Source organism: Oncorhynchus masou, chromosome 18 (assembly GCF_036934945.1).
Source record: "Oncorhynchus masou masou isolate Uvic2021 chromosome 18, UVic_Omas_1.1, whole genome shotgun sequence".
NCBI lineage: Eukaryota > Metazoa > Chordata > Actinopteri > Salmoniformes > Salmonidae > Oncorhynchus > Oncorhynchus masou.
In genome coordinates, this window is record NC_088229.1 from 74391119 (window position 1) to 74463207 (window position 72089).

The window sequence follows — 72089 nt, forward strand, 5'->3', positions numbered from 1 at the left end:
AACAGGTGTAGTAGACCTTACAGTGAAATGCTGAATACAACAGGTGTAGTAGACCTTACAGTGAAATGCTGAATACAACAGGTTTTGTAGACCTTACAGTGAAATGCTGAATACAACAGGTGTAGTAGACCTTACAGTGAAATGCTGAATACAACAGGTGTAGTAGACCTTACAGTGAAATGCTGAATACAACAGGTGTAGTAGACCTTACAGTGAAATGCTGAATACAACAGGTGTAGTAGACCTTACAGTGAAATGCTGAATACAACAGGTGTAGTAGACCTTACAGTGAAATGCTGAATACAACAGGTGTAGTAGACCTCACAGTGAAATGCTGAATACAACAGGTGTAGTAGACCTTACAGTGAAATGCTGAATACAACAGGTGTAGTAGACCTTACAGTGAAATGCTGAATACAACAGGTGTAGTAGACCTTACAGTGAAATGCTGAATACAACAGGTGTAGTAGACCTTACAGTGAAATGCTGAATACAACAGGTGTAGTAGACCTTACAGTGAAATGCTGAATACAACAGGTGTAGCAGACCTCACAGTGAAATGCTGAATACAACAGGTGTAGTAGACCTTACAGTGAAATGCTGAATACAACAGGTGTAGCAGACCTCACAGTGAAATGCTGAATACAACAGGTGTAGTAGACCTCACAGTGAAATGCTGAATACAACAGGTGTAGTAGACCTCACAGTGAAATGCTGAATACAACAGGTGTAGCAGACCTCACAGTGAAATGCTGAATACAACAGGTGTAGTAGACCTTACAGTGAAATGCTGAATACAACAGGTGTCGCAGACCTCACAGTGAAATGCTGAATACAACAGGTGTAGTAGACCTCACAGTGAAATGCTGAATACAACAGGTGTAGTAGACCTCACAGTGAAATGCTGAATACAACAGGTGTAGCAGACCTCACAGTGAAATGCTGAATACAACAGGTGTAGTAGACCTTACAGTGAAATGCTGAATACAACAGGTGTAGTAGACCTAACAGTGAAATGCTGAATACAACAGGTGTAGTAGACCTTACAGTGAAATGCTGAATACAACAGGTGTAGTAGACCTCACAGTGAAATGCTGAATACAACAGGTGTAGTAGACCTCACAGTGAAATGCTGAATACAACAGGTGTAGACCTCACAGTGAAATGCTGAATACAACAGGTGTAGTAGACCTCACAGTGAAATGCTGAATACAACAGGTGTAGTAGACCTCACAGTGAAATGCTGAATACAACAGGTGTAGCAGACCTCACAGTGAAATGCTGAATACAACAGGTGTAGTAGACCTTACAGTGAAATGCTGAATACAACAGGTGTAGTAGACCTAACAGTGAAATGCTGAATACAACAGGTGTAGTAGACCTTACAGTGAAATGCTGAATACAACAGGTGTAGTAGACCTCACAGTGAAATGCTGAATACAACAGGTGTAGTAGACCTCACAGTGAAATGCTGAATACAACAGGTGTAGACCTCACAGTGAAATGCTGAATACAACAGGTGTAGTAGACCTTACAGTGAAATGCTGAATACAACAGGTGTAGTAGACCTTACAGTGAAATGCTGAATACAACAGGTGTAGTAGACCTGACAGTGAAATGCTGAATACAACAGGTGTAGTAGACCTTACAGTGAAATGCTGAATACAACAGGTGTAGTAGACCTTACAGTGAAATGCTGAATACAACAGGTGTAGTAGACCTCACAGTGAAATGCTGAATACAACAGGTGTAGTAGACCTCACAGTGAAATGCTGAATACAACAGGTGTAGTAGACCTTACAGTGAAATGCTGAATACAACAGGTGTAGTAGACCTCACAGTGAAATGCTGAATACAACAGGTGTAGTAGACCTCACAGTGAAATGCTGAATACAACAGGTGTAGTAGACCTTACAGTGAAATGCTGAATACAACAGGTGTAGTAGACCTTACAGTGAAATGCTGAATACAACAGGTGTAGTAGACCTTACAGTGAAATGCTGAATACAACAGGTGTAGTAGACCTCACAGTTAAATGCTGACTACAACAGGTGTAGTAGACCTCACAGTGAAATGCTGAATACAACAGGTGTAGTAGACCTTACAGTGAAATGCTGACTTACGTGCCCCTAACCAACAATGCAGTTAAGAATATAGAGTTGAAAAAAAATATTTACAAAATAAACTAAAGTAAAAAAATAATACAAATAAAAATTACACAATTAAAGAACACAAATGAGGCTATATACAGGGGGTACCTCTACTGAGTCAATGTGGAGGCTCTATACAGGGGGTACCTCTACTGAGTCAATGTGGAGGCTATATACAGGGGGTACCTCTACTGAGTCAATGTGGAGGCTATATACAGGGGGTACCTCTACTGAGTCAATGTGGAGGCTCTATACAGGGGGTACCTCTACTGAGTCAATGTGGAGGCTATATACAGGGGGTACCTCTACTGAGTCAATGTGGAGGCTCTATACAGGGGGTACCTCTACTGAGTCAATGTGGAGGCTATATACAGGGGGTACCTCTACTGAGTCAATGTGGAGGCTCTATACAGGGGGTACCTCTACTGAGTCAATGTGGAGGCTCTATACAGGGAGTACCTCTACTGAGTCAATGTGGAGGCTATATACAGGGGGTACCTCTACTGAGTCAATGTGGAGGCTATATACAGGGGGTACCTCTATTGAGTCAATGTGCGTGGGTACAGGTTAGTCCAGGTGAAGTGACTATACATAGATCATAAACAGAGAGTAGCAGCAGTGTAAAAACAAAGTGTGTGTGGGGGGGGGGAGTGTCAATGTAAACAGTCCGGGTGGCCATTTGATTAATTGTTCATCAGTCTTATGGCTTGGGGGGTAGATGTTGTTCAGGAGCCTTTTGGTCCTAGACTTGGTGCTCCGGTACCTCTTGCCGTGCGGTAGCATAGAGAACAGTCTATGACTGGGGTGGCTGGAGTCTTTGACAATTTTTTGTGCCTTCTTCTGACACCGCCTGGTATAGAGGTCCTGGATGTCAGGAAGCTTGGCCCCAGTGATGTACTGGGCCGTACACACTACTCCCTGTAGTGCCTTATGGTTGGATGCTGAGCAGTTGCCATACCAGGCAGTAATGCAACCAGTCAGGATGCTCTTGATGGTGCAGCTGTAGAACCTTTTGAGGATCTGAGGACCCATGCCAAATATTTTTAGTCTCCTGAGGGGGAATAGGTTTTGTTGTGCCCTCTCCACGACTGTCTTGTTGTGTTTGGACCATGATAGTTTGTTGGTGATGTCGACACCAAGGAACTTGAATCTCTCGACCTGCTCCACTACAGCCCCGTCGATGAGAATGGGGGCGTGTTCAGTCCTCCTTTCCTGTAGTCCATGACCAGCTCCTTTGACTTGATCACGTTGAGGGAGAGGTTGTTGTCCTTGCACCACACGGCCAGGTCTCTGACCTCCTCTCTATAGGCTGTTTCATCGTTGTCTGTGATCTGGCCTACCACCGTTGTGTCATCAGCAAACTTAATGGTGGTGTTGGAGTCATGCTTGGCCACACAGTCGTGGGTGAACAGGGAGTACAGGAGGGGGACTAGGCACGCACCCCTGAGGGGCCCCTGTGTTGAAATCCTTAAATATGTCACAGGGGATCAACGAGACAGGAACAGCTTCAGCAAACGAGTAACACAGTCAAAAAACAAAAATACAACGCAGCAGAGGGGATCAGAGAGGAAGTGACAAATATAGGGGAGGAAATAAACAGGTGATGACTGAGTCCGGGTGAGTCTAATATCGCTGATGCCCGTGACGAGGGAATGCAGGTGTGCGTAATAGATGGCAGGAGTGCGTGATGCAGGGCAGCCTGGCGACCTCAAGCGCCAGGGGGGGGGGTGAAGAGCGGGAGCAGACGTGACAATGTAAATGCGTCTTTTTATGCTCATTGTACATTTATAAAACACAGACTAGACAGCTAGTATAACAGTCTGTGGTTCCGCAATGCTGCTCGTGGTTCCGCAATGCTGCTCGTGGTTCCGCAATGCTGCTCGTGGTTCCGCAATGCTGCTCGTGGTTCCGCAATGCTGCTCGTGGTTCCGCAATGCTGCTCGTGGTTCCGCAATGCTGCTCGTGGTTCCGCAATGCTGCGCGCAACAGAAACTGAGCAAACTGTGCTGTGTTCACTGGGCATGGTCACAGAGGAGGAGGGGCTAGGTGTTACAGCACAGAGGAGGAGGGGCTAGGTGTCACAGCACAGAGGAGGAGGGGCTTGGTGTCACAGCACAGAGGAGGAGGGGCTTGGTGCCACAGCACAGAGGAGGAGGGGCTTGGTGTCACAGCACAGAGGAGGAGGGGCTTGGTGTCACAGCACAGAGGAGGAGGGGCTTGGTGTCACAGCACAGAGGAAGAGGGGCTTGGTGTCACAGCACAGAGGAGGAAAGACTTGGTGTCACAGCACAGAGGAGGAGGGGCTTGGTGTCACAGCACAGAGGAGGAGGGGCTTGGTGTCACAGCACAGAGGAGGAGGGGCTTGGTGTCACAGCACAGAGGAGGAGGGGCTTGGTGTCACAGCACAGAGGAGGAGGGGCTTGGTGTCACAGCACAGAGGAAGAGGGGCTTGGTGTCACAGCACACTTGGTGTCACAGCACAGAGGAGGAGGGGCTTGGTGTCACAGCACAGAGGAGGAGGGGCTTGGTGTCACAGCACAGAGGAGGAGGGGCTTGGTGTCACAGCACAGAGGAGGGGCTTGGTGTCACAGCACAGAGGAGACTTGGTGTCACAGAGGAGGAGGGGCTTGGTGTCACAGCACAGAGGAGGAGGGGCTTGGTGTCACAGCACAGAGGAGGAGGGGCTTGGTGTCACAGCACAGAGGAGGAGGGGCTTGGTGTCACAGCACAGAGGAGGAGGGGCTTGGTGTCACAGCACAGAGGAGGAGGAGGGGGCTTGGTGTCACAGCACATAGGAAGAGGGGCTTGGTGTCACAGCACAGAGGAGGAAAGACTTGGTGTCACAGAGGAGGGGCTTGGTGTCACAGCACAGAGGAGGAGGGGCTTGGTGTCACAGCTCAGAGGAGGAGGGGCTTGGTGTCACAGCACAGAGGAGGAGGGGCTTGGTGTCACAGCACAGAGGAGGAGGGGCTTGGTGTCACAGCACAGAGGAGGAGGGACTTGGTGTCACAGCACAGAGGAGGAAGGGCTTGGTGTCACAGCACAGAGGAGGAGGGGCTTGGTGTCACAGCACAGAGGAGGAGGGGCTTGGTGTCACAGCACATAAAGAGCGAAAAAGACCAAAAAGACAGAACATAAAAAAATCTATATTCTTGAGGCATTTGGAACATGGCAGTAAAACATATACAGTTGAAGTCAGAAGTTTGCATACACCTTAACCAAATACATTTAAATGAATTTTTTTCACAATCCTGACATTTAATCAGAGTAAAAATAGCCTGTTTTAGGTCAGTTAGGATCACCACTTCATTTTAAGTATTTGAAATGTCAGTATAATATTACAGAGTGATTTTTTTCAGCTTTTATTTCTTTCATCACATCCCTAGTGAGTCAGAAGGTTACATACACTCAATTTGGTAGCATTGCCTTTAAATTGTTTAACTTGGGTTAAACGTTTAGGGTAGTCCTCCACAAGCTTCATACAATAAGTTGGGTGAATTCTGGCTCATTCCTCCAGACAGAGCTGGTGTAACTGAGTCAGGTTTGTAGGCCTCCTTGCTCGCATATGCTTTTTCAGTTCTGCCCACAAATGTTCTTTTGGATTGAGGTCAGGGCTTTGTGATGGCCACTCCAATACCTTGACTTTGTTGTCCTTAAGCCATTTTGCCACAACTTTGGAAGTATGCTTGGTGTCATTGTATATTTGGAAGAGCCATTTGCGAACACGCTTTAACTTCCTGACTGATGTCTTGAGATGTTGCATCATGTCCACATCATTGTCCACATCATTTTCCTCCCTCATGAAGCCATCTATTTTGTGAAGTGCACCAGTCCCTCCTGCAGCAAAGCACCCCCACAACATGATGCCGCCACCCCCGTACTTCACGGTTGGGATGGTGTTCTTCAGCTTGCAAGCCTCCCCCTTTTTCCTCCAAACATAACGATGGACATTATGGCCAAACAGTTGTATTTTTGTTTGGTCAGACCAGAGGACATAAAAACCTCTCTATGACCAGGGCGTGACAGGTATGACGGCTGCATGGTCCCATGGTGTTTATACTTTCATACTATTGTTAGTACAGACGAACGTGGTACCCTCAGGCATTTGGAAATTGCTCCCAAGGATGAACCAGACTTGTGGAGGTCTACAATTGTTTTTCTGAGGTCTTGGCTGATGTCTTTGGCTTTTCCAATGATGTCAAGCAAAGAGGCACTGAGTTTGAAGGTAGGCCTTGAAATACATCCACAGGCACACCTCCAGTTGACTCAAATTATGTCAATTAGCCTATCAGAAGCTTCTAAAGCCATGACATCATTTTATGGAATTTTCCAAGCTGTTTAAAGGCACAGTCAACTTAGTGTATGTAAACCTCTGACCCACTGGAATTGTGATACAGTGATATAATCTGTCTGTGAACAATTGTTGGGAAAATGACTTGTGTCATGCACAAAGTAGATGTCCTAACCGACTTGTCAAAACTATAGTTTGTTAACAAGCCATTTGTGCAACGGTTGAAAAACAAGTTTTAATGACTGCAACCTAACATCCGACTTCAACTGTATTCGAATAAATTAGATATCGCCCAGCCCTACTTTCCCTATGACATGAGGAGGTAGAGTGAGACAGAGGGAGGGGGAGACAGGGAGAGGGAGAGACAGAGAGAGGGAGAGAGAGACAGGGAGAGGGAGAGAGAGACAGGGAGGGAGAGACAGAGGGAGAGAGAGACAGGGAGAGGGAGAGACAGGGAGAGGGAGAGACAGAGGGAGAGGGAGACAGAGGGAGAGAGAGACAGAGGGAGGGGGAGACAGGGAGAGGGAGTGACAGAGAGAGGGAGAGGGAGAGGGAGAGACAGAGACAGGGAGAGGAGAGACAGGGAGAGAGGAGAGACAGGGAGAGACAGGAGAGAGAGACAGAGAGAGAGACAGGGAGAGACAGAGACAGGGAGAGGGAGAGACAGGGAGAGGGAGAGAGAGACAGGGAGAGGGAGAGACAGAGAGAGGGAGAGAGAGACAGGGAGAGGGAGAGACAGGGGAGGGAGAGACAGAGGGAAAGAGAGACAGGGAGAGGGAGAGACAGGGAGAGGGAGAGACAGAGGGAGAGAGAGACAGAGGGAGAGAGAGACAGAGGGAGGGGGAGACAGGGAGAGGGAGAGACAGAGAGAGGGAGAGAGAGACAGGGAGAGGGAGAGACAGGGAGAGGGAGAGACAGGGAGAGGGAGAGACAGACAGGGAGAGGGAGAGACAGGGAGAGGGAGAGACAGAGGGAGAGGGAGACAGAGGGAGAGAGAGACAGAGGGAGGGGGAGACAGGGAGAGGGAGAGACAGAGAGAGGGAGAGGGAGAGAGAGACAGGGAGAGGGAGAGACAGGGAGAGGGAGAGACAGGGAGAGGGAGAGACAGAGAGAGGGAGGGAGAGACAGAGAGAGGGAGAGACAGAGAGAGGGAGAGAGAGACAGACGGAGAGAGAGACAGAGGGAGAGAGACAAGGGGAGAGAGAGAGAAGGAGAGAGACAGGGGGAGAGAGAGACATAAAATTCGACATGCCAATTAGGACCTGGCTAAAAATACTTGAATCAGTTATAGAGCCCATTGCCCTTTATGGTTGTGAGGTCTGGGGGCCACTGACCAACCAAGAATTCACAAAATGGGACAAACACCAAATTGAGACTCTGAATGCAGATTTCTGCGAAAATATCCTCAGTGTATAACATAAAACACAAAATAATGCATGCAGAGCAGAATTAGGCCCTAAACAGAGAGCACACAGTGGCAGAATACCTGACCACTGTGACTTACCCAACTTAAGGAAAGCTTTGACTATGTACAGACTCAGTGAGCATTGCCTTGCTATTGAGAAAGGCCGCCGTAGGCAGACCTGGCTCTCAAGAGAAGACAGGCTATGTGCACACTGCCCACAAAATGAGGTGGAAACTGAGCTGTACTTCCTAACCTCCTGCCCAATGTATGACCATATTAGAGACGCATATTTCCCTCAGATTACACAGATACACAAAGAATTAGAAGACCATCCTGATTTCAGTAAGTCCCAAAGAATTCGAAAACAAATCCAAGTTTGAAAAACTCCCAAATCTACTGGGTGAAATACCACAGTGTGCCAATATCACAGCAGCAAGATGTGTGACCTGTTGCCACATGAAAAGGACGACTAGTGAAGAACAAACACCATTGTAAATACAACCCATATTTATGTTTATTTATTTTCCTTTTTTTGTACTTTAACTATTTGCACCTCGTTACAAAAACTGTAAATTTACATTATATGACATTTGAAATGTCACTCTTCATTTAAAAAAAAAACAACGTTTATTTCACTTTTCTTTTATTATCTATTTCACTTGCTAAGGCAACGTAAACATTTGTTTCCGTGACAATAAAGCCCTTTGAATTGAAATTGAAATTGATAGAGAAGAACAGAGGGACATGGAGATACAGTATAAAGCATGGGAGCCAGAGGGGTGTTTCCTCATTCCTAAGGGTTCTCTTCTGTTTACATACATTATATCCATACAATCTGAGGCTGTTGGTGTGGAGTAGTTTACAGGGTGGGTCCAATGAGGAAGTCTGGTTTTGCCTACAGGATATAGACTTCTGGTGAAGTTGTAGCCTACCTTGTACGTCAACCATCCTGTACCAGAAAGGCTGTCATTGGCTCGTCAGTCATTGCTCTCGTCTTCGTGTTAAGCACACGACAAACAAGGATATGCGTTGATAGACATCACACCCTCCCTTATTTAGCTTTACGATTCATGAATAGGGCCTGAAGACATTTTACATTACATTTACATTTAAGTCATTTAGCAGACGCTCTTATCCAGAGCGACTTACAAATTGGACAAAACAGGACACCTGAAAATATACTTATGTTTATGTGCCAACAGACTTCAAGGACAGACTGGCCAATGTCTGCTGGACATCTCAAATTGCATCCAATTCCCTACGGAGTACATTACTTTTAACCAGAACTGTATGGGCAACAATAAAAAAAAGTAGTTTACTACGTAGGGAATAGTGTGCCATTTGTCACACACATCAGTAGTCAATTTCCCTGACTCTCAACTCCTTAAGACAGAGTTAGACTCCACCCCCCCCCCACAACCCCCCGCCTCATGTCTGTCACAACTAGCGTCTCCAAAATCCTCCTAACATCAAGAACTAAGACTCACCTGTTGAAATGTCTTCGCTTATTGCTGTTTATTCTTGCCACATACCGTTTTCTAATCACCTAGTCTTTGCCTTGCACAACTCCCAGCCCCAACTACATCAATTCCCTCTAATCCACTCCAGTCCATGACGAGGTCTCTTTCAGCCGAGATTGTTACTCATTGACTCCAGACTAACCTGGATGACTCATTGAATAATTACGAAGAATTTTGTTACTGACCCCCTTTCCGTGACACTTGTGTGTGTGTTTGTTTGCTATGTGTGTGTGTGTGTGTGTGTGGGTGTGTTTGTTTGCTATGTGTGTGTGTGTGTGTGTGTGTGTGTGTGTGTGTGTGTGTGTGTGTGTGTGTGTGTGTGTGTGTGTGTGTGTGTGTGTCTGTGTGTGTGTGTGTGTGTGTGTGTGTGTGTGTGTGTGTGTAAATGTTGAGTTTTGATGGTTAAGTTTAGGCATGAATTCCGACTAGTTAAGGTTTGGGATTATGAATGGTTAAGGTAAGGGTTAAGGTTAGGACAGGGTTATGAATGGTTAAGGTCTAGGATAGGGTTATGAATGGTTAAGGTCTGGGATAGAGTTATGAATGGTTAAGGTCTGGGATAGGGTTATGAATGGTTAAGGTCTGGGATAGGGTTATGAATGGTTAAGGTCTGGGATAGGGTTATGAATGGTTAAGGTCTGAGATAGGGTTTTGAATGGTTAAGGTCTGGGATAGGGTTATGAATGGTTAAGGTTTGGGATAGGGTTATGAATGGTTAAGGTCTAGGATAGGGTTATGAATGGTTAAGGTTTGGGATAGGGTTATGAATGGTTAAGGTCTGGGATAGGGTTATGAATGGTTAAGGTCTAGGATAGGGTTATGAATGGTTAAGGTCTAGGATAGGGTTATGAATGGTTAAGGTCTAGGATAGGGTTATGAATGGTTAAGGTCTAGGATAGGGTTTTGAATGGTTAAGGTCTGGGATAGGGTTATGAATGGTTAAGGTTTGGGATAGGGTTATGAATGGTTAAGGTCTGGGATAGGGTTATGAATGGTTAAGGTCTAGGATAGGGTTATGAATGGTTAAGGTCTAGGATAGGGTTTTGAATGGTTAAGGTCTGGGATAGGGTTATGAATGGTTAAGGTTTGGGATAGGGTTATGAATGGTTAAGGTCTAGGATAGGGTTATGAATGGTTAAGGTTTGGGATAGGGTTATGAATGGTTAAGGTTTAGGATAGGGTTATGAATGGTTAAGGTTTAGGAAGGGGTCAGGTTTGGGATAGGGTTATGAATGGTTAAGGTTTGGGATAGGGTTATGAATGGTTAAGGTCTGGGATAGGGTTATGAATGGTTAAGGTTTAGGATAGGGTTATGAATGGTTAAGGTTTAGGAAGGGGTCAGGTTTGGGATAGGGTTATGAATGGTTAAGGTCAGGGATAGGGTTATGAATGGTTAAGGTCAGGGATAGGGTTATGAATGGTTAAGGTCAGGGATAGGGTTATGAATGGTTAAGGTTTAGGATAGGGTGATGAATGGTTAAGGTCTAGGATAGGGTTATGAATGGTTAAGGTTTAGGATAGGGTTATGAATGGTTAAGGTTTAGGAAGGGGTCAGGTTTGGGATAGGGTTATGAATGGTTAAGGTTTGGGATAGGGTTATGAATGGTTAAGGTCTGGGATAGGGTTATGAATGGTTAAGGTCAGGGATAGGGTTATGAATGGTTAAGGTCTGGGATAGGGTTATGAATGGTTAAGGTCTGGGATAGGGTTATGAATGGTTAAGGTTTGAGATAGGGTTATGAATGGTTAAGGTTTGGGATAGGGTTATGATTGGTTAAGGTTTGGGATAGGGTTATGAATGGTTAAGGTTTGGGATAGGGTTATGAATGGTTAAGGTTTGGGATAGGGTTATGGGTCATAGTGTTAACCGTTTCCCCTATTGGCCTGAACTGAAGGCATCTCCCGACTTCATGGGGGACCTGAACGAAAGTCAAATACTGCATTTAATCTGGTAGTGACCTGGATGGTGTGTTAGAGCGTAGTGGCGGCAGGGAGCCTAGTAGTTAGAGTGTAGGTTCGGCAGGTAGCCTAGTGGTTAGAGTGTAGGGACGGCAGGTAGCCTAGTGGTTAGAGTGTAGGGACGGCAGGTAGCCTAGTGGTTAGAGTGTAGAGGTGGCATGTAGCCTAGTGGTTAGAGTGTAGGGACGGCAGGTAGCCTAGTGGTTAGAGTGTAGGGGCGGCAGGTAGCCTAGTGGTTAGAGTGTAGGGACGGCAGGTAGCCTAGTGGTTAGAGTGTAGGGGCGGCAGGTAGCCTAGTGGTTAGAGTGTAGGGGCGGCTGGTAGCCTAGTGGTTAGAGTGTAGGGACGGTAGGTAGCCTAGTGGTTAGAATGTAGGGGCGGCAGGTAGCCTAGTGGTTAGAGTGTAGGGACGGCAGGTAGCCTAGTGGTTAGAGTGTAGGGAAGGCAGGTAGCCTAGTGGTTAGAGTGTAGGGACGGCAGGTAGCCTAGTGGGTAGAGTGTAGGGGCGGCATGTAGCCTAGTGGTTAGAGTGTAGTGGCGGCAGGTAGCCTAGTGGTTAGAGTGTAGGGACGGTAGGTAGCCTAGTGGTTAGAGTGTAGGGATGGCAGGTAGCCTAGTGGTTAGAGTGTAGGGACGGCAGGTAGCCTAGTGGTTAGAGTGTAGGGACGGTAGGTAGCCTAGTGGTTAGAGTGTAGGGACGGCAGGTAGCCTAGTGATTAGAGTGTAGGGGCGGCAGGTAGCCTAGTGGTTAGAGTGTAGGGACGGTAGGTAGCCTAGTGGTTAGAGTGTAGGGACGGCAGGTAGCCTAGTGGTTAGAGTGTAGGGACGGTAGGTAGCCTAGTGGTTAGAGTGTAGGGACGGTAGGTAAATAACTTACCATATTTCTCTTGCAAAACAAGGCAACAGTAAACTAATTGCCCCTCCTTAAGCCAATTAGTGACAGCAACATGTATCCGCTATAGTGCCACCGTTTGGTCAATATAAACGTTGAGTCCTAACAGTGTTTTGTTTCAATACAAATATCCATGACGGAATTATATGCGTTTATGTTCTAGACCACAACCACGTGAATGTTCATTGGTCAATAAGGACCATGTTGTTTTGGGTACTAGTCTGGAAAAAATATTGTGCTGAGAGACTATTGTCCATGGATTCCTCATCTCGTCATTTGGTGCAGATCGGTCATTTGGCGCCAGAGGACTAACTAGCATGTTAATTAAGTATTTGTCACAAAATTAAAAATGGCGGAAAATCCGTCATGGCAGACCTTGAGGTAAATGAATTCTTTGTGAGGAGAAGGACCTATGTGCCAAGTTCCATGACTCTCGATCAAACAGGGTGAGGGGCGTGACCTTAAAAAGTTAGCATTTTCTATCGCTTGTCATAGCGCCACCGTCTGGCCAATCAGTGTCATTTTCTCAATGACGGATGTCTTTGGTAAGCTGCGTCATTCAACCAAGTTTCGTCAAAAATGTGTGCCAGTGGTGTCTGAGATATCATGTTTGACGGACGTATGCCCGGAGCCACGCACCAACGTACAGGCAGATCCATAGTCCCCTCCCCAGTTTCATTGTGGTGGACAACAAGCTCCAGGCCAGGTACACCTGCCCCTTTGTCCTAAAATAGAGGAAACTCCCCCTTCTCAAACACACACGCATGCACATGCACATACACAAACATACACACACACACACACACGCACGCACGCACGCACACACACACACACACACACACACACACAAACTACCATCCCCCGTCCATTCTCGTGACATTAGACAGAGGAAGGTTCATGTTACCTGGGCTTTAGGTGTGTGTGTGTTCGTGTGTATTTTTGTTGAGGTTATAGCCAGAGCCAGGTAGGTAACAGCAGGTACACTAAATATACAAAAGTATGTGGACACCCCTTCAAATTAGTGGATTCGGCTATTTCAGCCACACCCGCTGCTGACAGGTGTATAAAATCGAGCACACAGCCATACAATCTCCATAGACAAACATTGGCAGTAGAATGGCCTTACTGAAGAGCTCAGTGACTTTCAACGTGGCACAGTCATAGGATGCCACCTTTCCAACAAGTCAGTTTGTTAAAATGTCTGCCCTGCTAGAGCTGCCCCGGTCAACTGTAAGTGCTGTTGTTATGAAGTGGAAACGTCCAGGAGCAACAATGACTCAGCCGCGAAGGTAGGCCACATTAGCTCACATAACGCAACCGTTGAGTGCTAATCATCTGTCCCCGGTTACAACACTCACTACCGAGTTCCAAACTGCCTCTGGATGCAACGGCCGGAAAGTGGTAGGCCACACAAGCTCTCAGAACAGGACCGCCAAGTGCTTGTCGACACCGGTGTGGAAGAACTTGACTGGTCTGCACAGAGCCCTGACCTCAACCTCAGAACAGGACCGCCAAGTGCTGTCCTCGGTTACAACAACATTCACTACCGAGTTCCAAACTGTCTCTGGATGCAACGTCAGCACAAGAACTGTTCACCGGGAGCTTAATGAAATGGGTTTCCATGGTCGAGCAGCCGCACACAAGCCTAAGATCACCATACGTAATGCCAAGCATCGGCTGGAGTGGTGTGAAGGTCACGGCCATTGGACTCTGGAGCAGTGGAAACACTCTCTCTGGAGAGATGAATCACGCTTCACCATCTGGCAGTCCGACGGCTAAGACTGGGTTTGGCAGATGCCAGGAGAACGCTACCTGTCCCAATCCACAGTGACAACTGTACATTGTGGTGGAGGAAGAACATGTAATGCTCTGGGACTGTTTTTCATTGTTCGGGCCCTTTGGTTCCAATAGAAGGGAAATCTTAACGCTACAGCATACAATAACATTCTAGACGATTCTGTGCTTCTAACTTTGTGCCAACAGTTTGGGGAAAGCCCTTTCCTGTTGCCCCCCAATGCACAAAGCGAGGTCCATACAGAATTTTTTTGTCGAGATATGTGTGTCGAAGAACTTGACTGGCCTGCACATAGCCCTGACCTCAACCCTATCGAACACCTTTGGGATGAATAGGAACGCTGACTGCGAGCCAGGGCCTAATCGCCCAAAATCAGTGTCCGACGTCAACAATGCTCTTGTGGCTGAATGGAAGCAAGACCCCCGCAGCAATGTTCCAACATCTAGTGGAAAACCTTCCCAGAAGAGAGGCTGTTATAACAGCAAAGGGAGGGGGATCAACTCCATGCTAGCCTTAACAAGAAGGCTAGCACTGGAGGCTAGCACTGAAGGCTAGCACTGGAGGCTAGCACTGGAGGCTAGCACTGAAGGCTAGCACTGGAGGCTAGCACTGAAGGCTAGCACTGAAGGCTAGCACTGAAGGCTAACACTGAAGGCTAGCACTGAAGGCTAACACTGAAGGCTAACACTGAAGGCTAACACTGAAGGCTAGCACTGAAGGCTAACACTGAATGCTAGCACTGAAGGCTAACACTGAAGGCTAACACTGAAGGCTAGCACTGAAGGCTAGCACCGAAGGCTAACACCGAAGGCTAACACCGAAGGCTAGCACCGAAGGCTAGCACCGAATGCTAGCACCGAAGGCTAGCACCGAAGGCTAGCACCGAAGGCTAACACCGAAGGCTAGCACCGAAGGCTAGCACCGAAGGCTAGCACTGGAGTTCTATTAGCTGTATTTAACACTAACTGAAGTGTATTTAGTGCCTTGTCCGGGTAGCTGGAGAGTAGAGCATTTCAGTCGTCTAATCTACAAGTGACAAATCCATGGATTAGTTTTCCTGATAAGTTTTATATATTTTTTTGCAAATGGTACGAAGATGGAAAAAGGCTGCTCTTGAAACGTTTTTGATATGTTCATCAAAAGAGAGATCGGGGTCCAGAGATCAGAGGTCGTTCACAGTTTTATTTGAGACGACTGTACAACCATCAAATAGCATAGTGGTTAGAGCGTTGGGTCAGTAACTGAAAGGTTGCTAGATCGAATCCCTGAGCTGACAAGGTAAAAATCTGTTGTTCTGCCCCTGAACAAGGCGCTTAACCCACTGTTCCTAGGCCGTCATTGAAAATAAGAATTTGTTATTAACTGACTTGCCTGGTTAAATAAAAGATAAAGAAATGGTCAGATTCAACAGCAGGTTTCTTGGGACCTTGAACTAGCATCTCTGTTTTGTCCGAGTTTAAAAGTTAAACATTTGCCATCATCCACTTCCTTATGTCTGAAACACAGGCTTCCAGGGTAGGCAATTTGGGGGTTTCACCATGTTTCATCGAAATGTACAACTGTGTGTTGCCCGCATAGCAGTGAAAGTTGACATTGTGTTTCTACAGTCTACAGTTCCACTGACTGTTCCCAGGAGCACAACAACAACAACAATAACAACAGCAACAACGACAACATCAACAACAACAACTACAACAGCTATAACTACAACAACAGCAAGAACAACTACAACAACTACAACAACAACTACAACAACTATAACTACAACAACAGCAAGAACAACTACAACAACAAGAACAACTACAACAACAGCAAGAACAACTACTACAACAACAACAATAACAACAACAGCAAGAACAACTACAACAACTACAACTACAACAACAGCAAGTACAACAACAACAACAGCAAGAACAACAGCAAGAACAACAACAAGTACAACTACAACAACAACTACAACAACAGCAACACAACTACAACATCTACAACCACTACTACAACAGCAACAACAACAACAACAGCAAGAAAAACAACAACAAGAACAACAGCAACAACTACAACAACAGCAACACAACAACAACAGCAAGAACAACAGCAACAACAGCAACAACAACAACAACAACAACAGCAAGAAAAACAACAACAAGAACAACAGCAACAGCAACAACAACAGCAAGAAAAACAACAACAAGAACAACAGCAACAACAGCAACAACAACAACAACAACAGCAAGAACAACTACAACAAAAACAACCACAGCAAGTACAACAACAAGTACAAAAACAACAAGAATAAGAACAGCAACAACAACAACTACAGTAACCAGGATTCTTGTTTGAGAAGTATATATATATATTTTTTTACTGTAAACAGGGAAGTCCTACAGAAATCAAGGTGTGTGTATGTGTGTGTGTGTATAGTGTGTGTGTGTGTGTGTGTGTGTGTGTGTGTGTGTGTGTGTGTGTGTGTGTGTGTGTGTGTGTGTGTGTGTGTGTGTGTGTGTGTGTGTGTCCATCCATGGGGAAAGAGGAAATTAGACCCAACCCATATCAGTCATTTTTAACTTGCAAAACTAGACCAGGTACACCACTGCCCCTTCGTCCATGAACCTTCTCTCTCCTCACCACACACACACACACACACACACACACACACACACACACACACACACACACACACACACACACACACACACACACACACACACACACACACACACACACACACACACACACACACACACACACACACACACACACACACACACACACACACACACACACACACACACACACACACACACACACACACACACACACACACAGACACAGACACACACACACCCCCATCCATTCTCGTGACATTAGATCATTAGCTGGAGGAAGGATCAGGTTACTTGGGCTGTAGGTGTGGTTACTGTTTTGTTCTCTCTCTCTCTCTCTCTCTCTCTCTCTCTCTCTCTCTGTGTGTGTGTATTTCTGCTGAGGTTAGGGCCAGAGTCAGGTGGGTGGCCGCCAGGTAGCTCTGTTGTTTGATGTGGCCTGATGCTGTTGTCTTGTCTGCTTCATTTCCATCAGCACACCTGTCCTCCTATCCATCAGGCTCCTCCCCTAGCTCGGGACTTCTGCCTCCTGCCTTTCTGTTAGCTGGTTTAGTATAAAGGAGAAGGACAGAGAACCAGAGGTATTTGTGTTTGTGTGTGAGATTGTAATCATTCCATAGGACACTAAAACTTCTTCATCACAAAACGACTCCAGTCTGCTGCATCCCCCCCCCCCCACACACACACACACATTAATCACATCTTCAGTCTCCAGACGCTAGACTCCACCGTCTCTTCAGCAACACTGTCCCCAGGAGCCTGGACACACAACAACAACAATTACAGTAACTAGGAGTGCATCCAGGGATTCAACACAGCAACCTAACCTCTAACTCAGTCCTTACAGCCCAGCTGACTGTTCCCGGGAGTCAAGAGTCAGGATAACAACCAAGGATCTCACCGGTCTCCACAGCAACACCCAACGTCTGTTCTGACTGTGTTGGACCCAGCCACACACAACAACAACTCCAGGTCGGTTTTCATCCAGGCAGCGATAACAAACTACAACCTCTAACTTTAGTGTCTTTGGACTCACTGTTCTCCCCACTCCTAGGCTCCAGGATGACGTCTATGGCAGGTCGGCTGGCCCGTCAGCAGGAGAGGGAAAACGGTGTTGGAACCAACCAGCAGGCGGTTAAGTTCCTCCAGCAGGACTATGAAACGTTGCTTCAGGGCTGTCTGGAGTCCGGGAAGCTGTTCCAGGACCCCTCCTTCCCAGCAGAGAGCAAGTCTCTAGGGTACAAAGAGCTGGGGAAGTACTCATCCAAGACCAAGGGGCTGATGTGGAAGAGACCCACGGTAAGAGAGCACTTTTTAATTCCATATACCGTCTAGAATCTAGATGTACAACGACCAGATGTCTGTCACTGACTACCAGGGTCTTTGTCTGGTTTAATTTGAAGCAGGGAAAAAATGTATTGTTATTGTGAGATGAATCAGTTTATCAGTGTGTTAATATATATATTTATATATATAATGTAAATTATACTCAGTGTCAAGATTACAATTCATTGGAGATTTAAGCTTGTCACTACAAAAGTTGCTGAGTAGAACCAGATATGGTTTTCCTAATAGCAGAACCATTTAAGGTGCTAGAACTCTCTAAGTAGGGTTCTTCATAGAACCCCATGTACCTAGAATCTTTTATGAAGGGTTCAAGGCAGAATGGTTTGACCAAGAACTCTTTAACTTTAAAGGGTTCTTCCTAGAACCCTTTATGAATGGTTCCACCAGCCAAATTAGCCTTTAAAATGTAATGCTTCATAACAATATATTATGGTCTAGTTATACCCTAACAAAGTGGTGTTAGGAAACTCCTGGTTTTACACATCAGGCTTGTAAATCACATCACGTTGGCTTGCAAAGTGATGTGTAGGTCCTATTGGAATCTCTCTAGATCGAGGATATTCAACAATTGGAACTTTTAATCACTTGCAACCTGCATTCAGATTGACGGCTGGCTTAGTGAAGATTGCTGTGCGAAAAGGTATGCTATTTATCTTTGTGTAGCATGAGGTTAATCAACCAATCAATGTACAAACGTAAATATTGAAACAATTCTGAAAATCGATCTGCAATAGAGCATGCTGGGAAACATGATAATGTTGGGCGTGGTTTTGAGTGCTTGACTCAACACAGAGTAAAAATTACACAGTCCGACTCAACTCTGGTTATTAACAACAACACAAAAAACAACACTAAGGTTATTGTACACCATTGAATGTTACGTTAATTAAAAAGTTAAGTTGATTTATCTCCTGAATTATCACAAAAAATATTACACTGAAAAACCAATGCTTTGTTAAACTGGCCAATTTGCTGTGTACCGTATACAACACACTGCTGGTTCATACTCCCTTCTATTCTCCTACTCTCTGCTCAATAAAATCACAGAAAATACTACTTTGAAAGACAGAAATCATGGCAAAAAATAGAAATTGTCAGTACTGTATATGTCAAATGATTAAGGGAATACCAGACACATCGATGTACTGTACAATTATCCCCCAGATCGGTACTGTTTAAAATATTTATTTAAAATAAATGGATCATATTACTCAATCTCTCGATGTTAATGTTTAAATACTAAAGTAAAACACTTCATGGTAAGAGGCACTATTTCAAAGAATGAAAACTAGTACAATGAACAATTCTTTTTCAGAATCAAAAGGGTTCTATAAAGGGTTCTATAAAGGGTTCTATAAAGGGTTCTATAAAGGGTTCTATAAAGGATTCTATAAAGGGTTCTATAAAGGGTTCTAAACAATCACACAGAACCCTTTCTTTAAAAATGTTTTAAAAATGAGGATGGCTTCAAGCTGGAACTCTTTGCCTTTTACAAATAACTATTTCAGAACCCTGTTTCCAAAAAAAAGGTTTCTTCAGATGAAAATGGTTCTTGAAGGAATCATATTTCTTTCCTAAGAGTGTGTCAGGAAGTACTGTCCCAGAGGAAAACGAGGTGGTTATTGCTGTTGTACAGTGCTGACATCATGTCAACCCAAAGATCTTTGTCAGTTACAATACACAAGCACAGTCACCTTTTAAAAGGCACCTTGGTGCAGGAAATGAAATTCACACTGAATGCTGTCCTGGGGATATAACTGCCCAGGTGTAGAACAATGGAAACACTACACAACTTATTATAATGGTAACCAGAGCTTTAGAGACATGGGTGGTGGGCGCTGGTCCGTTTGTTGACACTTGTTCTACTTTCTGTTTGACTGATCTCATTTTGATTGTGTTTTAGGGTTAGGATTTCAAATGACACACACAAAGACCACAACATAGCCTCTCCTCTGAGTCTAAAGATTATTATCATTATAATAAATAAATAAATGTTTTACCTTTATTTATCTAGGCAAGTCAGTTCAGAACAAATTCGTATTTCAATGACAAACCTACCAAAAGGGGATAAAAAAATAAATAGCAACACAACATGACAACACAGCATGGTAGCAGCACAACATGACAACACAGCATGGTAGCAGCACAACATGACAACACAGCATGGTAGCAGCACAACATGACAACACAGCATGGTAGCAGCACAACATGACAACACAGCATGGTAGCAGCACAACATGACAACACAGCATGGTCGCAACACAACATGACAACACAGCATGGTAGCAGCACAACATGACAACACAGCATGGTCGCAACACAACATGACAACACAGCATGGTCGCAACACAACATGACAACACAGCATGGTAGCAGCACAACATGACAACACAGCATGGTCGCAACACAACATGACAACACAGCATGGTAGCAGCACAACATGACAACACAGCATGGTCGCAACACAACATGACAACACAGCATGGTCGCAACACAACATGACAACACAGCATGGTCGCAACACAACATGACAACACAGCATGGTAGCAGCACAACATGACAACACAGCATGGTAGCAGCACAACATGACAACACAGCATGGTCGCAACACAACATGACAACACAGCATGGTCGCAGCACAACATGACAACACAGCATGGTAGCAGCCCAACATGACAACACAGCATGGTCGCAACACAACATGACAACACAGCATGGTAGCAGCACAACATGGTAGCAACACATGACAACACAGCATGGTAGCAACACAACATGACAACAACATGGCAAATCTGATGGCCGAATGGTAAACATCTAGCCGCTCGAGAGCACCCTTACCTGCCGATCTATAAATTACATCTCTATAATCTAACATGGGTAGGATAGTCATCTGAATCAGGGTTAGTTTGGCAGCTGGGGTGAAAGAGGAGCGATTACGATAGAGGAAACCAAGTCTAGATTTAACTTTAGCCTGGAGCTTTGATATGTGCTGAGAGAAGGACAGTGTACCGTCTAGCCATACTCCCAAGTATCTGTATGAGGGGACTACCTCAAGCTCTAAACCCTCAGAGGTAGTAATCACACCGGTGGGGAGAGGGGCATTCTTCTTACCAAACCACATGACCTTTGTTTTGGAGGTTTTTAGAACATGGTTTAGGCCAGAGAAATAGCTTGTTGGACACTAAAAAGCTTTGTTATAGAGCAATTAACACAAAATCCTGGGAGGGGCCAGCTGAGTATAAGACTACTTCATTTGCATATAAATGGATGAGAGCGCTTCCTAGTGCCTGAGAGAGGTAGTTAGCAAACCAGGCCAAAGACCCCTCAGAGACACCAATACTCCTTAGCCTGCCCACAAGAATGGAAGGGTCTACCGTATCAAATGCTTTAGCCAAGTCAATAAAAATAGCAGCACAACATTGCTTAGAATCAAGGGCAATGGTGACATCATTGAGGACCTTTAAGGTTGCAGTGACACGTCCATAACCTGAGCGGAAACCAGATTGCACACCAGAGAGAATATTACAGATGTCAAGAAAGCCAGTCAGTTGATTATTGACAAGTTTTTTTTCAACACTTTTGATAAACAAGGAAAAATAGAATCTAATAGATTAGATCAAAAGGGGATTTTGTCAACTCATTGTTTACTCAGCTGACTAGACCAGAGTTTTATCAGCCTGCCGCACTCTGAAAAAGCCAATTTAACCCATTTCTTAATCAGCATCATTCTGTGAGTTGAGTGGACTTCAAGAATTTGAGCTAACGTTTGTTTAAAGCCTGTTGAGTCAATTTACAAATTCATGTTTGCCTTTGGAAGGCAACACCGTACGATGGTTCAGCTATATGCCCAAATGTTGACTAAACTCAACCTTACGATTGTACATTGAATCAATAAACTGAATTTGAAGAAGCTTGTTGAGTAAAGATACAAATGTACAAAACCAATCAAACCACACCCATTATTATCATATTTCCCAGCATGCTCTATTGCATGTTGATTTTCATTAATGATTTGTTTCAACACCATGTACACTGATTGGCTGATTAATCCAGCCATTTGTTTCTAAATTAATCCAATTTTTCCGCCCGTTGCTAAGGTGACTGGTCCAGTTTATATGATTTAGGTAGCCTAAATAATCACTTTCCCCCATGGCAGTCATTCTCAATGCATGTTGATTACAAGTTTGTTAAAAAGTACCTTGAAGAATAAACTAAAATAGATAAAAGTTCCAGTTGTTGGCTATTCTAACTCTGGCTGTATTCTAATAGGAATTACACATCACTTTGCAAGCCAGAATAATGTAACTAGTAGGCTTTATGTGGCCTGTAAACCAGGAGTTTCAGACCACTGTGTTAGGGTGACAAACCAGGGTGTAACTAGGCCCTCAAAGAAAGACCTTTTGTATTGTCTGTATACAGAGGTCATCGTTGTGTTATTGCCCCCATGGCTGAGCAGGCAATTTCGAAGCTTCAATGATTCAATCTGCCTTTTTTCGCCTTGCAGAAAGCCTTTGTTGAGCTTAAATTAGTACTTAATCAAGGTAAAAACAAGTATATGTTATTTTGTAAATCTCATAAGAATGTATCTGATGATTTATGCATACTTACATTGGATGGGACCCTTATTGATCGTGTCCCAGATTTGATCATTTCTATGCATCTGGATCGATGATAGACTTTCCATCAAAACCATGTTGATGAGTTAGTTAAGAATTAAAATGTGTTTTTTTTTATAGGAATAGGTCCTGCCTTTAGTTAAATAGTAGAAAACAAATAATTCAGTTCGACATTCATTGCGGTCTTCGACGATGACGATATCGTCTCTCTGAATGCGTCTGCTGCTGTATTGAAGTCTCTGGGTGCAGTTTATCACAGTGTCACTACGCTCTGTATCAGTGTTCCACAATTATAAAAGCCCTATTGCATAAACTACCGACCACATCTCACTTCTCTGTTAACCTTCAGAAATACAAGCTATCAGATACGATCTCAGGAATTACTCATTCTAGAGATCCCTTCCAGAGATCCCTTCGAGGTAAATCTGCCTTGAGCTATTTTTCACATGGCTTGTGGAATGGTCTATGAAGCAGTCCAGACGGCTATGTGAGGACCTTCTTAAGGAAAAATTTGTTAATTTTTTTATGATTCTATTATTGATCTTGTGTTTTTTGGGGGAGGGGGTGTTTGTGTTTTTGGGGGAGGGGGGTGTTTGTGTTTTTTTGCTGGCTTATATATTTGAATGTGAACTATATATTTGAACTAGACCCATGTCTTCTAACTTGCTCCAGATGCTGTAAATGAGAATGCATTCTCAGTCAACTCACCCTGGTTAAATAAAGGACACTTTAAAAAATAAATATTATTCATAAAAAGTTTAATTTCACACTGGGGAAATATGCAAATAAGGTAGCATAAATTCTCAAGTTGAATTGTACGTTCACACTAAAATTCTAAATTGATTGAACATACAGTTGAGCTTGAAAATGTATGTTGGTTCAACTACAGTTTATGCCCAAATGTCAAGTAAACTCACAATCCTAATGCAGCTGGTTTAACAAATAGATTCCTCTGTCTGCTCTCGCTCATGCTGTAGGATTTGTCGAGAAGCTTATCATACGACAATGCTCCTCAATCATGTACAGTGCTCACTTAATATGAATGAATAAAATCATCAAATTAATTACTGTGTAAACAAAGGAATTCTTCTGTCTCTCACATGCTGTAGGAGTTGTGCTCAAACCCCAGATTCATTGATGATGGAGCCACCAGGACGGATATCTGCCAAGGAGATCTGGGTAAGCATATTTCACAAAGAGAAGGGGTGTTGCTGTAAATACTGTTAATCCCAAGATCCTCCTCCCACTAATTCTGGCTTCGTGTCCACCAACAGACAGTGAAGGAGACCACAACATATGTTTGTCTACAGATATATTGCAGAAGAGTATAATCTTTGTCTATAGATGTATTAAACGTAGGGCATATATTTGTTCTGTGATGTATTACAGTTTTGTTTTCAATCGTTTTATTTTCACAAGAATGTGGTGCAATTTTCACAATTACATTTTCGTAGTACAAAACTCAAAACAGATGATCAAAAACAGCTAATTTTCAATTGACACACAAAATCACACAGTCACTTTTCCACAAAAATTCATCAGTGTTTCATTTAGAAATACATGTTTCACATTGAAATACATATAAAGGAATTGCTTTTCACAATGCTCTGGGTCATTATGATAAACATCTCATTTAACCAACTGAGCCAGGAATAGACAGCAGAACCAGAAGATGAGGCAGACACAGCAGTATTAAGACGGTGTATTTAATAAAGAAAAAAATCATAAAATACAAAAAATGGCAAATCCAAAAGGTTGTAGGTAAAACACAAAAAGACCTCAAAAGAAACTGCCAAAAAATAAACAAAAAACAGAATACCACAAGAATGTCCGAAAAGAGCTTCAGAACACTAGGGCAGGGTTTACAAACACAGAGCACAGAACTGGAAACAAAGGTTTTACAATCTTAAACGAGACACAGGTGCAAATAATAATGGGGATCAAGGGAAAACTAGGGACAAAAAGCACAATGGGGGCATCCTGACCAAAAGGAACAACCCTGGCCAAATCCCCAACATTCACGTTATGATAAACATCTCATTTGAATGGTGCTGGAGGAGATGGCTACCATTTTATGGGCTCCTAACAATTGTGCTATTCAGTGTTTAGTTTTTTTGCGTTGTTTGTAACTTATTTTGTACATAGTGATTCTGCCACCGTCTCTTATGTCCGAAAAGAGCTTCTGGATATCAGAGCGCGTTTACTCACCTCAGACTGGACAAAGATTTTTTCTTTTGGCCAGGATTTACTCAAGATACCCGACCAGGCCCAAATCCCCATCATTCACATGAAGAGAAGAAGTTACAGAGGACTCAGGTCAGGGTGCCTTGTGAGAATTCGTTGGAGAGTGCGTGGTCGCCCTACCATCCGTCCTTTTGGCCAATGTGCATTTGAGAATAAACTGTATGAGTTCCGTTCAAGACTATCCTACCAACTGGACATTATAAACTGTATGAGTTCCGTTCAAGACTATCCTACCAACTGGACATTATAAACTGTATGAGTTCCGTTCAAGACTGTCCTACCAACTGGACATTAAAAAACTGTAACATCTTATGTTTCACCGAGTCATGGCTGAACGACAACATGGATAACATAAAGCTGGCTGGGTTTAAGCTGCCTTCCGTAAGACGAGGGCTGACGGTCTGTGTCTATTGGTCAATAACAGTTGGTGCACCAAATCTAAAATTAAGAAAGTCTGGAGGTTTTCTCGCCTGAGGTAGTGTATCTCATGATAAGCTGTAGACCACACTATTTACCAAGAGAGTTTTCATCGTTATATTTCGTATCTGTCTATTTACCACCACAAACCGATGTTGGCACTAAGACCGCATTCAAAGAGCTGTATAAAACTATTAGCAAACTATTTACATTTGCCTGATGTAAAAATAGTGTATTGCCTGATATGAAAACAGGGTATTATACTGTAATTGACAGTAATGTAGCGTATTGCATTCAAATTACAATTTATAAAGCTGTTTCTTGTATTTTCTGCTATTGGTTTAAACTGGTTGTTAAAACAACTCAATTGAGAAGATATCGTTATGTAGTGTTTTGAAATAAAAAAAAATCATTTTTCTTGTGATATTTCACAGTAAACGTATATTTTGGATCAATGATTGTGAAGAAAACAAAAAAAGGAAGGAATGCACAATAATATTATTTTGAATATGAGACCTGCTGCGTTGCAAAGTGGCGTCCGTTTCGAGTCTCAGAGTGTTAAAACTTCCAACACATACTTTATGAAAATAACACCAACTGTTGTATTTACTCTCCTGTGTGGGGTTCCCTCCCCTGTCTTGTCAATATCTCTGAGATGTTTCCACTGTTCACAGGTTTGTAACTGTGACAAAACAGGATGTTTGTTGTATGCGGTAATCTGGCAGAACCAGACGAGTGTGTCTCTGAATATTGCATACAGTACTACAAGACTGGCACACGTATAAAATATATATATTATACGTGTGCCAGTCTTGTAGTACTGTATGCAATATTCAGAGACACATTCGTCTGGTTCTGCCAGATTACCGCATACAACAAAACACGCCTTGTTTTACGCCTATAATATATATATATATATAATATATATAATATATATATGCGTGTGTGCGTGTGTGTGTGTGTGTGTGTGTGTGTGTGTGTGTGTGTGTGTGTCTGTGTGTGTGTGTGTGTGTGTCTGTGTGTGTGTGTGTGTGTGTGTCTGTGTGTGTGTGTGTGTGTGTCTGTGTGTCGTGTGTGTGTGTGTGTGTGTGTGTGTGTGTGTGTGTGTGCGTGCGTGCGTGCGTGCGTCTGTGCGTGTGTGCGTGTGCGTGCGTGCGTGTGCGTGTGTGTGTGTGTGTGTATTACAGGGGACTGTTGGCTGCTGGCTGCTATTGCATCACTGACCCTGGACGAGAGCGTGCTGGCCAGAGTCGTTCCTCCTGAACAGAGCTTCACTGACCGCTACGCCGGCATCTTTCACTTCCAGGTCAGGGTCAGGGGTCAGGGGTTAGGGGTCAAAGGTTTTAACATCTAGTTTTTCCCAATCCTCAACACTCTCCATTCATTGACATTGACATATTGTTCATTGAGCAAACACTCTTATCCAGGGCAACTTGAATTCAACTAAGGTAGATAAAACAGTCACATACAGTATGTCAGTCATTGCTCGTGTGAGAAAGACAACCTGTTTTTCCAAGATCCTTAGTGAATTGTCGCTTTATTTTCTGTCATAGGGGACTTGTTTTACGCCTACTTTACACCGGTGGAAGTTAGATCGTTTCTAGGTTTAGAGACGGTTGTAGTGTCCAGTATGCTTCTCCATGTTCTGCCATGTGATTCACTCTCTTTGTGACATGTTGAGACACTCTATGGAATGTTGTCTGTTGTGGTCCTCTTCAGTTCTGGCAGTTTGGTGAGTGGGTGGACGTGGTGATTGACGACCGGCTGCCCACCAGAGATGGAAAGCTGCTGTTTGTTCACTCAGCCGAGGGCTCTGAGTTCTGGAGCGCCCTGCTGGAGAAGGCCTACGCCAAGTAAGATACAGCACCATAGTGCATACATGGTTTATGCTAAGATACAGCACCATAGTACATACATGGTTTATGCTAAGATACAGCACCATAATACATACATGGTTTATGCTAAGATACAGCACCATAATACATACATGGTTTATGCTAAGATACAGCACCATAGTACATACATGGTTTATGCTAAGACACAGCACCATAGTACATACATGGTTTATGATACAGCACCATAATACATACATGGTTTATGCTAAGATACAGCACCATAATACATACATGGTTTGTGCTAAGATACAGCACCATAGTACATACATGGTTTATACTAAGACACAGCACCATAGTACATACATGGTTTATGCTAAGATACAGCACCATAATGCATACAGTATGGTTTATGCTAAGACAAAGCACCATAATGCATACAGTACATGGTTTATGCTAAGATACAGCACCATAATACATACATGGTTTATGCTAAGATACAGCACCATAGTACATACATGGTTTATGCTAAGAAACAGCACCAGGGGTGGCAGGGTAGTCTAGTGGTTAATGCGTTGGACTAGTATCCAAAAGGTTACAAGATCAAATCCCCGAGCTGACAAGGTAAAAATCTGTCGTTCTGCCCCCTGAACAAGGCAGTTAACCCACTGTTCAGTTAACAAGGCAGTTAACCCACTGTTCAGTTAACAAGGCAGTTAACCCACTGTTAAGTTAACAAGGCAGTTAACCCACTGTCCAGTTAACAAGGCAGTTAACCCACTGTTCAGTTACCAAGGCAGTTAACCCACTGTTCAGTTAACAAGGCAGTTAACCCACTGTTCCAGTTAACAAGGCAGTTAACCCACTGTTCCCCTGAACAAGGCAGTTAACCCACTGTTCCCTGAACAAGGCAGTTAACCCACTGTTCCCCTGAACAAGGCAGTTGACCCACTGTTTCACTGAACAAGGCAGTTAACCCACTGTTCCTAGGCCATCATTGAAAATAAGAATTTGAAAGTAAGAACATAAGAATCTGATGGGCACTAGAATTTCTTAATTGATTTACCTTGTTAAATATATTGTGAATAATGATGTTGTAATGCTGTAATATCTAAACATTTCACCCGATATGGATGAAAATACCTTCAAATTGAAGCTGACAGTCTGTACTTTAAATTCATAGTCGCTGTATAATTCCCAATCCAAAGTGCTGGAGTACAGAGCCAAAACAACAACAAACTTGTCACTGTCCCAATACTTGTTGTACCTCACTGTGTCACTGAATATATTGTCTGTCTGTGTGTCTCTGTCACAGGGTGAATGGATCTGTCTGAATATATTGTCTGTCTCTCTGTCTCTCTCAGGGTGAATGGATGCTATGAATACATTGCCTGTCTCAGAGTGAATGGATTGTCTGAATACATTCTCTCTCTCAGGGTGAATGGATGCTATGAGTCTCTGTCAGGTGGCTCCACCATTGAGGGGTTTGAGGACTTCACAGGAGGGATAGCGGAGATATACCAGTTGGACAAAGCTCCTCCTCACCTCTTCAAGATCATGGAGAAGGCTCTGGGCCTGGGCTCTCTACTGGGCTGTTCCATTGATGTAGGTTGGACTTAGATATTTAAATTGATTGATTGATTGATTTAGATACTAACATCACAATTGTTTATTTTTTAGATCACCAATTCCTATGAGACAGAGGCAGTGACAGCTCTAAAACTGGTGAAGGGACACGCATACTCTGTCACTGGTGCTGAAGAGGTAAAGTACCTAATGGTGCTGTCCACACTGTACCAGCACCATTTACCCCGGGTTCATCTGTCTTTCTGATGGGCACTAACCCCAGGTTCGGTTCATCTGTCTTTCTGATGGGCTCTAACCCCAGGTTCATCTGTCTTTCTGATGGGCTCTAACCCCAGGTTCATCTGTCTTTCTGATGGGCTCTAACCCCAGGTTCGTCTGTCTTTCTGATGGGCTCTAACCCCAGGTTCATCTGTCTTTCTGATGGGCTCTAACCCCAGGGTTCTGATGGGCTCTAACCCCAGGTTCATCTGTCTTTCTGATGGGCTCTAACCCCAGGTTCATCTGTCTTTCTGATGGGCTCTAACCCCAGGTTCATCTGTCTTTCTGATGGGCTCTAACCCCAGGTTCATCTGTCTTTCTGATGGGCTCTAACCCCAGGTTCATCTGTCTTTCTGATGGGCTCTAACCCCAGGTTCATCTGTCTTTCTGATGGGCTCTAACCCCAGGTTCATCTGTCTTTCTGATGGGCTCTAACCCCAGGTTCATCTGTCTTTCTGATGGGCTCTAACCCCAGGTTCATCTGTCTTTCTGATGGGCTCTAACCCCAGGTTCATCTGTCTTTCTGATGGGCTCTAACCCCAGGTTCATCTGTCTTTCTGATGGGCTCTAACCCCAGGTTTGTCTGTCTTTCTGATGGGCTCTAACCCCAGGTTCATCTGTCTTTCTGATGGGATAACCCCAGGTTCATCTGTCTTTCTGATGGGCTAACCCCAGGTTCATCTGTCTTTCTGATGGGCTCTAACCCCAGGTTCATCTGTCTTTCTGATGGGCTCTAACCCCAGGTTCATCTGTCTTTCTGATGGGCTCTAACCCCAGGTTCATCTGTCTTTCTGATGGGCTCTAACCCCAGGTTCATCTGTCTTTCTGATGGGCTCTAACCCCAGGTTCATCTGTCTTTCTGATGGGCTCTAACCCCAGGTTCATCTGTCTTTCTGATGGGCTCTAACCCCAGGTTCATCTGTCTTTCTGATGGGCTCTAACCCCAGGTTCATCTGTCTTTCTGATGGGCTCTAACCCCATGTTCATCTGTCTTTCTGATGGGCTCTAACCCCAGGTTCATCTGTCTTTCTGATGGGCTCTAACCCCAGGTTCATCTGTCTTTCTGATGGGCTCTAACCCCAGGTTCATCTGTCTTTCTGATGGGCTCTAACCCCAGGTTCATCTGTCTTTCTGATGGGCTCTAACCCCAGGTTTGTCTGTCTTTCTGATGGGCTCTAACCCCAGGTTCATCTGTCTTTCTGATGGGCTCTAACCCCAGGTTCATCTGTCTTTCTGATAACCCCAGGGTCTTTCTGAACCCCAGGTTCATCTGTCTTTCTGATGGGCTCTAACCCCAGGTTTGTCTGTCTTTCTGTTCCCTTTCAGGTAACCCCAGGTTCATCTGTCTTTCTGATGGGCTCTAACCCCAGGTTCATCTGTCTTTCTGATGGGCTCTAACCCCAGGTTCATCTGTCTTTCTGATGGGCTCTAACCCCAGGTTCATCTGTCTTTCTGATGGGCTCTAACCCCAGGTTCATCTGTCTTTCTGATGGGCTCTAACCCCAGGTTCATCTGTCTTTCTGATGGGCTCTAACCCCAGGTTCATCTGTCTTTCTGATGGGCTCTAACCCCAGGTTCATCTGTCTTTCTGATGGGCTCTAACCCCAGGTTCATCTGTCTTTCTGATGGGCTCTAACCCCAGGTTCATCTGTCTTTCTGATGGGCTCTAACCCCAGGTTCATCTGTCTTTCTGATGGGCTCTAACCCCAGGTTCATCTGTCTTTCTGATGGGCTCTAACCCCATGTTCATCTGTCTTTCATCTGTTCATCTTTCTGATGGGCTCTAACCCCAGGTTCATCTGTCTTTCTGATGGGCTCTAACCCCAGGTTCATCTGTCTTTCTGATGGGCTCTAACCCCAGGTTCATCTGTCTTTCTGATGGGCTCTAACCCCAGGTTCATCTGTCTTTCTGATGGGCTCTAACCCCAGGTTCATCTGTCTTTCTGATGGGCTCTAACCCCAGGTTCATCTGTCTTTCTGATGGGCTCTAACCCCAGGTTCATCTGTCTTTCTGATGGGCTCTAACCCCAGGTTCATCTGTCTTTCTGATGGGCTCTAACCCCAGGTTCATCTGTCTTTCTGATGGGCTCTAACCCCAGGTTCATCTGTCTTTCTGATGGGCTCTAACCCCAGGTTCGTCTGTCTTTCTGATGGGCTCTAACCCCAGGTTCTGATGGGCTCTCTGTCTTTCTGATGGGCTCTAACCCCAGGTTCATCTGTCTTTCTGATGGGCTCTAACCCCAGGTTCGTCTGTCTTTCTGATGGGCTCTAACCCCAGGTTCGTCTGTCTTTCTGATGGGCTCTAACCCCAGGTTCATCTGTCTTTCTGATGGGCTCTAACCCCAGGTTCGTCTGTCTTTCTGATGGGCTCTAACCCCAGGTTCATCTGTCTTTCTGATGGGCTCTAAACCCAGGTTCATCTGTCTTTCTGATGGGCTCTAACCCCATGTTCATCTGTCTTTCTGATGGGCTCTAACCCCAGGTTCATCTGTTCTGATGGGCTCTAACCCCAGGTTCATCTGTCTTTCTGATGGGAACTAACCCCAGGTTCATCTGTCTTTCTGATGGGCTCTAACCCCAGGTTCTGATCTGTCTTTCTGATGGGCTCTAACCCCAGGTTCATCTGTCTTTCTGATGGGCACTAACCCCAGGTTCATCTGTCTTTCTGATGGGCACTAACCCCATGTTCATCTGTCTTTCTGATGGGCTCTAACCCCAGGTTCATCTGTCTTTCTGATGGGCTCTAACCCCATGTTCATCTGTCTTTCTGATGGGCTCTAACCCCATGTTCATCTGTCTTTCTGATGGGCACTAACCCCAGGTTCATCTGTCTTTCTGATGGGAACTAACCCCATGTTCATCTGTCTTTCTGATGGGCGCTAACCCCAGGTTCATCTGTCTTTCTGATGGGCACTAACCCCATGTTCATCTGTCTTTCTGATGGGCTCTAACCCCATGTTCATCTGTCTTTCTGATGGGCACTAACCCCAGGTTCATCTGTCTTTCTGATGGGCTCTAACCCCAGGTTCATCTGTCTTTCTGATGGGCACCAACCCCATGTTCATCTGTCTTTCTGAATGACACTTCTACCTTTTCAGTCTTCCCTTGACTGTCGTACCCTTTCAATAAAACCACAAACATATGGGGGAAAAACACAGTACTGAGTGTGTTAAAAATAATACCACAGGCCTAAGTGAGTCCTGTTCTCAATCCAGGTCCATCTCCATGGAGACCCGGTCCAGCTGATTCGCATCAGGAACCCCTGGGGACAGGTGGAGTGGACTGGGCCATGGAGTGATGGGTGAGGGAATGATGATGACTTCCAAACAGCACACTGAAATAGAATACAAGACGAACAAACTCTACAGCCTGGTCCCAGATCTGTTTGTCTTGTCAACTTCAATGCTAATTGTCACCGAAGGAGTTGGCAAGACAGCACAAAGAGGTCTGGTACCAGGCTACGATATGCCCACTGTGTCCATAAGGAAGACCTACACCAAACAATATTGAGAGTGGAAAACTGCCCGACCAAGCACAAAGGCAGTAATGGCTAAATTTGTCCAAAATTAGTTAATGTTTTTGCTACATTAAATACATGTTTAATCATGTGGACAAGTATCCTGCCTCGCATTGTGTTTAGGAGAAAATGGAGGTCATGTTAGCAGTAACTGGATAAGGTTACTGTGAAACTAAGGTAAATTAAAACCATTTTTCTCAGTTCCACGCTATGAGCAGTTACTGCCGTTTTGCTTGTTAGTGTAGAATATCCCTGCTTACTGCAAAGACCATGATTACCTGTAAAACCTCGCCCCATTATTACCATGATCACCTGTAACCCCCCCCCCCCCCCCACACTATTTACACTGACTGCTGGATCCCTTTGATCAGTTCTAGTGAATGGAAATATGTCCGTCCCGACGAGAAGCTGAAGCTGGATCATGTTGCTGAGGATGGGGAGTTCTGGTAAGTCGGCCACTGCCCCTTGGGGACGGGCACTGTGCCATTAAGAGTTTTCCTTCTCATAAGTGATGGCACTGTGCCATTAAGAGTTTTCCTTCTCATAAGTGATGGCACTGTGCCATTAAGAGTTTTCCTTCTCATAAGTGATGGCACTGTGCCATTAAGAGTTTTCCTTCTCATAAGTGATGGCACTGTGCCATTAAGAGTTGTCCTTCTCATAAGTGATGGCACTGTGCCATTAAGAGTTTTCCTTCTCATAAGTGATGGCACTGTGCCATTAAGAGTTTTCCTTCTCATAAGTGATGGCACTGTGCCATTAAGAGTTTTCCTTCTCATAAGTGATGGCACTGTGCCATTAAGAGTTTTCCTTCTCATAAGTGATGGCACTGTGCCATTAAGAGTTTTCCTTCTCATAAGTGATGGCACTGTGCCATTAAGAATTTTCCTTCTCATAAGTGATGGCACTGTGCCATTAAGAGTTTTCCTTCTCATAAGTGATGGCACTGTGTCATTAAGAGTTTTCTTTCTCATAAGTGATGGCACTGTGCCATTAAGAATTTTCCTTTTCATAAGTGATGGCACTGTGCCATTAAGAGTTGTCCTTCTCATAAGTGATGGCACTGTGTCATTAAGAGTTTTCCTTCTCATAAGTGATGGCACTGTGCCATTAAGAGTTTTCCTTCTCATAAGTGATGGCACTGTGCCATTAAGAGTTTTCCTTCTCATAAGTGATGGCACTGTGCCATTAAGAGTTTTCCTTCTCATAAGTGATGGCACTGTGTCATTAAGTGTTTTGTTTGTCATAAGTTATGGCACATTTATGAATTAATAATAGGTTTAAATAAGACATTTGGCATGTACCATTATGAGTTTTCCTTTCAAAAAGTATTCCCAGATATATTAATATTTTTTTTAATCTGTGACCTCCTGGTCTGTCTTTGTGCCAATACATTTATTTAATTTGTCATAAGGGATGACAACAGTGTCCATTAGAGTTGTCAACTTCTCATAAGTTGATAGCATTGTGCATTCCATATAATTAAGTCCATTTGATTCTACAGATGTATAGCATGTACCATTAACTCTCCTGTGTTCCATCCCAGTTCTGTTCTATTAACTCTCCTGTGTTCCATCCCAGCTCTGTTCTATTAACTCTCCTGTGTTCCCTGGCACTGTTCCATTAAGTTTTCCTTTTCCTCCCAGTTCTGTTCTGTTCATTAACTCTCCTTTGTTCCCTCCCAGTTCTGTTCTGTTCTATTAACTCTCCTGTGTTCCATCCCAGTTCTGTTCATATTAACTCTCCTGTGTTCATTCCCAGTTCTGTTCCTTCTCATAAGTGATCCTGTGTTCCCTCCCAGTTCTGTTCTATTAACTCTCCTGTGTTCCATCCCAGTTCTTTCTGTTCTATTAACTGTCACTGTGTTCATTCTCAGTTCCTTCTCATTAAGTGATCCTGTGTTCCCTCCCAGTTCTGTTCTGTTCTATTAAGTGATGGCACTGTGTCATTCCCAGTTCTGTTCTATTAACTCTCCTGATGGTTCTGTGTTCATCTCCTGTGTTCCCTCCCAGTTCTTTCTCATAAGTGATCCTGTGCCATTCCCAGTTCTTTCTATTCTCATAAGTGATCCCAGTTCTGTCATTAACTCTCCTGTTTCCCTCCCAGTTCTGTTCTATTAACTTCCTGTGTTTTCCTTCTCATAAGTGATTAACTGTCCATTGTGTTTCCCAGTTCTGTTCTATTAAGTGTTCCATCCCAGTTCTGTTCTATTAACTCTCCTGTGTTCCCTTTCTGTTCTATAAGTGTTAGCACCAGTTCTGTTCATTAACTCTCCTGTGTTCCCTCCCAGTTCTGTTCATTAACTGATCCTGTGCCATTCCCAGTTCTGTTCTGTTCATTAACTAGTGATGTTCCCTCCCAGTTCTGTTCTATTAACTCTCCTGTTTTCTTTCTCAGTTCTGTTCTGTTCTATTAACTATGTGTTCCCTCCCAGTTCTGTTCTATTAACTCTCCTGTGTTCCCTCCCAGTTCTGTTCTATTTCTCCTGTGTTCCATCCCAGTTCTGTTCTATTTTAATCCTGTGTTCCATCCCAGTTCTGTTCTATTAACTTCCTGTGTTCCATCCCAGTTCTGTTATTTAATATTGTTCCATCCCAGTTCTGTTCTATTAACTAGTGTTCCATCCCAGTTCTGTTCTATTAACTTCCTGTGTTCCATCCCAGTTTGTTCTATTAACTATCCTGTGTTCCCTCCCAGTCATGTTCTATTAAGTCTCCTGTGTTCCCTCCCAGATGTCTGTTCTGTTCTATTAACTCTCCTGTGTTCCATCCCAGTTCTGTTCTATTAACTCTCCTGTGTTCCCTCCCAGTTCTGTTCTGTTCTATTAACTCTCCTGTGTTCCCTCCCAGTTCTGTTCTGTTCTATTAACTCTCCTGTGTTCCCTCCCAGTTCTGTTCTATTAACTCTCCTGTGTTCCATCCCAGTTCTGTTCTATTAACTCTCCTGTGTTCCCTCCCAGTTCTGTTCTATTAACTCTCCTGTGTTCCATCCCAGTTCTGTTCTATTAACTCTCCTGTGTTCCATCCCAGTTCTGTTCTATTAACTCTCCTGTGTTCCCTCCCAGTTCTGTTCTATTAACTCTCCTGTGTTCCATCCCAGTTCTGTTCTATTAACTATCCTGTGTTCCATCCCAGTTCTGTTCTATTAACTCTCCTGTGTTCCATCCCAGTTCTGTTCTATTAACTATCCTGTGTTCCATCCCAGTTCTGTTCTATTAACTCTCCTGTGTTCCCTCCCAGTTCTGTTCTATTAACTCTCCTGTGTTCCCTCCCAGTTCTGTTCTATTAACTCTCCTGTGTTCCATCCAGTTCTGTTCTATTAACTCTCCTGTGTTCCATCCCAGTTCTGTTCTATTAACTCTCCTGTGTTCCATCCCAGTTCTGTTCTATTAACTCTCCTGTGTTCCATCCCAGTTCTGTTCTATTAACTCTCCTGTGTTCCCTCCCAGTTCTGTTCTGTTCTATTAACTCTCCTGTGTTCCATCCCAGTTCTGTTCTATTAACTCTCCTGTGTTCCCTCCCAGTTCTGTTCTATTAACTCTCCTGTGTTCCATCCCAGTTCTGTTCTATTAACTCTCCTGTGTTCCTCCCAGTTCTGTTCTATTAACTCTCCTGTGTTCCATCCCAGTTCTGTTCTATTAACTCTCCTGTGTTCCATCCCAGTTCTGTTCTATTAACTCTCCTGTGTTCCCTCCCAGTTCTGTTCTATTAACTCTCCTGTGTTCCCTCCCAGTTCTGTTCTATTAACTCTCCTGTGTTCCCTCCCAGTTCTGTTCTGTTCTATTAACTCTCCTGTGTTCCCTCCCAGTTCTGTTCTATTAACTCTCCTGTGTTCCCTCCCAGTTCTGTTCTATTAACTCTCCTGTGTTCCCTCCCAGTTCTGTTCTATTAACTCTCCTGTGTTCCCTCCCAGTTCTGTTCTATTAACTCTCCTGTGTTCCCTCCCAGTTCTGTTCTATTAACTCTCCTGTGTTCCCTCCCAGTTCTGTTCTATTAACTCTCCTGTGTTCCCTCCCAGTTCTGTTCTATTAACTCTCCTGTGTTCCCTCAGTTCAGTTCTGTTCTATTAACTCTCCTGTGTTCCCTCCCAGTTCTGTTCTATTAACTCTCCTGTGTTCCCTCCCAGTTCTGTTCTATTAACTCTCCTGTGTTCCATCCCAGTTCTGTTCTATTAACTCTCCTGTGTTCCCTCCCAGTTCTGTTCTATTAACTCTCCTGTGTTCCATCCCAGTTCTGTTCTATTAACTCTCCTGTGTTCCCTCCCAGTTCTGTTCTGTTCTATTAACTCTCCTGTGTTCCATCCCAGTTCTGTTCTATTAACTCTCCTGTGTTCCATCCCAGTTCTGTTCTATTAACTCTCCTGTGTTCCCTCCCAGTTCTGTTCTATTAACTCTCCTGTGTTCCATCCCAGTTCTGTTCTATTAACTCTCCTGTGTTCCCTCCCAGTTCTGTTCTATTAACTCTCCTGTGTTCCATCCCAGTTCTGTTCTATTAACTCTCCTGTGTTCCCTCCCAGTTCTGTTCTATTAACTCTCCTGTGTTCCATCCCAGTTCTGTTCTATTAACTCTCCTGTGTTCCCTCCCAGTTCTGTTCTATTAACTCTCCTGTGTTCCCTCCCAGTTCTGTTCTGTTCTATTAACTCTCCTGTGTTCCATCCCAGTTCTGTTCTATTAACTCTCCTGTGTTCCCTCCCAGTTCTGTTCTATTAACTCTCCTGTGTTCCCTCCCAGTTCCACTCTCCTGTGTTCCATCCCAGTTCTGTTCTATTAACTCTCCTGTGTTCCCTCCCAGTTCTGTTCTATTAACTCTCCTGTGTTCCCTCCCAGTTCTGTTCTGTTCTATTAACTCTCCTGTGTTCCTCCCAGTTCTGTTCTATTAACTCTCCTGTGTTCCCTCCCAGTTCTGTTCTATTAACTCTCCTGTGTTCCCTCCCAGTTCTGTTCTGTTCTATTAACTCTCCTGTGTTCCTCCCAGTTCTGTTCTATTAACTCTCCTGTGTTCCTCCCAGTTCTGTTCTATTAACTCTCCTGTGTTCCATCCCAGTTCTGTTCTATTAACTCTCCTGTGTTCCATCCCAGTTCTGTTCTATTAACTCTCCTGTGTTCCCTCCCAGTTCTGTTCTGTTCTATTAACTCTCCTGTGTTCCCTCCCAGTTCTGTTCTATTAACTCTCCTGTGTTCCCTCCCAGTTCTGTTCTATTAACTCTCCTGTGTTCCCTCCCAGTTCTGTTCTATTAACTCTCCTGTGTTCTGTTCATTAATTCCAGAATTGTTCTCATCTATTTGCATCTCTCTGGCAGACAAACATGCACCCTTTAAAAGCCTTTGAGTAAAAAACAGAACAAATCCTTGGTTCTCTATAGAACTTTCAGATCTTTTTATGATGAGACTAGAGATACTGACTCTTTAGCTGATTGGCAGCTTTTCAGGCAATTGAGAAGTACATGTTCATCCTCAACCAAGAAAATAAAATCTAGCTACTTTCTATGTTCCATCTCAGACTCTGCTGGGAATCCGTCTAAATTTTGTGAAACATTTAATGCACTGAAGCGTAGAAAGTCCTCTCCTTCCCTGCATAAGAAAGTTATGTCAGATTCTGGCATGACTACTGAGACATGTAAGATAAGTGATGCTCTTGATCAACGTTTGATCTCGGAAGGCTTATTGTTTAAATGAAATGGTGGTTTAATAAACCGAGTGCCTGTCCCTCTCCTAGACTCTTAGTTGTTTTGATGGAAGTTCAACTTCCAGTGAATCTTTGTTTTCATTTCAACAACATTCTACTTGTTATGTTCTAAAAGAATACACCAGGTGTAACGTTCAAAAAACGTTAAAGAACTAAGGTCAGAAGTTGACACCGAGGCCGATTTGCTTGATCCCTTCTTGCTGCAGCTTTCTGCTCTTGTGATTGCAGAATCGTTCTGCTCTTGTTATTACAGAATCTTTCTGCTCTTGTGATTCCAGAATCTTTCTGCTCTTGTGATTCCAGAATCTTTCTGCTCTTGTGATTGCAGAATCTTTCTGCTCTTGTGATTGCAGAATCTTTCTGCTCTTGTGATTGCAGAATCTTTCTGCTCTTGTGGTTCCGTAGTGCACAACTTTAGACCAGGGTCTATCGGGTAGTAGTGCACAACTTTAGACCAGGGTCTATAGGGTAGTAGTTCACTACTTTAGACCAGGGTCTATAGGGTAGTAGTGCACTACTTTAGACCAGGGTCTATAGGGTAGTAGTGCACTACTTTAGACCAGGGTCTGTCGGGTAGTAGTGTTTTCAGGGTAGTAGTGCTACTACTTTAGACCAGGGTCTCGGGTAGTAGTGCACAACTTTAGACCAGGGTCTATAGGGTAGTAGTGCACTACTTTAGACCAGGGTCTAGACCAGGGTCTGTCGGGTAGTAGTGCACAATTTTAGACCAGGGTCTATAGGGTAGTAGTGCACTACTTTAGACCAGGGTCTATAGGGTTAGTAGTGCACTACTTTAGACCAGGGTCTATCGGGTAGTAGTGCACAACTTTAGACCAGGGTCTATAGGGTAGTAGTGCACTACTTTAGACCACTTTAGACCAGGGTCTATAGGGTAGTAGGGCACTACTTTAGACCAGGGTCTATAGGGTAGTAGTGCACTACTTTAGACCAGGGACCAGGGTCTACTTTAGGGTAGTAGTGCACTACTTTAGACCAGGGTCTATAGGGTAGTAGTGCACTACTTTAGACCAGGGTCTATAGGGTAGTAGTGCACTACTTTAGACCAGGGTCTGCACTACTTTAGACCAGGGTAGGGTAGTAGTAGTAGTGCACTACTTTAGACCAGGGCACTACTTTAGACCAGGGTCTATAGGGTAGTAGTGCTACTACTTTAGACCAGGGTCTATAGGGTAGTAGTGCACTACTTTAGACCAGGGTCTATAGGGTAGTAGTGCACTACTTTAGACCAGGGTCTATCGGGTAGTAGTGCACTACTTTAGACCAGGGTCTATAGGGTAGTAGGGCACTACTTTAGACCAGGGTCTATAGGGTAGTAGCGTCTATAGGGTAGTAACTACTTTAGACCAGGGTCTATCGGGTAGTAGTGCACTACTTTAGACCAGGATCTATCTATAGGGTAGTAGGGCACTACTTTAGACCAGGGTCTATAGGGTAGTAGTGCACTACTTTAGACCAGGGTCTATATAGGCACTACTTTAGACCAGGGTCTATAGGGTAGGGCACTACTTTAGACCAGGGTCTATAGGGTAGTAGTTCACTACTTTAGACCAGGGTCTATCTTTAGACCAGGTAGTAGTGCACTACTTTAGACCAGGGTCTATAGGGTAGTAGGGCACTACTTTAGACCAGGGTCTATAGGGTAGTAGTTCACTACTTTAGACCAGGGTCACTACTTTAGACCAGGGTCTATAGGGTAGTAGGGCACTACTTTAGACCAGGGTCTAGGGGTAGTGCACTACTTTAGACCAGGGTCTATAGGGTAGTAGGGCACTACTTTAGACCAGGGTCTATAGGGTAGTAGTGCACTACTTTAGACCAGGGTCTATAGACCAGGGTAGTAGTGCACTACTTTAGACCAGGGTCTATAGGGTAGTAGGGCACTACTTTAGACCAGGGTCTATAGGGTAGTAGGGCACTACTTTAGGTCTATAGGGTAGTAGGGCACTACTTTAGACCAGGGTCTATACTTTAGACCAGGGTCTATAGTAGGGGACTACTTTAGACCAGGGTCTATAGGGTAGTAGCGCACTACTTTAGACCAGGGTCTATAGGGTAGTAGGGACACTACTTTAGACCAGGGTCTATAGGGTAGTAGCGCACTACTTTAGACCAGGGTCTATAGGGTAGTAGGGCACTACTTTAGACCAGGGTCTATCTTTAGGGTAGTATTGCACTACTTTAGACCAGGGTCTATAGGGTAGTAGGGCACTACTTTAGACCAGGGTCTATCGGGTATTAGTGCACTACTTTAGACCAGGAGATCCCTTCAATCCCCACCCAGTTAGATGAATCTGCTTGTAGTTGTTTTACGCATCTCCTGTGGAATGATCTCCAAAACTCCTTAAAGTTGCTGGAGTTGGTATTTGTTTCATATGCCTGTGTTTGCTTTTCATGGATAGTGTAATTGGTGTGTATATATATATATATATATAGTGTAATTGGTGTGTATAGAGATAGGCTAGGTATTGTCTAATTGATGTGTAGATAGATACTGTGTGTATAGTGTAATTAATGTGTGGGGAGGCAGGGTAGCCTAGTGGTTAGACCGTTGGACTAGTAACCGGAAGGTTGCAAGTTCGAGTCCCCGAGCTGACAAGGTACAAATCTGTCGTTCTGCCCCTGTAACAGGCTGTTAACCCACTGTACCTAGGCCATCATTGAAAATAAGAATTTGTTCTTAACTGACTTGCCTAGTAAAATAAAGGTAAACAAATATATATAATATTATATATGTAATTGATGTGTGTCGTGTGATTTGTCTATATATAGTTTAATTGATGTGTATATACAGTGGGTCAAAAAAGTATTTAGTCAGCCACCAATTGTGCAAGTTCTCCCACTTAAAAAGATGAGAGGCCTGTAATTTTCATCAATGGTACACTTCAACTATGACAGACAAAATAAGAAAAAAATCTAGAAAATCACTGTACGATTTTTAATGAATTTATTTGCAAATCATGGTGGAAAATAAGTACTAAATACTTTTTGCCCCACTGTACATGTGTATGGTGTCATTTGATGGGTATATAGAATGGCTATATATAGTGTAATTGATGTGTATGTAGATATGCATGCAGGGCTCCCCTGCAAAAGAGACCCGGGGCCTCAGCTTGACTTCCTGCTAAAATGTACATTTACATGTTAGTCATTGAGCAGACGCTCTTATCCAGAGAGACTTAAAGAAGTGAATGAATACATTTTCCTCACTGGTCCCCCGTGGGAATTGAACCCACAACCCTGGTGTTGCAAGTGCCACGCTCTACCAACTGAGCCACATCAAACATTTAAACATACAGGACAACCACAGGTGCTGTTTCAGAGGAATAGAACTACTGATGTAGGATCTTAATTTGAGCCAGCCTGCTACGGCAGGAAAATAATCCTATGGCAACAGGAAATGTGAATTATAATAACGGTGGGGTAGGGCTTGATATATTTTATTTAGGGCAAATCAACTCGGACATTTCAAAGCGGAAATTACAAACTTTAGAAGCCTTTTTAAACCTAGAAAATACTACACGTTTGTATTTCCTGCCTCGCAGGAAGATCCCTGCATCAACCGGATGATCAAATTAAGATACGGCATCTGTAGAAAAGCAAAAATTACAACCACAATTGGTTGCTTAAGTGGCATTAAAATCAGGCACTTGTGTGGGTTTGAAAGTTAAAAAGCCTCTATTGTGCGGGCTAAGTAAGTATTAAAATACACCGACGCGTATCGGCTAACGCGTTCATCAGCGTTTCTGATGATGCTGAAGTGTTTCCCATCAGAATCTCCAGGATGTTCGACTCAGACATTTGTGAGGCAGTTCCTAGCTTGGCATCCCCAACTTATTTCACTGTTGTTTGAAATGAAACCATGGTCTGCACAGTGTTTACGTCTGGTTCATCAAGACTCTGTCTCTTTCTCTCTCTCTCTCTCTCTCTCTGTCTCTCTATGTCTTTCTGTCTGTCTCTCTGTCTCTCTCTCTCTCTCTCTCTCTGTATCTATGTCTCTTTCTCTCTGTCTCTCTCTCTGTCTCTCTCTGTCTTTCTGTCTGTCTCTCTGTCTCTCTCTCTCTCTCTCTCTGTCTCTGTCTCTCTCTCTCTTTCTCTCTCTCTCTCTCTGTATCTATGTCTCTTTCTCTCTGTCTCTCTCTCTCTCTCTCTCTCTCTCTCTCTCTCTCTCTGTCTCTCTCTCTCTCTGTCTCTGTCTCTCTCTGTCTCTCTCTCTGTCTCTCTCTCTCTGTCTATCTCTGTCTCTCTCTGTCTCTCTCTCTGTCTCTTTGTATCTATGTCTCTTTCTCTCTCTCTTTCTCTCTGTCTCTGTCTCTCTCTCTGTCTCTCTCTCTCTGTCTCTGTCTCTCTCTCTCTGTCTCTGTCTCTCTCTCTGTCTCTCTGTATCTATGTCTCTTTCTCTCTGTCTCTGTCTCTCTCTGTCTCTCTCTCTGTCTCTCTCTCTGTCTCTCTCTCTCTCTCTCTGTCTCTCTCTCTCTCTCTCTGTCTCTCTCTGTCTCTCTCTCTCTCTGTATCTATGTCTCTTTCTCTCTCTCTGTCTCTCTGTCTGTCTCTCTCTCTACCCCTGTCTCTCTGCCTCTCCAGGATGTCCTATTCAGACTTTATACGTCAGTTCTCCAAGCTGGAGATCTGTAACCTAACTCCGGACACCCTGACCAGTGACGAGGTGGGTCGCTGGAACAACTCCCAGTATAAAGGCATGTGGAGGGTAGGGTCTACCGCTGGAGGCTGCAGGAACCATCCAGGTACATCCAACAAGTCTGAATAGTTTCAAGGAGAAGTTGTTGACCGTCTGTAGATGTACAGTAAAGGCTGTTATTAAAGCTTCTGAAAGAGACGTTTGTTTTTCACTTGACTTGACTTCCTCGTTCTTCATTATCGGGGGCTCGAAATAAACATGAACAAAATCTCCAAAAAACACCCAAATATACTGGAACAAATACAAACGCAGCATGCAACAATATATTCGATCTTACTTGAGTTATATTTCATATAAATGAAATCAGTCATTTAAAATGAATTTGTTAGGCCCTAATCTATTGATTTCACATGACTGGGAGTGCAGATACGAATCTGTTGGTCACAGATACCTTGTAAAAACACTAGTCTGGTGTGACCACCATTTTGTCTCATACAGCGAGGCACATCTCCTTCGCATAGAGTTGCTCTGGCTGTTGATTGTTACCTGTGGAATGTTGTCCCACTCCTTTTGTCATGTCTTATTATGTCTGTTCCTGTCCTTTCTCTTCACTCTGTCTCTCTCTGCTGGTCTTATTAGGTTACCTTCTCTTTCTCTCCTTCTCCAGCTGTTCCTCATCTCCTCTAACTAGCTCATTCACCCTTTCCCCACCTGTTCCCTTTTTTCCCTCTGATTAGGTCTCTATTTCTCTCTCTGTTCCTGCTACTTTCGGTGTCAGATTCTCGTTTGTGTTTCTCATGCCAGAAGCAAGCTATCGTCTCGTTTGCTTCCACCTAGTCCTATCCTGTCGGAGTCTGCCTGGCAGGTGCATCCTGCACTCTACTAACTATCTTTTGTTCCATTGACAACGTCGGAAGAGGATCTATGCCATTCCTGTTTTTTCATTAAAGAACTCTGTTTCTGTTAAAACCGCTTTTGGGTCTTCACTCAAGTACATAACACCTTTTCAATGGCTTCAACGGCTGTGTGTAGTTGCTGGATATTGGCGGGAGAACCTCACAGCTGGTCCGGTGCAATCATACAAAATGACTGATTTCCTTATAAGATGTGTAACTCATTAAAATCTATTAAATTGTTGCGTTCTGTGTTTATATTTTTTGTTCATTATGTTTGATTGTTTTTGGAGATTTTGTTCATTATATTTGATTGTTTTTGGAGATTTTGTTCATTATATTTGATTGTTTTTGGAGATTTTGTTCATTATATTTGATTGTTTTTGGAGATTTTGTTCATTATATTTGATTGTTTTTGGAGATTTTGTTCATTATATTTGATTGTTTTTGGAGATTTTGTTCATTATATTTGATTGTTTTTGGAGATTTTGTTCATTATATTTGATTGTTTTTGGAGATTTTGTTCATTATATTTGATTGTTTTTGGAGATTTTGTTCATTATATTTGATTGTTTTTGGAGATTTTGTTCATTATATTTGATTGTTTTTGGAGATTTTGTTCATTATATTTGATTGTTTTTGGAGATTTTGTTCATTATATTTGATTGTTTTTGGAGATTTTGTTCATTATATTTCCCCATATTACAGGAGTATGAGAGAGTCTTTCACTCGTTGGGTTAAATTTCGATGTATCCTAGATGCCATTCCCTCTCGTTTTGCCCTTAAACGAGGCTCTGATTTCCCTCGGTTTCCTTCCAGCCACGTTCTGCTCCAACCCCCAGTTTCTGGTGTGTCTGGAGGATGTGGACGATGATCCTCTGGATGGTGTGGATGGCTGCACTTTCCTGGTGGGCCTGATGCAGAAAGACGGACGGCGCAACCGCCAGATGGGGGAAGACCTCAGTGCCATCGGGTTCGCCATCTATGCGGTACGTATATTACACCTAAGTTTCTTAATTAGGCCCCTCGCTCCCAATGAAGCATAGATCGTCAATCCACTATTCTGCTCCATCATACTCTGTTCTGTTAATATCAAATCAAATCCAAACCAAGTTCAATTGTATTTGTCACATGCACCCGAATACAACAGGTGTAGGTAGACCTTACAGTGAGGAGGCAGGTTGCCTCGTGGTTAGAGTGTTAACTATGTAACCCGAAAGGTTGCAAGATCGAATCCCCGACCTGACAAAGTAAAAATCTGTCGTTCTGCTCCTGAACAGGCAGTTAACCCACTGTTCCTAGGCCGTCATTGAAAATAAGAATTTGTTCTTAACTGACTTGCCTGGTTAAATAAAGGTAAAAAAAAAGAAGTGAGATGCTTACAAGCCCTTAACCAACAATGCAGTTTTAAGAAGAATAGGTGTTAAGTAAAAAATAGAAAATAAAAGTAACAAATAATTAAACAGCAGCAGTAAAATAACAATAGCGAGGTACAGGAAGTACCAGTACAGAGTCAATGTGGAGGCTATATACAGGGGGTACCGGTACAGAGTCAATGTGGAGGCTATATACAGGGGGTACCGGTACAGAGTCAATGTGGAGGCTATATACAGGGGGTACCAGTACAGAGTCAATGTGGAGGCTACATACAGGGTATTACGGTACAGAGTCAATGTGGAGGCTATATACAGGGTACCAGTACAGAGTCAATGTGGAGACTATATAGAGGGTATTACGGTACAGAGTCAATGTGGAGGCTATATACAGGGTATTACGGTATGGGGCACCGGTTAGTTGAAGTAATTGAGATAATATAATGGTAATATAATGTCAATATAATTCAACAGGATTCATCTACGTTGATTTACAACTCTTGTTCCTGCTTTTCTCTTACAGGTTCCTAATGAGGTTTGTGTTCATCAATCAAGTCAAGCAAATAGATGAATACAATTCGGTCTGTAATGAGGCCGCCTGCTCTGTGCATTATACAATATCCCATTTCTTTATCACTCCTGGTTGGTAAACAACGCTTGATTTATCTGTGTATCTCTTTATCTGAATTGCCTATCAGTTTTCTATTGATATATTTTCACATCCATTGCCCCCATGATGAATGGTTGTCCGAGGACAATGGTAGCGATCTCTCTCCCCTTGCCTCCGCTTCCTCAGTATAAGGGTCAATGTAACATCCACCTGGGACCAGACGTGCTGCTGAGACAGAAACACGTGGCCATGAGCAGCACCTTCATTAACACCAGAGAGGTAGGTTGGCTGCTTGTAAAGTGGGCTACACCTTTTAATGAGAAAGAATGCTTTGATTTGAAGGAGCTTGAAGGGAACTCAGCTGTTATCCTGAAACCTTATTCGACATTAATTCTAGTTTGTTTTGTTTTTCTGTAGGTGTGCGACCGTTTCTGCCTTCCCCCTGGGGAGTATGTCGTCATCCCCTCCACCTTCCAGCCTCACAAGAACGGCAGCTTCATCCTCAGGGTGTTCTCGGAGAAACACGCAGCCACCAGGTACGTTCACCTCTAACCACACACCGTGGTCCTGTCTAGAAACAACTCTAAGTCATTAGTCGCTCTGGATAAGAGCGTCTGCTAAATGACTTAAATGTAAATGTAAATGTAACCTCCTACACACCGTGGTCCTGTCTAGAAACAACTCTAAGTCATTAACCTCCTACACACCGTGGTCCTGTCTAGAAACAACTCTAAGTCATTAACCTCCTACACACTGTGGTCCTGTCTAGAAACAACTCTAAGTCATTAACCTCCTACACACCGTGGTCCTGTCTAGAAACATCTCTAAGTCATTGACCTCCTACACACCATGGTCCTGTCTAGAAACAACTCCTAGTCCGTAATATGGTCCTGTCTAGAAACAACTCCTAGTCCTTAATATGGTCCTGTCGAGAAACAACTCTTAGTCATTAACCTCCTACACACCATGGTCCTGTCAAGAAACAACTCCTAGTCCGTAATATGGTCCTGTCTAGAAACAACTCCTAGTCCTTAATATGGTCCTGTCGAGAAACAACTCTTAGTCATTAACCTCCTACACACCATGGTCCTGTCAAGAAACAACTCCTAGTCTTTAATATGGTCCTGTCTAGAAAAAACTCTTAGTCCTTAATATGGTCCTGTCTAGAAACATCTCCTAGTTCTTAATATGGTCCTGTCTAGAAAAAACTCTTAGTCCTTAATATGGTCCTGTCTAGAAACAACTCCTAGTCCTTAACCTCCTAAACACTATGATCCTGTCTAGAAACAACTCCTAGTCCTTAAGAATATCCTGTCTAGAAACAACTCCTAGTCCTTAAGAAACAGCTCCTAGTCCTAATAGGATCCTGTCTAGAAACAACTCCTAGTCCTTAAGAATATCCTGTCTAGAAACAACTCCTAGTCCTTAACCTCCTAAACACTATGATCCTGTCTAGAATCAACTCCTAGTCCTTAAGAAACAGCTCTTAGTCCTTAATATGATCCTGTTTTGAAACAACTCCTAGTGCTTAATATGATCCTGTCTAGAAACAACTCCTAGTCTTTAAGAAGCAACTCCTAGTCATTAAGAAACAACTTCTAGTCCTTAATATGATCCTGTCTAGAAACAACTCCTAGTCTTTAAGAAACAACTCATAGTCCTTAAGAAACAACTCCTAGTCCTTAATATGATCCTGTCTAGAAACAACTCCTAGTCTTTAAGAAACAACTCCTAGTCCTTAAGAAACAACTCCTAGTCCTTAAGAAACAACTCCTCGTCCTCAAGAAACAACTCCTTATCCTTAATATGATCCTGTCTAGAAACAACTCCTAGTCCTTAACCTACTAGACACTATGATCCTGTCTATAAACAACTCCTAGTCCTTAATATGGTCCTGTCTAGAAACAACTCCTAGTCCTAATATGATCCTGTCTAGAAACAACTCCTAGTCCTTAATATGATCATGTCTAGAAACAACTCCTAGTTCTTAACCTACTAGACACTATGATCCTGTCTATAAACAACTCCTAGTCCTTAATATGGTTCTGTTTAGAAACAACTCCTAGTCCTTAATATGGTCCTGTCTAGAAACAACTCATAATTCTTAACCTCCTAGACACTGTCATCCTGTCTAGAAACAACTCCTAGTCCTTAAACTCCTAAACACTATGATCCTCTCTAGAAACAACTCCTAGTCTTTAAGAAACAACTCCTAGTCCTTAATATGATCCTGTCTAGAAACAACTCCTAGTCCTTAAGAAACAACTCCTAGTCCTTAAGAAACAACTCCTAGTGCTTATATGATCCCGTCTAGAAACAACTCCTTAAGGGGTTGGTCCGTGAAGTGCCTAGGGGAAGGAAGTAGCCATGAGTTGGCAATAAAGTGCCTAGGGGAAGGAGCTAAGGGTTTTTTCCATGAAGTGCCTAGGGGAACGAGAGAAGGGGTTCTTTAATGAAGTGCCTAGGAGGAGGGGCTAAGGGGAATGGCCTACAGGTTGTTTCTGGACAGGGCCAATATGTGCAGGATGTTGGTCATCAAAATTTTGAACAGCTTGCAATGGATTCTGATAGCACTTTTCATCTACAAGCTTATACCCCCACCTAGTGGATCAAGAGTGTAACTAAAACAAACTGTGTATCTCCTAGCTGTTACCCCCACCTAGTGGATAAAGAGTGTAACTAAAACAAACTGTGTATCTCCTAGCTGTTACCCCCACCTAGTGGATAAAGAGTGTAACTGAAACTGTTTATCATCTTGCTGATACCTCCACCGTGTGGATTGAAAGTGTAACTACAAACAAACTGTTAATCATCTAGTTGACACCCCCACCATGGCAAGTCACTTAAGAACAAATACTTATTTTCAATGACGGCCTAGGAACAGTGGGTTAACTGCCTGTTCAGGGACAGAACGACAGAGTTGCATCTCCTCAGCTTGGGGATTTGAACTTGCAACCTTCTGGTCCAACCCTCTAACCACTCGGCTACCCTGCCTCCCCAGAGATAAAGAGTGTAACTGAAATGTACTGTGTTATTCCAGTGAAATGGGCTCGGTGGCTGCTGAAGAGATAAAGGAGGTAAGCTGTTGACCTACTCCTTAGTTGTTCCCTAATTTATTCCAGAGTCTATTGTTCATCTATTCAGAATGACTGTTTCCCCGACTGTCTTTTATGAGATAATATATCCACAATATGCTCATTGATCAACATCTATTCTCTCCAGATTAAAGTGTCAGAGAAAGACGTGGATCCCAATTTCAAGCAGATGTTCAAGCAGATCGCCGGCACTGTAAGTTCCCTCTGGTTTTACACACAATAATGACCTGAGTTGACTGCTTTACCTACAATAATGACCTGAGTTGACTGCTTTACCTACAATAATGACCTGAGTTGACTGCTTTACCTACAATAATGACCTGAGTTGACTGCTTTACCTACAATAATGACCTGAGTTGACTGCTTTACCTACAATAATGACCTGAGTTGACTGCTTTACCTACAATAATGACCTGAGTTGACTGCTTTACCTACAATAACGACCTGAGTTGACTGCTTTACCTACAATAATGACCTGAGTTGACTGCTTTACCTACAATAACGACCTGAGTTGACTGCTTTACCTACAATAACGACCTGAGTTGACTGCTTTACCTACAATAACGACCTGAGTTGACTGCTTTACCTACAATAATGACCTGAGTTGACTGCTTTACCTACAATAATGCCCTGAGTTGACTGCTTTTTGTGACAAAATGACTCTGTTCTATTTCCCGAACAGGACGGAGAAGTGACTGTCTTCCAACTTGTTGAAATCCTGAACAAAGTTTTCGCTAGAAGTAAAGACATTTTCAATAACTTTCAAAAATTATACAAGTACGTAACGAGCCTTAGAACGAATGTTATTCAACTGAATCATTTTATCCCGATGGTTTCCAGGGGCCGACATCAAGACGGAAGGTTTTAGTCTTGAAACTGGACGACACATTGTTAGTCTTCTAGATGTATCCTTGACAGTTACAAAAACTATTGCCCTTTATGTCTATATCTTGATTTGACACCTTCAACGTTGTTTATACTGCTCCATGCAGTTTTATAACCGGATCCCAGATCTGTTTGTGCTGTCGAGCCAACTCCTATTGCCATTGGTGTCAATACGACTAGCCTGGTCCCAGATCTGTTTGTGCTGTCTAGCCAACTCCTATTGCCATTGGTGTCAATACGACTAGCCTGGTCCCAGATCTGTTTGTGCTGTCTAGCCAACTCCTATTGCCATTGGTGTCAATACGACTAGCCTGGTCCCAGATCTGTTTGTGCTGTCTCGTCAACTCCTATTGCCATTGGTGTCAATACGACTAGCCTGGTCCCAGATCTGTTTGTGCTGTCTAGCCAACTCCTATTGCCATTGGTGTCAATACGACTAGCCTGGTCCCAGATCTGTTTGTGCTGTCTAGCCAACTCCTATTGCCATTGGTGTCAATACGACTAGCCTGGTCCCAGATCTGTTTGTGCTGTCTCGTCAACTCCTATTGCCATTGGTGTCAATAAGACTAGTCTGGTCCCAGATCTGTTTGTGCTGTCTCGTCAACTCCTATTGCCATTGGTGTCAATACTTTAGCCTGGTCCCAGATCTGTTTGTGCTGTCTAGCCAACTCCTATTGCCATTGGTGTCAATAAGACTAGTCTGGTCCCAGATCTGTTTGTGCTGTCTAGCCAACTCCTATTGCCATTGGTGTCAATACGACTAGCCTGGTCCCAGATCTGTTTGTGCTGTCTCGTCAACTCCTATTGCCATTGGTGTCAATACGACTAGCCTGGTCCCAGATCTGTTTGTGCTGTCTCGTCAACTCCTATTGCCATTGGGTTCAATAAGACTAGTCTGGTCCCAGATCTGTTTGTGCTGTCTAGCCAACTCCTATTGCCATTGGGTTCAATAAGACTAGTCTGGTCCCAGATCTGTTTGTGCTGGACCAGGAGAAACATTTTCTACAAAGAGGGAGTAAATTGTTCAAATGATGTCTGATGTATATTTGAACCAATCAATATATACACGAGTCATGCCACACATAGTGAACACCCATTGACATCTGTTTGAGAACTTCCTGTACCTATTTAGGTTACAAACCTTGACATCTGTCTCCAGAAAAATGGAAATTCCAAGTTGGGACTGGTTGAATTCCACATGCTTTGGATGAAGATCCAGAAATACTTGGTATGAGTGTTGAAGGTGTTTTTGTTGTTGTTGCACAGGTCTCACTGGATCATGTATGATTGAGTTTACTAAATCATTCTGTGATGAGTCTACTATTTACCCTTGGGTGAATCCTAACTTCCATTGACATCAGTGCATGACTAAGGGAAAATGTGACCAAATGGAAGTTCAGATGTAGGACCCCCCCCTCCCCCCTCAGTATGTATTAACTGTGTAATGTTTCTCTGTTCTGATTGGACATCATGCTGTGGTCGGTATCTTCAGGAAATCTTCAGGAGTTACGACTCAGACCGTTCTGGAACTATGAGTTCACATGAGATGAGAGGTGCTCTGACAGAAGCAGGTAACACACACGGTGTGGGGGGGGGGGGGGTCGGGTGCTGCAGTGGCTGTGGGGGTTGTGGGGGGCCGCAGGGGGTGGAAGGAGCTGTGCGTCTTACACCTTTGCCCTCATGTGCAACTGATCATTATTTTCTTAAATCTTTCCAGGAACCACCTGTAGACATGCCAGGTACCCCCTGTAGACAGGCCAGGTACCCTCTGTAGATAGGCCAGGTACCCCCTGAAGACGGGCCAGGTATCCCCTGTAGATGGGCCAGGTACCCCCTGTAGATGGGCCAGGTACCCCCTGAAGACGGGCCAGGTATCCCCTGTAGATGGGCCAGGTACCCCCTGAAGACGGGCCAGGTATCCCCTGTAGATGGGCCAGGTACCCCCTGTAGATGGGCCAGGTACCCCTGAAGACGGGCCAGGTATCCCCTGTAGATGGGCCAGGTACCCCCTGAAGACGGGCCAGGTACCCCCTGTAGACAGGCCAGGTACCCCCTGTAGACGGGCCAGGTACCCCCTGTAGATGGGCCAGGTACCCCCTGTAGACGGGCCAGGTACCCCCTGTAGACGGGCCAGGTACCCCCTGAAGATGGGCCAGGTACCCCCTGTAGACGGGCCAGGTACCCCCTGTAGACGGGCCAGGTACCCCCTGTAGATAGGTCAGGAACCCCCTGTAGATAGACCAGGAACCCCCTGTAGATAGGTTGACAACCATTGCTCTAGTATGGTTACTGGGATGGTTACTGTATGTGGAATGTTAAGTCCATATTAATATATTCTATTCATTGTATTTCTATGACCGTGTCCTTTTCCTCAGGCTTCCACATCAACAGTGCAGTGTTGCAGGTCATCGTGAATCGTTATGCCAGCGCCCACTATGCCATCGACTTTCACTGTTTCGTGGACTGTCTCATCAGAGTTGAAATGCTCTTCAGTAAGTCAATTCAACAATAACACAACTCTTCCATCAACATTGGGATGCAAATAGAGAATATAAGACTACAAATTTATTCTACCGGCGGGGAAATTTTGGTTGCGGCTCTGTGAATACAAAACCCCCGACCATAATCAAGCAAAGATAAGGACAAACAGTATACAGATAATAAGTTTGTCTGTTGCTTCCGGAACATCCTGTAAAAGTTTGGCATCCTGGAACATCCTGCAAAAGTTTGGCATCCTGGAACATCCTGCAAAAGTTTGGCATCCTGGAACATCCTGCAAAAGTTTGGCATCCTGGAACATCCTGCAAAAGTTTGGCATCCTGGAACATCCTGCAAATGTTTGGCATCCTGGAACACCCTGCACATGTTTGGCATCCTGGAACACCCTGCACATGTTTGGCATCCTGGAACACCCTGCACATGTTTGGTATCCTGGAACATCCTCCAAACCGTAGATGATATAGGTCCTTGAACAGTATGTCTCAGCAGCACAATAACTTGGATTTGACAGATTAGTTAATTGATTTGGTAATTGATCAATTCATTGAATATTGCATTGGATTAATAACCTCTTTCTGTTTTGAATCCCAACCAGAGATGTTTAAAACTCTGGATACCAACGCCTCTGGGAAGATTGAGTTGGATGTGTCCCAAGTATGTACTTCTGTTAGTCTATTTCATTATATAGTACTGTGGTTTAACTCAATATGTTGGTCACCATTGTGCATGGAAGGAGGAATTGTCTCGCTAAACTCAACTGTTTACAGTAACAGATAGTATTTGGATGCTGGGTTCAAAAGGTTAAAAGAACGAACTGTAGTCACTGCCATATTGTTAAAGGAACAAACTGCCATATTGTTAAAGGAACAAACTGCCATATTGTTAAAGGAACAAACTGTCATATTGTTAAAGGAACAACCTGCCATATTGTTAAAGGAACATACTGCCATATTGTTAAAGGAACAAACTGCCATATTGTTAAAGGAACAAACTGCCATATTGTTAAAGGAACAAACTGCCATATTGTTAAAGGAACAACCTGTAGTTACTGCCATATTGTTAAAGGAACAAACTGCCATATTGTTAAAGGAACAACCTGTAGTCACTGCCATATCGTTAAAGGAACAACCTGTAGTCACTGCCATATTGTTAATGGAACAAACTGCCATATTGTTAAAGGAACAAACTGTAGTCACTGCCATATTGTTAAAGGAACAAACTGCCATATTGTTAAAGGAACAACCTGTAGTCACTGCCATATTGTAAAAGGAACAAACTGCCATATTGTTAAAGGAACATACTGCCATATTGTTAAAGGAACAAACCTCCAAATTGTTAAAGGAACAACCTGTAGTCACTGCCATATTGTAAAAGGAACAAACTGCCATATTGTAAAAGGAAAAAACTGCCATATTGTTAAAGGAACAAACTGCCATATTGTTAAAGGAACAAACTGCCATATTGTTAAAGGAACAAACTGCCATATTGTTAAAGGAACAACCTGCCATATTGTTAAAGGAACAAACTGCCATATTGTTAAAGGAACAACCTGTAGTCACTGCCATATTGTTAAAGGAACAAACTGCCATATTGTTAAAGGAACAACCTGTAGTCACTGCCATATTGTTAAAGGAACAACCTGTAGTCACTGCCATATTGTAAAAGGAAAAAACTGCCATATTGTTAAAGGAACAAACTGCCATATTGTTAAAGGAACAAACTGCCATATTGTTAAAGGAACAAACTGCCATATTGTTAAAGGAACAACCTGCCATATTGTTAAAGGAACAAACTGCCATATTGTTAAAGGAACAACCTGTAGTCACTGCCATATTGTTAAAGGAACAAACTGCCATATTGTTAAAGGAACAACCTGTAGTCACTGCCATATTGTAAAAGGAACAAACTGCCATATTGTTAAAGGAACATACTGCCATATTGTTAAAGGAACAAACCTCCAAATTGTTAAAGGAACAACCTGTAGTCACTGCCATATTGTAAAAGGAACAAACTGCCATATTGTAAAAGGAAAAAACTGCCATATTGTTAAAGGAACAAACTGCCATATTGTTAAAGGAACAAACTGCCATATTGTTAAAGGAACAAACTGCCATATTGTTAAAGGAACAACCTGCCATATTGTTAAAGGAACAAACTGCCATATTGTTAAAGGAACAACCTGTAGTCACTGCCATATTGTTAAAGGAACAAACTGCCATATTGTTAAAGGAACAACCTGTAGTCACTGCCATATTGTTAAAGGAACAACCTGTAGTCACTGCCATATTGTTAAAGGAACAAACTGCCATATTGTTAAAGAAACAAACTGCCATATTGTTTAAGGAACAAACTGCCATATTGTTAAAGGAACAACCTGTAGTCACTGCTATATTGTTAAAGGAACAAACTGCCATATTGTTTAAGGAACAAACTGCCATTTTGTTAAAGGAACAACCTGTAGTCACTGTCATATTGTTAAAGGAACAAACTGTCATATTGTTAAAGGAACAACCTGTAGTCACTGCCATATTGTTAAAGGAACAAACTGCCATATTGTTAAAGGAACATACTGCCATATTGTTAAAGGAACAAACTGCCATATTGTTAAAGGAACAACCTGCCATATTGTTAAAGGAACAAACTGCCATATTGTTAAAGGAACAAACTGCCATATTGTTAAAGGAACAACCTGCCATATTGTTAAAGGAACATACTGCCATATTGTTAAAGGAACAACCTGCCATATTGTTAAAGGAACAAACTGCCATATTGTTAAAGGAACAAACTGCCATATTGTTAAAGGAACAACCTGTAGTCACTGCCATATTGTTAATGGAACAACCTGTAGTCACTGCCATATTGTTAAAGGAACAAACTGCCATATTGTTAAAGGAACAACCTGTAGTCACTGCCATATTGTTAAAGGAACAAACTGCCATATTGTTAAAGGAACAACCTGTAGTCACTGCCATATTGTTAATGGAACAAACTGCCATATTGTTAAAGGAACAACCTGTAGTCACTGCCATATTGTTAAAGGAACAAACTGCCATATTGTTAAAGGAACAACCTGTAGTCACTGTCATATTGTAAAAGGAACAAACTGCCATGTTGTTAAAGGAACAAACTTCCATATTGTTAAAGGAACAAACTGCCATATTGTTAAAGGAACAACCTGCCATATTGTTAAAGGAACAAACTGCCATATTGTTAAAGGAACAACCTGCCATATTGTTAAAGGAACAACCTGCCATATTGTTAAAGGAACAACCTGTAGTCACTGCCATATTGTTAAAGGAACAAACTGCCATATTGTTAAAGGAACAACCTGTAGTCACTGCCATATTGTTAAAGGAACAAACTGCCATATTGTTAAAGGAACAAACTGTAGTCACTGCTATATTGTTAAAGGAACAAACTGCCATATTGTTAAAAGAACAAACTGCCATATTGTTAAAGGAACAAACTGCCATATTGTTAAAGGAACAACCTGTAGTCACTGTCATATTGTAAAAGGAACAAACTGCCATGTTGTTAAAGGAACAAACTGCCATATTGTTAAAGGAACAAACTGCCATATTGTTAAAGGAACAAACTGCCATATTGTTAAAGGAACAACCTGTAGTCACTGCTATATTGTTAAAGGAACAAACTGCCATATTGTTAAAGGAACAAACTGCCATATTGTTAAAGGAACAAACTGCCATATTGTTAAAGGAACAAACTGCCATATTGTTAAAGGAACAACATGCCATATTGTTAAAGGAACAACCTGTAGTCACTGCCATATTGTTAAAGGAACATACTGCCATATTGTTAAAGGAACAAACTGCCATATTGTTAAAGGAACAAACTGCCATATTGTTAAAGGAACAAACTGCCATATTGTTAAAGGAACAACCTGTAGTCACTGCCATATTGTTAAAGGAACAAACTGCCATATTGTTAAAGGAACAAACTGCCATATTGTTAAAGGAACAAACTGCCATATTGTTTAGGTTTGAATGTTTTCTGAAGAACCAGACGTCAGAGAAAAAGGCGTGTTTTAGCGACAGTCTTCGTCAGCGTTTTCTCTACTGGTCACCCAGCTCGTGGACTGTGTTGTACAGACAGTGTGTCTGTTTGTTTGTCTGTCTGACTGGATTTGTTTTCTTTTTTTCCAGTGGCTGTGCCTGGCAATCAACTAAACTCCCCAAAACCAGGAGGGAATCAACTAGACTCCCCAACGCCAGTAGTGAATCAACTAGACTCCCCAACGCCAGTAGTGAATCAACTAGACTCCCCAACGCCAGTAGTGAATCAACTAGACTCCCCCAGTAGTGACAGCTGATGCTATAAAAGAGATCATGGTTTTTGAGATTAAAGATTTTTTTTTCCTAATAACATTTTCTTCTGTGATATTGTCACATTTCTAGGAACATTTCAAGTTCTAGTTTTGTACTAACTTTGAATATGGTTACTCATAAATACTTGCTCATTCTGTATGGGACATTAGTAAACTATTAAAAAAATGTGTTCGCTGTACGGGTGTTTGTTTTTCTATTTCAAAAAGTCCTGATTATCTGTTCACACACTAGAAAACGGATCATCCACACAAAATAATTATTGGTAACAATTTATTTGAATGGTAATGAACCATTTATAATGGCATTTACAAACAGTTAGCTCACCATTTATACATTATTACTACCACATTTTTAAATGTTACAAAGGTAGTTATGCACACATTTATATAAAATGTTCCATATATTTCCTTCAACATCCTGTGCTTATTCTTTCACCATTGATAGGTCATTGTATTTCACCATTGATAGGTCATTGTATTTCACCATTGATAGGTCATTGTATTTCACCATTGATAGGTCATTGTATTTCATTGATAGGTTGTATTTCACCATTGATAGGTCATTGTATTTCACCATTGATAGGTCATTGTATTTCACCATTGATAGGTCATTGTATTTCACCATTGATAGGTCATTGTATTTCACCATTGATAGGTCATTGTATTTTACCATTGATAGGTCATTGTATTTCACCATTGATAGGTCATTGTATTTCACCATTGATAGGTCATTGTATTTCACCATTGATAGGTCATTGTATTTCACCATTGATAGGTCATTGTATTTCACCATTGATAGGTCATTGTATTTCACCATTGATAGGTCATTGTATTTCACCATTGATAGGTCATTGTATTCATTGTATTTCACCATTGATAGGTCATTGTATTTCACCATTGATAGGTCCATTTCACCATTGATAGGTCATTGTATTTCACCATTGATAGGTCATTGTATTTCACCATTGATAGGTCACTGTATTTCACCATTGATAGGTCATTGTATTTTACCATTGATCAAATCAAATCACATTTATCTATATAGCCCTTCGTACATCAGCTGATATCTCAAAGTGCTGTACAGAAACCCAGCCTAAAACCCCAAACAGCAAGCAATGCAGGTGTAGAAGCACGGTGGCTAGGAAAAACTCCCTACAAAGGCCAAAACCTAGGAAGAAACATAGAGAGGAACCAGGCTATGAGGGGTGGCCAGTCCTCTTCTGGCTGTGCTGGGTGGAGATTATAACAGAACATTGCCAAGATGTTCAAATGTTCATAGATGACCAGCAAGGTCAAATAATAATAATCACAGTGGTTGTCAAGGGTGCAACAGGTCAGCACCTCAGGAGTAAATGTCAGTTGGCTTTTCATAGCCGATCATTCAGAGTATCTCTACCGCTCCTGCTGTCTCTAGAGAGTTGAAAACAGCAGGTCTGGGACAGGTAGCACGTCCGGTGAACAGATCAGGGTTCCATAGCCGCAGGCAGAACAGTTGAAACTGGAGCAGCAGTATGGCCAGGTGGACTGGGGACAGCAAGGAGTCATCAGGCCAGCTAGACCTGAGGCATGGTCCTAGGGCTCAGGTCCTCCGAGAGAGAGAGAAAGAAAGAGAGAAAGAAAGAGACAGAGAGAATCAGAGAGAGCATACTTAAATTCACACAGGACACCGGATAAGACAGGAGAAGTACTCCAGATATAACAAACTGACCCCAGCCCCCCGACACATAAACTACTGCAGCATAAATACTGGAGGCTGAGACAGGAGGGGTCAGGAGACACTGTGGCCCCGTCCGACGATATCCTCCGGACAGAGCCAAACAGGCAGGATATAACCCCACCCACTTTTCCAAAGCACAGCCCCCACACCACTAGACGGATATCTTCAACCACCAATTTACCATCCTGAGACAAGGTCGAGTATAGCCCACGAAGTTCTCCGCCACGGCACAACCCAAGGGGGGGCGCCAACCCAGACAGGAAGATCACATCAGTGACTCAACCCACTCAAGTGACGCACCCCTCCTAGAGGCGGCATGGAAGAGCACCAGTAAGCCAGTGACTCAGCCCCTGTAATAGGGTTAGAGGCAGAGAATCCCAGTGGGGAGAGGGGAACCAGCCAGGCAGAGACAGCAAGGGCGGTTCGTTGCTCCAGTGCCTTTCCGTTTGCCTTCACACTCCTGGGCCAGACAACACTGTAGGTAGGTCATAGGACCTACTGAAGAGATGAGTCTTTAATAAAGACTAAAAGGTTGAGACCGAGTCTGCGTCTCTGACATGGGTAGGCAGACCATTCCATAAAAATTGAGCTCTGTATCAGAAAGCCCTGCCTCCAGCGGTTTGCTTAGAAATTCTAGGTACAATAAGGAGTCCTGCGTCTTGTGACCGTAGCGTACGTGTAGGTATGTACAGCAGGACCAAATTGGAAAGATAGGTGGGTGAATTCCAGAAAGAGGGCTAATTATCTACAAATTCTATCTTTTGAGAGGGGCACAAAACAGTTTTCAACCAGCACTTAAGATGTGAGACTCTGCTGTAGAGCTCATCACTCCCCCTAACTGGGAGGGAGCGAGAGACAAATACTCGATGCCGACACATCTTTCTGGCTGATTTACACGCTGAAGCTATGTTGCGCTTGGTGATCTCTGACAGGTTTCATCCTAACATCGTTGGTGCCGACGTGGATAACAATATATATCCCTATATAATATCCCTATACTCTCGCAAGTTTTAGCTTTAGCCAGCACCGTCTTCAGATTAGCCTTAACGTCGGTAGCCCTGCCCCCTGGTAAACAGTGTATGATCGCTGGAGGATTCGATTTAAGTCTAATACTGAGAGTAATGGAGTCGCCAATGACTAGGGTTTCAATTTGTCAGAGCTAATGGTGGGAGGATTCGGCGTCTCAGACCCCATAACGGGAGGAATAGAGACCAGAGAAGACTCGGCCTCTGACTCCGACTCGCTGCTTATTGGGGAGAACCGGTTGAAAGTTTCTGTCGGCTGAATGAGCGACACCGGTTGAGCGTTCCTACAGCATTACATACTACAGCGAATCTTTCCAGAAGCCATGAGAAAGTTGTCCGGCTGCGGGGACTGTTTCATCCTTTCCTACACTTGAATTACCCTTGCCTAACGATTGCGTCTGAAGCTGGGCTTGTAGCACAGCTATCCTCGACGTAAGGCGATCGTTCTCCTGTATATTATGAGTACAGCGACTGCAATTATAAGGCATCATGTTAATGTTACTACTTAGCTTCGGCTGTTGGAGGTCCTGACGAAACACGGCCAGATAAAGCATCATGTTAATGTTACTACTTAGCTTCGGCTGTTGGAGGTCCTGACGAACCACGGCCAGATAAAGCATCATGCTAACAAATCAAAAACTGAAAAATTGGGCGTGCAAAATTATTCATTAATTATTCATTCATAAGCATTTCACTGTAAGGTCTACTTCACCTGCTGTATTCAGCATTTCACTGTAAGGTCTACTACACCTGTTGCATTCAGCATTTCACTGTAAGGTCTACTACACCTGTTGTATTCAGCATTTCACTGTAAGGTCTACTACACCTGTTGTATTCAGCATTTCACTGTAAGGTCTACTACACCTGTTGCATTCAGCATTTCACTGTAAGGTCTACTACACCTGTTGTATTCAGCATTTCACTGTAAGGTCTACTACACCTGTTGTATTCAGCATTTCACTGTAAGGTCTACTACACCTGTGGTATTCAACATTTCACTGTAAGGTCTACGACACCTGTTGTATTCAGCATTTCACTGTAAGGTCTACTTCACCTGCTGTATTCAGCATTTCACTGTAAGGTCTACTACACCTGTTGTATTCAGCATTTCACTGTAAGGTCTACTACACCTGTTGTATTCAGCATTTCACTGTAAGGTCTACTACACCTGTTGTATTCAGCATTTCACTGTAAGGTCTACTACACCTGTTGTATTCAGCATTTCACTGTAAGGTCTACTACTCCTGTTGTATTCAGAATTTCACTGTAAGGTCTACTACACCTGTTGTATTCAGCATTTCACTGTAAGGTCTACTACACCTGTTGTATTCAGCATTTCACTGTAAGGTCTACTACACCTGTTGTATTCAGCATTTCACTGTAAGGTCTACTACACCTGTTGTATTCAGCATTTCACTGTAAGGTCTACTACACCTGTTGTATTCAGCATTTCACAGTAAGGTCTACCTACACCTGTTGTATTCAGCATTTCACTGTAAGGTCGACTACACCTGTTGTATTCAGCATTTCACTGTAAGGTCGACTACACCTGTTGTATTCAGCATTTCACTGTAAGGTCTACTACACCTGTTGTATTCGGCGCATGTCACTAATAACATTTGATTTGATTTGAAAAGCCCATTGAGTCCAGAGTCTCAAAGGGAGACCTGGCCAAGGCAGTAACACTCAACACATTGCAGAATTAAAACATCAAACAATACAACTCAACAACATGATCCAGCATTTACACTCCTCTGTAACAGAGTCTCTGATCGAAATGTTCAATTCATTTAGTGGCACTAACATATCTAGATGAAGCATGGATTGCTGACTATTCTATTGCGTCTGGTGCACAAGAGGAGAAGGCAGTCTTGCCTCATGTTGTAAATGTCCATGGGACTTTAAGTAGTGGTGTAAGGTACTGAAGCAAAAATACTTGTCACGTTCTGACCATAGTTCTTTTGTGTTTTCTTTGTTTTAATGTTGGTCAGGACGTGAGCTGGGTGTGCATTCTATGTTGTGTGTCTAGTTTGTCTCTTTCTATGTTCGGCCTGATATGGTTCTCAATCAGAGGCAGGTGTTAGTCATTGTCTCTGATTGGGAACCATATTTAGGTAGCCTGTTTTTTGTTGGGTTTTGGGGGTGGTTGTTTCCTGTCTTTGTGTTTTCTGCACCAGATAGGGTTTGCAACGTTTATTGTTTTGTATCATGTTCAGTTTTCTTATTAAAAAACATGAACCATAACCACGCTGCGTTTTGGTCCGCCTCTCCATCCCAGGAGGAAAGCCGTTACAATACTTTAAAGTACTACTTAAGTCATTTTGGGGGGTATCTGTACTTTACTATTTCAATTTTTGACAACTTTAACTTCAGTACATTCCTTAAGAAATACAAAGCACTTGTTACATTTTGAATGCTTTGCAGGACAGGGAAATAGTCCAAGTCAACAGAACATCTGTGAAGGAGAGTCGGACCAAAATGCGGCGTGTAGATTGTGATCCATGTTTAATGAAAAACACACTAAACACAAACACTACAAAAACAATGAACGAAAACCGAAACAGCCTAATACTGGTGCAAACTAATACACGACAGACAAAAGTACAATCACCCACGAAACACTCAAAGAATATGGCTGCCTAAATATGGTTCCCAATCAGAGACAACGATTTGTAAGTCGCTCTGGATAAGAGCGTCTGCTAAATGACTTAAATGTAAATGTAAATGTAAATGATAAACACCTGCCTCTGATTGAGAACCACTTCAGACAACCATAGATACACCTAGAACACCCGACTAAGCTATCATCCCAATACATGTGGAAAAAACCCCAATACAAAAACACACCACATACAAAAACCCATGTCACACCCTGGTCTGACCAAATAGATGAAGAAAACACAAAATACTTAGACCAGGGCGTGACAACATCCCTGGTCATCTCTACTGCCTCTGATCCGGCGATCTCACTAAACACAAATGCTTCGCTTGTAAATTATGTCTGAGTGTTGGAATGTGCCCCTGGCTATACGTACATTTTAAAAACTAGAAAATGGTGTCATCTGGTTTGCTTAACATAAGGAATTATAAATGAGTTATACTTTTACTTTTGAAACTTAAGTATATTTTAAACCAAATACTTTTAGACTTTTACTCAAAAGTTCCACCTCCACTCACCCCTCTCTCCTTCTCTGTGCTCCCCTGAGGGGCCACCGTGTTGAGGATCAGCGTGGCGGGTGTGTTGTTACCCACCACCTGGGGGCGGCCCGTCAAGAAGTCCGGGATCCAGTTGCAGAGAGAGGTGTTTCGTCCCAGGATCCTTAGCTTATTGACGAGCTTTGAGGGCACTATGGTGCTGAACGCTGAGCTGAAGTCAATGAATAGCTTTCTCACATTGGTGTTCCTTTTGTCCAGGTGGGAAAGGCCATGTGGAGTGCAATAGAGATTGCATTCCTGGTTGAAAAAAAGGTACAAAACTTTTAATATATAAAATCAAACTAAATTGTATTTAAATACACATATTAAGAAGTTGTTCTGACGGGTATAGCGAGGTGCTTGTATATACACATTAGGTCGAGTACAGTCTTGGAAATGTCCTTTCTGAAATGTTCATTATTGAGGGAATCTATGGGAAAGTCTACTGATACGTTTTACTCTTGTTTGTCTTCAGATAAAAGACTTCATTAACTCCACAAAGCATCAAATTAAAGACTGACTTCAATACCTCCAAACATCCTCAGATATAAGACTTCATTACCTCCACAAAGCCTCAGACAATAGACTTCATTACCTCCTCAAATCCTCAGATATAATACTTCATTACATTACATTTACATTTAAGTCATTTAGCAGACGCTCTTATCCAGAGTGACTTACAAATTGGTGAATTCACCTTCTGACATCCAGTGGAACAGCCACTTTACAATAGTGCATCTAAATCATTAAAGGGGGGGGGTGAGAAGGATTACTTTATCCTATCCTAGGTATTCCTTGAAGAGGTGGGGTTTCAGGTGTCTCCGGAAGGTGGTGATTGACTCCGCTGTCCTGGCGTCGTGAGGGAGTTTGTTCCACCATTGGGGGCCAGAGCAGCGAACAGTTTTGACTGGGCTGAGCGGGAACTGTACTTCCTCAGTGGTAGGGAGGCGAGCAGGCCAGAGGTGGATGAACGCAGTGCCCTTGTTTGGGTGTAGGGCCTGATCAGAGCCTGGAGGTACTGGGGTGCCGTTCCCCTCACAGCTCTGTAGGCAAGCACCATGGTCTTGTAGCGGATGCGAGCTTCAACTGGAAGCCAGTGGAGAGAGCGGAGGAGCGGGGTGACGTGAGAGAACTTGGGAAGGTTGAACACCAGACGGGCTGCGGCGTTCTGGATGAGCTGTAGGGGTTTAATGGCACAGGCAGGGAGCCCAGCCAACAGCGAGTTGCAGTAATCCAGACGGGAGATGACAAGTGCCTGGATTAGGACCTGTGCCGCTTCCTGTGTGAGGCAGGGTCGTACTCTGCGGATGTTGTAGAGCATGAACCTACAGGAACGGGCCACCGCCTTGATGTTAGTTGAGAACTACAGGGTGTTGTCCAAGATCACGCCAAGGTTCTTAGCGCTCTGGGAGGAGGACACAATGGAGTTGTCAACCGTGATGGCGAGATCATGGAACGGGCAGTTCTTCCCCGGGAGGAGGAGCAGCTCCGTCTTGTCGAGGTTCAGCTTGAGGTGGTAATCCGTCATTCACACTGATATGTCTGCCAGACATGCAGAGATGCGATTCGCCACCTGGTCATCAGAAGGGGGAAAGGAGAAGATTAATTGTGTGTCGTCTGCATAGCAATGATAGGAGAGACCATGTGAGGTTATGACAGAGCCAAGTGACTTGGTGTATAGCGAGAATAGGAGAGGGCCTAGAACAGAGCCCTGGGGGACCCCAGTGGTGAGAGCGCGTGGCGAGGAGACAGATTCTCGCCACGCCACCTGGTAGGAGCGACCTGTCAGGTAGGACGCAATCCAAGCGTGGGCCGCGCCGGAGATGCCCAACTCGGAGAGGGTGGAGAGGAGGATCTGATGGTTCACAGTATCGAAGGCAGCCGATAGGTCTAGAAGGATGAGAGCAGAGGAGAGAGAGTTAGCTTTAGCAGTGCGGAGCGCCTCCGTGATACAGAGAAGAGCAGTCTCAGTTGAATGACTAGTCTTGAAACCTGACTGATTTGGATCAAGAAGGTCATTCTGAGAGAGATAGCGGGAGAGCTGGCCAAGGACGGCACGTTCAAGAGTTTTGGAGACAAAAGAAAGAAGGGATACTGGTCTGTAGTTGTTGACATCGGAGGGATCGAGTGTAGGTTTTTTCAGAAGGGGTGCAACTCTCGCTCTCTTGAAGATGGAAGGGACGTAGCCAGCGGTCAGGGATGAGTTGATGAGCGAGGTAAGGTGAGGTAAGGGAGAAGGTCTCCGGAAATGGTCTGGAGAAGAGAGGAGGGGATAGGGTCAAGCGGGCAGGTTGCTGGGCGGCCGGCCGTCACAAGAAGCGAGATTTCATCTGGAGAGAGAGGGGAGAAAGAGGTCAGAGCACAGGGTAGGGCAGTGTGAGCAGAACCAGCGGTGTCGTTTGACTTAGCAAACGAGGATCGGATGTCGTCGACCTTCTTTTCAAAATGGTTGACGAAGTCATCTGCAGAGAGGGAGGAGGGGGGGAGGTGGAGGAGGATTCAGGAGGGAGGAGAAGGTGGCAAAGAGCTTCCTAGGGTTAGAGGCAGATGCTTGGAATTTAGAGTGGTAGAAAGTGGCTTTAGCAGCAGAGACAGAGGAGGAAAATGTAGAGAGGAGGGAGTGAAAGGATGCCAGGTCCGCAGGGAGGCGAGTTTTCCTCCATTTCCGCTCGGCTGCCCGGAGCACTGTTCTGTGGGCTCGCAATGAGTCGTCGAGCCACGGAGCGGGAGGGGAGGACCGAGCCGGCCTGGAGGATAGGGGACATAGAGAGTCAAAGGATGCAGAAAGGGAAGAGAGGAGGGTTGAGGAGGCAGAATCAGGAGATAGGTTGGAGAAGGTATGAGCAGAGGGAAGAGATGATAGGATGGAAGAGGAGAGAGTAGCGGGGGAGAGAGAGCGAAGGTTGGGACGGCGCGATACCATCCGAGTAGGGGCAGTGTGGGAAGTGTTGGATGAGAGCGAGAGGGAAAAGGATACAAGGTAGTGGTCGGAGACTTGGCGGGGAGTTGCAATGAGGTTAGTGGAAGAACAGCATCTAGTAAAGAGCGTATTGCCTGCCTTGTGAGTAGGGGGGGAAGGTGAGAGGGTGAGGAAAAAGAGGAGAGGAGTGGAAAGAAGGAGGCAGAGAGGAATGAGTCAAAGGTAGACGTGGGGAGGTTAAAGTCGCCCAGGACTGTGAGAGGTGAGCCGTCCTCAGGAAAGGAGCTTATCAAGGCATCAAGCTCATTGATGAACTCTCCGAGGGAACCTGGAGGGCGATAAATGATAAGGATGTTAAGCTTGAAAGGGCTGGTAACTGTGACAGCATGGAATTCAAAGGAGGCGATAGACAGATGGGTAAGGGGAGAAAGAGAGAATGACCACTTGGGAGAGATGAGGATCCCGGTGCCACCAACCCGCTGACCAGAAGCTCTCGGGGTGTGCGAGAACACGTGGGCGGACGAAGAGAGAGCAGTAGGAGTAGCAGTGTTATCTGTGGTGATCCATGTTTCCGTCAGTGCCAAGAAGTCGAGGGACTGGAGGGAGGCATAGGCTGAGATGAAGTCTGCCTTGTTGGCCGCAGATCGGCAGTTCCAGAGGCTACCGGAGACCTGGAACTCCACGTGGGTCGTGCGCGCTGGGACCACCAGATTAGGGTGGCCGCGGCCACGCGGTGTGGAGCGTTTGTATGGTCTGTGCAAAGAGGAGAGAACAGGGATAGATAGACACATAGTTGACAGGCTACAGAAGAGGCAACGCTAATGCAAAGGAGATTGGAATGACAAGTGGACTACACGTCTCGAATGTTCAGAAAGTTAAGCTTACGTAGCAAGAATCTTATTGACTAAAATGATTGAAATGATACAGTACTGCTGGAGTAGGCTAGCTGGCAGTGGCTGCGTTGTTGACACTACACTAATCAAGTCGTTCCGTCGAGTGTAATAGTTTCTACAGTGCTGCTATTCGGGGGCTAGCTGGCTAGCTGGCTAGCAAGCAGTGTTGATTACGTTACGTTAAAAGAACGACAATAGCTGGCTAGCTAACCTAGAAAATCGCTCTAGACTACACAATTGTCTTAGATACAAAGACGGCTATGTAGCTAGCTAGCTACGATCAAACAAATCAAACCGTTGTACTGTAATGAAGTGAAATGAAAATGTGATACTACCTGTGGAGCGAAGCGGAATGTTGACCGGGTTGTTGAAGTTCTATTCAGTAGACGTTAGCTAGCTGTTGGCTAGCTAGCTAGCAGTATCTCCTACGTTAAGGACGACAAATAGCTGGCTAGCTAACCTCGGTAAATTAGTTCTCTAGTTCTGACAGTTTGGTGAGTGGTGGTTGATGAACGGCTGACTGGTAACCAACAGAGCATTACTCAGGCTACGGATGGTGTATCAGTACACCCAGTCACTACAAAGATACAGGCGTCCTTCCTAACTTAGTTGCCGGAGAGGAAAGAAACCGCTCAGGTGTTTCACCATGAGGTCAATGGTGACTTTAAAACAGTTACAGAGTTTAATGGCAAATCCAACACAACACAGCACTGGGTACAACTCTTCATATTTTCAAGCATGGTGGTGGCTGCATCATGTTATGGGTATGCTTGTCATCGGCAAGGACAAGGGAGTATTTTACGATAAAAAGAAACTGAATAAAGCTTAGCACAGGCAAATTCATAGAGGAAAACCTTAGATTGACCCAAGGGTAAGTCAGTAGACCTTTAAGAGATGAGACAACTCTAGTACTGGAGGACTGAGATGAGACAACTCTAGTACTGGAGGACTGAGATGAGACAACTCTAGTACTGGAGGAAGAGATGAGACAACTCTAGTACTAAGGACGGAGATGAGACAACTCTAGAACTGGAGGACTGAGATGAGACAACTAGTACTGGAGGAAGATATGAGACAACTCTAGTACTGGAGGAGGAGATGAGACAACTCTAGAACTGGAGGAAGAGATGAGACAACTCTAGTACTGGAGGAGAAGATGAGAAAACACTAGTACTGGAGGAGGAGATGAGACAACTCTAGTACTGGAGGAAGATAAGAGACAACTCTAGTACTGGAGGAGGAGATGAGACAACTAGTACTGGAGGAGGAGATGAGACAACTCTAGTACTGGAGGAAGAGATGAGACATCTCTAGTACTGGAGGAAGAGATGAGACATCTCTAGTACTGGAGGAGGAGATGAGACAACTCTAGTACTGGAGGAAGAGATGAGACAACTCTAGTACTGGAGGACTGAGATGAGACAACTCTAGTACTGGAGGAAGAGATGAGACAACTCTAGTACTGGAGGAAGAGATGAGACAACTCTAGTACTGGAGGAGGAGATGAGACAACTCTAGTACTGGAGGAAGATAAGAGACAACTCTAGTACTGGAGGAGGAGATGAGACAACTAGTACTGGAGGAGGAGATGAGACAACTCTAGTACTGGAGGAAGAGATGAGACAACTAGTACTGGAGGAAGAGATGAGACAACTCTAGTACTGGAGGAAGAGATGAGACAACTAGTACTGGAGGAAGATATGAGACAACTCTAGTACTGGAGGAAGAGATGAGACAACTCTAGTACTGGAGGACTGAGATGAGACAACTCTAGTACTGGAGGAAGAGATGAGACAACTCTAGTACTGGAGGACGGAGATGAGACAACTCTAGAACTGGAGGACTGAGATGAGACAACTAGTACTGGAGGAAGATATGAGACAACTCTAGTACTGGAGGAGGAGATGAGACAACTCTAGAACTGGAGGAAGAGATGAGACAACTCTAGTACTGGAGGAAGAGATGAGACAACTCTAGTACTGGAGGAGGAGATGAGACAACTCTAGTACTGGAGGAAGATAAGAGACAACTCTAGTACTGGAGGAGGAGATGAGACAACTAGTACTGGAGGAGGAGATGAGACAACTCTAGTACTGGAGGAAGAGATGAGACAACTAGTACTGGAGGAAGAGATGAGACAACTCTAGTACTGGAGGAAGAGATGAGACAACTAGTACTGGAGGAAGATATGAGACAACTCTAGTACTGGAGGAAGAGATGAGACAACTCTAGTACTGGAGGACTGAGATGAGACAACTCTAGTACTGGAGGAAGAGATGAGACAACTCTAGTACTGGAGGACGGAGATGAGACAACTCTAGAACTGGAGGACTGAGATGAGACAACTAGTACTGGAGGAAGATATGAGACAACTCTAGTACTGGAGGAGGAGATGAGACAACTCTAGAACTGGAGGAAGAGATGAGACAACTCTAGTACTGGAGGAGAAGATGAGACAACTCTAGTACTGGAGGAAGAGATGAGACAACTCTAGTACTGGAGGAAGAGATGAGACATCTCTAGTACTGGAGGAAGAGATGAGACATCTCTAGTACTGGAGGAGGAGATGAGACAACTCTAGTACTGGAGGAAGAGATGAGACAACTCTAGTACTGGAGGACTGAGATGAGACAACTCTAGAACTGGAGGAAGAGATGAGACAACTCTAGTACTGGAGGAAGAGATGAGACAACTCTAGTACTGGAGGAGGAGATTAGACAACTCTAGTACTGGAGGAAGATAAGAGACAACTCTAGTACTGGAGGAGGAGATGAGACAACTAGTACTGGAGGAGTAGATGAGACAACTCTAGTACTGGAGGAAGAGATGAGACAACTAGTACTGGAGGAAGAGATGAGACAACTCTAGTACTGGAGGAAGAGATGAGACAACTAGCACTGGAGGAAGATATGAGACAACTCTAGTACTGGAGGAAGAGATGAGACAACTCTAGTACTGGAGGAAGAGATGAGACAACTCTAGTACTGAAGGAAGATAAGAGACAACTCTAGTACTGGAGGAGGAGATGAGACAACTCTAGTACTGGAGGAGGAGATGAGACAACTAGTACTGGAGGAGGAGATGAGACAACTCTAGTACTGGACGAGGAGATGAGACAACTCTAGTACTAGAGGAAGAGATGAGACAACTCTAGTACTGGAGGAAGTGATGAGACAACTCTAGTACTGGAGGAGGAGATGAGACAACTCTAGTACTGGAGGAGGAGATGAGACAACTAGTACTGGAGGAAGAGATGAGACAACTAGTACTGGAGGAGGAGATGAGACAACTCTAGAACTGGAGGACTGAGATGAGACAACTAGTACTGGAGGAAGATATGAGACAACTCTAGTACTGGAGGAAGAGATGAGACAACTCTAGTACTGGAGGACGGAGATGAGACAACTCTAGAACTGGAGGACTGAGATGAGACAACTAGTACTGGAGGAAGATATGAGACAACTCTAGTACTGGAGGAGGAGATGAGACAACTCTAGAACTGGAGGAAGAGATGAGACAACTCTAGTACTGGAGGAGGAGATGAGACAACTCTAGTACTAGAGGAAGAGATGAGACAACTCTAGTACTGGAGGAAGAGATGAGACAACTCTAGTACTGGAGGAGGAGATGAGACAACTCTAGTACTGGAGGAGGAGATGAGACAACTAGTACTGGAGGAAGAGATGAGACAACTAGTACTGGAGGAGGAGATGAGACAACTCTAGTACTGGAGGAAGAGATGAGACAACTCTAGTACTGGAGGACTGAGATGAGACAACTCTAGTACTGGAGGAAGAGATGAGACAACTAGTACTGGAGGAGGAGATGAGACAACTCTAGTACTGGAGGAAGATAAGAGACAACTCTAGTACTGGAGGAGGAGATGAGACAACTAGTACTGGAGGAAGAGATGAGACAACTCTAGTACTGGAGGAAGAGATGAGACAACTCTAGTACTGGAGGAAGAGATGAGACAACTCTAGTACTAGAGGAAGAGATGAGACCACTCTAGTACTGGAGGAAGAGATGAGACAACTCTAGTACTGGAGGAAGAGATGAGACAACTCTAGTACTGGAGGAAGAGATGAGACAACTCTAGTACTAGAGGAAGAGATGAGACAACTCTAGTACTGGAGGAAGATAAGAGACAACTCTAGTACTGGAGGAGGAGATGAGACAACTAGTACTGGAGGAGGAGATGAGACAACTCTAGTACTGGACGAGGAGATGAGACAACTCTAGTACTAGAGGAAGAGATGAGACAACTCTAGTACTGGAGGAGGAGATGAGACAACTAGTACTGGAGGAGGAGATGAGACAACTCTAGTACTGGACGAGGAGATGAGACAACTCTAGTACTAGAGGAAGTGATGAGACAACTCTAGTACTGGAGGAGGAGATGAGACAACTCTAGTACTGGAGGAGGAGATGAGACAACTAGTACTGGAGGAAGAGATGAGACAACTAGTACTGGAGGAGGAGATGAGACAACTCTAGTACTGGAGGAAGAGATGAGACAACTCTAGTACTGGAGGACGGAGATGAGACAACTCTAGAACTGGAGGACTGAGATGAGACAACTAGTACTGGAGGAAGATATGAGACAACTCTAGTACTGGAGGAGGAGATGAGACAACTAGTACTGGAGGAAGAGATGAGACAACTCTAGTACTGGAGGAGGAGATGAGACAACTCTAGTACTAGAGGAAGAGATGAGACAACTCTAGTACTGGAGGAAGAGATGAGACAACTCTAGTACTGGAGGAGGAGATGAGACAACTCTAGTACTGGAGGAGGAGATGAGACAACTAGTACTGGAGGAAGAGATGAGACAACTCTAGTACTGGAGGAAGAGATGAGACAACTAGTACTGGAGGAAGAGATGAGACAACTCTAGAACTGGAGGAAGATAAGAGACGACTCTAGTACTGGAGGAGGAGATGAGACAACTAGTACTGGAGGAAGAGATGAGACAACTAGTACTGGAGGAAGAGATGAGACAACTCTAGTACTGGAGGAAGAGATGAGACAACTCTAGTACTGGAGGACTGAGATGAGACAACTCTAGTACTGGAGGAAGAGATGAGACAACTAGTACTGGAGACAACTCTAGTACTGGAGGAAGATAAGAGACAACTCTAGTACTGGAGGAGGAGATGAGACAACTAGTACTGGAGGAAGAGATGAGACAACTCTAGTACTGGAGGAAGAGATGAGACAACTCTAGTACTGGAGGAAGAGATGAGACAACTCTAGTACTAGAGGAAGATAAGAGACAACTCTAGTACTGGAGGAGGAGATGAGACAACTAGTACTGGAGGAGGAGATGAGACAACTCTAGTACTGGAGGAAGATAAGAGACAACTCTAGTACTGGAGGAAGAGATGAGACAACTCTAGTACTGGAGGAGGAGATGAGACAACTCTAGTACTGGAGGAAGATAAGAGACAACTCTAGTACTGGAGGAGGAGATGAGACAACTAGTACTGGAGGAGGAGATGAGACAACTCTACTACTGGAGGAAGAGATGAGACAACTAGTACTGGAGGAAGAGATGAGACAACTCTAGTACTGGAGGAAGAGATGAGACAACTAGTACTGGAGGAAGATATGAGACAACTCTAGTACTGGAGGAAGATATGAGACAACTCTAGTACTGGAGGACTGAGATGAGACAACTCTAGTACTGGAGGAAGAGATGAGACAACTCTAGTACTGGAGGACGGAGATGAGACAACTCTAGTACTGGAGGAGGAGATGAGACAACTCTAGTACTGGAGGAAGAGATGAGACAACTCTAGTACTGGAGGAAGAGATGAGACATCTCTAGTACTGGAGGAAGAGATGAGACAACTCTAGTACTG

General features: G+C 43.8%; 1 protein-coding gene across 1 annotated transcript; it reads left to right on the top strand.

Moving 5' to 3' along the window:
- Window positions 1-16990: 16990 nt before the first annotated feature.
- LOC135505264 (calpain-2 catalytic subunit-like) lies at window positions 16991-56654 on the top strand. Its single transcript, XM_064924474.1, has 23 exons — window positions 16991-17587; window positions 17670-17914; window positions 23688-23757; window positions 26427-26545; window positions 26959-27092; window positions 28508-28676; window positions 28752-28835; window positions 32132-32217; window positions 32805-32879; window positions 42721-42881; window positions 44488-44657; window positions 45565-45576; window positions 45838-45930; window positions 46069-46187; window positions 48692-48728; window positions 48874-48939; window positions 49429-49486; window positions 49587-49651; window positions 50791-50859; window positions 51124-51202; window positions 52007-52123; window positions 52726-52784; window positions 56294-56654. Exons 2-23 carry the CDS (start codon window positions 17678-17680, stop codon window positions 56315-56317), a joined length of 2103 nt encoding a protein of 700 aa, XP_064780546.1. The 5' UTR covers window positions 16991-17587; window positions 17670-17677; the 3' UTR covers window positions 56318-56654.
- Window positions 56655-72089: the final 15435 nt, after the last annotated feature.

Bases quoted from the DNA above. Each gene is read 5' to 3' on its own strand.
- LOC135505264 (XM_064924474.1), top strand. From the start codon at position 17,678: ATGACGTCTATGGCAGGTCGGCTGGCCCGTCAGCAGGAGAGGGAAAAC. The intron at 26,546-26,958 runs GTCAGGGTCAGG...GGTCCTCTTCAG, and splicing joins CCGGCATCTTTCACTTCCAG to TTCTGGCAGTTTGGTGAGTG. The intron at 49,652-50,790 runs GTATCCTTGACA...ATCTGTCTCCAG, and splicing joins ACATTGTTAGTCTTCTAGAT to AAAAATGGAAATTCCAAGTT.